The sequence below is a fragment of the Cajanus cajan genome, chromosome 8 (genome assembly GCF_000230855.2).
Source record: "Cajanus cajan strain Asha chromosome 8, NIPB_CcT2T_4, whole genome shotgun sequence".
NCBI lineage: Eukaryota > Viridiplantae > Streptophyta > Magnoliopsida > Fabales > Fabaceae > Cajanus > Cajanus cajan.
This window is the reverse complement of record NC_138524.1, coordinates 10,373,309-10,437,692: the sequence shown is the minus strand read 5'-3', so window position 1 is coordinate 10,437,692 and position 64,384 is coordinate 10,373,309. Positions and strand designations below refer to the sequence as shown.

Genomic DNA, 64,384 nt, shown 5'->3' with positions numbered 1-64,384 from the left:
GAGGTATGGTGTCTCAAGACTTACAAATACTAAGGGTAGATATATGAACTCAAGTACGCAAATTGGTCTGTTTAGTCTAGGCTCATGCGAATACGGATCCAATTTTTTAAAATCTATATAAGTATAGCAAAGTTTCTGGCTTGGCCTACAAAGTTCGTGGATTTCACGAACTTAATTCGCGAACCCTAAAGGTAGCCCGTGTAAGAACAACAATTTTTTGTTATTACATTTAGTACATTATATACTATACTAATTTAAAAAACAATTAGAAGAAGTTAAACTTAATTATAAAAAAAAAGGCCTAGTAGACTTTATGGAAGAAAAAAAAAAGACAAACTTAAAACGTTGGGCTCATTAGCCCAATTCTCTAAACCCTAATCCTTTCTTAAATTTATCCCTAGATGACTTCATGTGGAAGTGCAGCTTTGATATTCCATTGCTTCAATGGATGCAAAGAGGTGGCAAATGGCAAAAAAGAAATAAGGTCATGTGGCAAATGAGTGTTTCTCAATCGAGTCCATGTATCGGCCCATTTATTCGTGGATTTCGCAGGTCAGATACAAACCCCAAATAATAGTCTGTTTATTTCATGGGTCAAGCTTATCTGACTTGTTAAAAATGCAGACTTCATGGATTGGGCCTTGAACGGGTCAGATTGGTCTGGATACCTACCCATATTAAGTACCTTAAGAGGGATCCAATTATATATATATATATATATATATATATATATATATATATATATATATGTGTGTGTGTGTGTGTGTGTGTGTGTGTGTATGTGTGTGTGTATGCGCGCACGCGCTCGAGTGAAAGATAATTTTTAAAAACAAATAAAAATCATTATTTCTCATATCTAAAATACATTATATACTTATTTTGAGATATTAATTATTATTTCCTTTTATTTTTATTTATTATTTATGTAATGAGATACTATCCATTTCTCATGTAGTATTAATTACTCTATAAATCATATAAGTGATACTCAAATCATAAAAAATCATTCTTTAGATTAGGTGTAAAGTTATTAAATGTTCATATAGACTAAAAATAATAATAAATGTATCACTTTTCGATATAGTTTTACTAAAATAATTTCACCCACTTAATAATGCATTACTTTTAATAATGATGGTTAAATAATTAATAAATGTTGAGATTTTCCGTTGAAATACTTTTGTTATAATTGTAAATCAGTTTAATTCTATCAACGGTCTCAAACACGACAAGTATATCGGCCGTTCAAGTAGTAAAATTATCGTATCCACAAGGATTAGAAGGTAACATAAGCATTTATTGACTATTCGTGACTAAAGAATAATTCCAATTTTGTAGTTTGTCATGTAAATGTGAATTGAAAAGCATGACTACTGGAATGTTAAAACTATAAAATATTGGTTTTTGTGTGGAAAAGGGTAGAAATGATATTATGATTTTTGTGAGATTGTGGGGTCAGATTTCACCAAACGTCAGACTAATGATTCCTTAATCTCTTGTTACATACATTGCTTAGTCAACACATAAGTTTACTCAAACCTAATCCCTTAGAGCAAGAGCCTAGGTGCAGATATTGAATATCAATTCCTTTAGTACCCAATATCTACACCCGCATTACGGGCTAGGGTTTAAGACTACTAATGGGCTAAGCTCCATTCCTAGATACATTTCCCCCTAGGCATTTGTTTCAGAGCTAGTTTCAATGGTTATTTTCCAACACCCAATGGAACCTATATCATGCAAAGGAGAATCAATCCAAAGCAAGCATTAAGAATAGATACAACACAATAATGAATGAACAATATATATATATATATATATATATATATATATATATATATATATATATATATATCATTGAAAACGTAAGGATTACATTAGAATTCGTTGGTTACATCTAACCCCACAAAAAATGGGTAGAACCACTCAAAACAATGAGGGTAAATACAAAATAGAGATGAAGGGAGAAATGAAGAACCGAAGGAAAGACCCACACACGAACGACTTCAAGCTCCGGGAATCCCTTCCACAACTCCTAAAACGCGCCCAATGTGTGAATGAGGAGAGAAACCCCTGAAAATGCCTTCAAATACGAGCTTGGGGAGTCAGATTAGGGTTTCGCGCCCGGCGCATAAGTCTTCGCGCCCGGCGCAGGCCTTCCAGGGAAGTTAAGCACTTCCTGCCTCAGTACATGCCCGACGCAATTCCTTTTACGCCCGACGCAATGTCTTCTAGAGAGTTTTATGTACTCTTTGTCTCGATCACGCCCGGCACGGGTAATGTGGCGCTCGGCGCAGTCACTCTTCTCTGCTCCTTAGCTTCTTAGATTTTCAATCCAAAGGATCTTCTATCCTCAATTCTCTAGCTCAATACCTACACAAAAATGAGGTGTATTAAGATATTGTTAGCTACATTCTGGGTTAGCTATATCTGCACAAAAAATAAATAAAAAAGAGAACAATTATCTTGCAATGGTGCAAAGGATGAGTGGAATTGTTGAATAAGTCTTGTCCAAAAAGAAGCATAATTGAGACTTAACAATAAAGCAACAAATTAGAAAAGGATAGTTAATATTACAATGAACAGTGCTAGCATCAATTACCCACGTCAGCGCAAGTTGTGTCGTGTCAAGCATGGGTGAGGTAGAAAGTTTCATGTCTCGATGACATTGGGCGCAAAGTGTGTTGCACTAGGCACTATTTATAAAATGATAATATGTTGATTTATTTGATGAGTTATTGAATACTTGATGATTTAGTTGTTTGATGACTAAGTAGGGATGGTGTTAAATATGATGATGATGTTGTGAGTTGTTAGTTGAAAGTTGACATGTGTGTTGTGAGTTGTAGAGTTGTATGCTAAATGTGTAGTTGTGTTGAATATGTGTGAAGTTGTTGTGTTATTGAGTTGTGATAACCAACCTAGGACTATAGGTGAGGTTTAAAAGTTGCATACCACATTGTGCAAATGTCTTGTCATGGTGCTCTAAGAACCCAATTTATTGAAAATCCTTATTGGGAAGTTGATCCTTAAAATGGATAGTTGTGTTAAATCTATTATAAGGATTAGTTGGTACCATGTGTGGGTCAAGCTGAGACACACACATATAAAGCAACCACAATATAGGTGTCAAGTTGATATATATTGATTACAAGTGATCAACCAAGTAATGTATAAAGTCAAAAACTTAATTCTTAACCGAGTATTAGAAAGACATAGTATTTGAAGGGTAGTCGGCGAGTTAATCCCATAGGAAGCTTACATCCAATTTGTTGTTGATTTAACAAACCCAAAAAGATCATCTTGTGTTGTTGGTTTAGTAGGGTCAAATCACTTAAATTGCTCACCCTGTGTTATAGGAGATGTCTTAGTTAAAATATGTACAATGCATATAATTGTTGTATTGTAAATGTTGTGTTATCGTGGTGAACAATTTGAGTTGCTAATATTATGATGTTCAAGTTGATACTTGTTATAGCAAATTGTGTTGTTTATGCTAATACATGTTGAATGTATGGTGATGATGTTCGTTGATAGTGTTGGAGGTGAAATAAAGACGAGTTGATATATTAAAGTTATTAATGATTTTATGTTGCTGGTTGTATATATGTTATTTCTTTAAAACTCTAGTTTCCCTTTCCGTGTTTCATTGTGATTTGGACTACGTTTAGCATACATGATATGAGAGTAGGGTAGGGATAGATATGAAATTACGCTATGGAGGCCATTCAGTGGTTTAGAGCTAGATGTTCTTTTTAGTGACCACCTTTTTGGGGGTGATTCTTGTATAAATTGTAGAAGTTGCTTATTGACAATTTATATTGCATAATTTACTTTTATTGAACCATTGTATTTACATATATTATGTTTATTCAGTTATTTCATTTTCACAAGAATAGTATGCAGTACATATCCAAATACTAGTTGACTTATAATTCTAAGACATTAGTTATTTGTTCGTTGCTTGTAATTATGTTGTTTAGTGTAAAAATCATAAAGAGTCATTACAATACTGCTACAGAATAATGATTATAAGATTTTAAAATATATTTTTAATTTTATTATTCACAAAATTTATACTTTTAATTTAATTATTCACAAAAAAATCTTTAATTAAAATATTTTATTTTTTTAATTCATTATCATTCATCCACTTAATTAAGAAATATTAAATATATAATTAATTTTTTAAAAAACATTTTATTAAAATAATAAATGAAATAGAAACTACAAAATAAATTCTATATGTATAATTTTATATATACTTTTATAAAAGTATTAAAATTTATAATAATTAATTTTATTTAATAATGCTTCTTAATATAAATATATTTATTAAAAATTATATATTTAATATACAAATTTTTGGTATTATATTAATTAAATATAATAAATAATACCTTACCATAAAACACTAATTTATTTATATATTATTAAAAAAATTATTAATAACATCAATTAAATAATATCTTAATACTTATATATTACTTTTAATATATATATATATATATATTATTACCTTTAATATGTATAATAAATACCATATAATAAAAATATTGTTTTATTTTAATTTTTTTTATTGAAATATTACACTAACTACATTATTTTGTTATATAACTTTAAAAATATTTTTGTAAAATTAACAATAAAAATATTTTTTTAGATATGTAATTAATTTTAACCAAATTTTTAATATTTTTTAAAATAATAATTAAATGTATAAATTAAAGGATAAATTGTTAAAGATTAACATATTTGTTTTTGTTAAGGAAGTAAAATATTTATTTTAATACAAGAAGATAGAGTGGTGTAATATTTATATCCCAAAAAGAATTTTAGTGCCCTTAAAAAATATTAGTATAAAGTGTATTTTGATAATAATTTTTTTAAAAATAGAAATTAATAGAACTTTAAAGAAGAATTTTAAAAAATGTGTGAAATATTGGATATTAAAATCTTTAAAAGGATAGGATTGTGGTTTTAAAGATAAAAAAAGGAAGATATTGTAATATTGACATCTCTCATAAAAGTGAATGTTATTAGTATTTTAATTTATGTAATATATGTTTATTATATAATTAAATTATACAATAAATTATATATAAATATGAATATATAAATTATATATTTAAAAAAGTTATTTTTATCTATTAAAAATTTATTTTAAAATATTAGTATTTAATTTTATATATAATTATGATAAATAATTACTAATTCTATTATTAATTTTTTTTAAAAATATTTTATATGAGATAAAATTTCATAATTATGTTTTTAATCTGGTAAGTAATAAGTAAATGATGGTGTTTTTGGGTTGAAAGAGGAAATAATATATATTTATTTGGGAATTATTGTAAGTGCTTCCCTCCACATCTATATCCGAACCAAATTCCCTCCTTCTGCTTCTCTCTCTCTTTCTCTTTCTCTTTCTCTTTCCCTCGTTTTCTGCTCTCTTTCTCTCTCCCGCTTCTTTATTTTTCCGACTTGTCAGATCTCCCTTTCCATTCCCCCTAACCCCTCCGATCCTCCATCGCCGGCCGGCGGATGTCCGCCTCGCGCGCTCCCCCCGCCGCCGCCGCCACCAACCCCTCCGACCAGATCATGCACTCTATGAAGCGCCAACTCCCCTTCTCCTCCATGAAACCGCCTTTCCTCGCCGCCGGCGACTACCACCGCTTCGCCCCCGACCACCGCCGGGCCCTCGACCAAGAACCGGAGGCCATCGTCGTCAAGACTCCCGTCAGTGCTCCCTAATTTCGCCTCGTCACAATTTTCGCTGCTTTTTTGTTTTTGTTTTTGTTTTTGTTTTTGTTTTTTGTCTTTTTAATCTTTCGGCGGTTATTTGAGTATCAGAGTGGGGTTTTCAGTTTAGGTGAGAGTTTGCGGAGGAGTTGAGATCTGCTCAATTGAAGGTTTTAATTAGTTGCTCAGTTGTTAATTTGTTGGAATTAGTCGGTGAATTGGTTTCGGAGTTAGCGTTGGAGCTAAATTGTAACTTGGGGGTTTAATCACTGGTAGTTGAGGTTTAATTTTGATTTTCTCAGGTTAAGGCGCGTTAGAGATTATAAATATAGTATGTGTGAAATTAATTGAAGGAAAAAGGCTTTTGTGTTCATTTGTTTTAGTCTCTTCTGTAATATGAACTTTGGGTCTGTTACTATAGCAATGAGGAACCTGAGAGGATGTGCTTGTTGATTATCCAGAAGTTGAGTTTGTATCGTAAATTGGGCAATTTTAGTAGGAAAGGAGCCAGTGGCAAGGAAACAAATTGGTTGTATTTGATGGTTTGAAGTGCTCCTAAAAAGTCCCATTGAGTTTATAAGCTCATTTGGATATAAGTTTAAAAGAGTTTTTGAGAGTTTCTCTATTAATAATAAAGAGTTTTCTTTTTTTCATTAGAAAAGTTCTCAAAAACATTGCTAACTTGGATCCAAACAAAATTTATATGTGCATTTTTTCTTTTGACCTTGTTATTTTTTAGTTCAATCATTTTACTCAACCTTGAAGTAGGAGTTGTGGCCTTACCAAATGCATAGGTTACTGGGGATTTGATTTGACCAGAAATGAAATGAGTGACTGCATCCATATCGTGATGCATTTCTTTTGGGGTGCCTTTCATACTATTAGATTAAAGCAGTTGTACATTTATGTACATGTGTCATGCCTAGTCCTTTTGTTTGGGGCTTTGAGAGAGAGATTTTCAACTGAGGGGTTCACATTAAGTGATCACAAGCTAACAAGATAGGAAAATGATTCATGTGAAAAAATGAATTATGCATAATCTTGTAATGGATTGACCTACCAATTGCTATAAATGCAGTGGAGTATTTCCTTTTAATTCTTTCTCTTTTCAGAGAATCTATTGACATATTTACAACTATTGAGATAGTCCTTTGTTGTCCTTTGGTGATATTGTAAGTAAATATTGCTTTGTAGTTATATTTTTGCAATGCTTTGGACCTAAGTTTAGATTGGCCATTATGGTCAGATCATTGTGATATGTGAATTATTTGTAAAAACATAATTCTTACCATTCTAATTTCTCTTGTTTATAATTACTTCTATTGATTGCTTTTCATGTACAGCAACTGAAGCGAAAGAGTGAAGTGGCTGATTTTGAAGCTGATTCTGGCGATAGGATGACTCCCGGATCTGCTGAAGCAGCTAATAGTCCTTTTCAGACACCTGTTTCAGGAAAGATGGGAAAGGGAGGCAAATCCTCTAGGCTGACAAAATGTAACAGGCCTGGAGCTCAAACCTCAGGCTCAAATATTGGTGAATATCTTCTTTCAAACTTTGTATAATAGGTTATATGTTTTTATTTTTAAAAAATATCTGAAGAAAATTCAGGTAAAACAATATTTTCTTTGCCTGTCAGCTAACATAGCATCATTCCTGCCTGTCAGTTTTGGTGTGCAAAAAATTTAGATATTTTTTTTTTTGTGTAAACTTGACAGGTTCTCCAGCGGGCAATAATCTCACTCCTGCTGGTCCATGTCGTTATGACAGCTCTTTAGGTATAATAGCTTTTTTCAGTTCATTGTTGATCATGAGTGTTTTATTGTTGTTCAATTCTTTATGGCGTAAATTATACTTCAATCCCTTGAAGTTTCACCCTTTTGCAATTAATGGCCCCCTCAACTTATTTTGTGCCTTAACCCCTCTCAACTTGTAGTTCAAACACACACACATATACTTTGGTTTAAGTATAAATCAGTAATTTTAAACTACATTTACATCAGTTGTTTACACATTATCTCATTGTGGTATAATATTTTAGCAATCTACCCCTCTAAAGCTGTTGCTTATTTTATGCATTACCTTCTGGAAAAGACAAAACTTTTAGAGTTACATAAAGGTCAGCAAACTATCAAAGAACCAATGAAAACCAAGTTGAATTGCAAACTTCACTGAACTACACCAAGAAGATTCATTTCTGCCAACCCACTCCCCTATATTCTTTTTGCTGCCAACAGTGGATGCACAGGTCTGAACAGTCACCACTATCCAATTTTTGTGTAGTTTTGAGTAGAAAGGGATCACAATTGGTACTCTATACATCCGTCAACATGCTTGTTGGGCAGCATCAAAATAAAAACTGTAAAAGGATCTTACCCACAGTTCTGTTGATGAACTGGTTAACCAAATGAAAAAAATGGTTTTTTAATTACAGTTCAAAGAACTGGTTTTTAAATGTTGTGTGGTTTAGAAACTGATTCTGTAATTTAGTTTGATTACAGTTTGGTTCAGTTTTTGAATCAAACTAACCATGTCCTATATGGATAGGTTGAGTAAATGTTAAATTGCCATTGAAGTTAACTGAAGTTAACGTTTTCAAGTTAAACCAAAGTTGAGGGGGATTTAGTTACAAAAAAAGTCAGTTGGGTTTATCTGAAAATGGTGAAACTACTGGCGGATAAAGTGTAATTTTCCTTTTGTTTTATATGTTTACTGACAAAATGAAGTCTCTACAAGCATTTTAATTATTTTATATATCATTTTAATAAAAAAATAGGTCTGTTGACAAAGAAGTTCATCAATTTGATCAAACAAGCTGAGGATGGTATCCTTGATCTGAATAAAGCTGCCGATACATTAGAGGTTAATATATTTTCATCTGCTCTAATGATTGCATGCTGTAAATTTTGATTATTTGATTTTTTTTTTTTTGTATCTACAGGTGCAAAAGAGGAGAATATATGATATAACCAATGTTCTTGAAGGGATTGGCCTGATAGAAAAGAAACTCAAGAACCGAATTCAATGGAAGTAGGAATTTCTATACATCTGTCCTTGTCATATTTGTTTTCTGATGTATTGAAAGTTTGAAACTCTCTTACCAACTCCTTTGATGATTGGTCAGGGGACTGGATGTTTCAAGACCGGGGGAGGCTGATGATAGTTTTGCTAGTTTACAGGTTAGGACTTAGGAATGATTCAATTTTCTGCTTGGAATTCACATGGAGATGGTTTCTTTGGAAGATATAAAGCCTGTTTATAGATTTGACTTATGATTTCCTGTCAAGAAACTTTGCCTTTTTCATGCTGAATTTAGCTTGTTAAATGATTTTATGTGGTACAGCTTGTGAAACATATTTTTATTGAAATAAATGTACAGACCTTCTGACTTGAATTTCAGTAATTTTCTTAGCAATGGGTGTTGTGATTGAATTTATGTTGATATAATTTATTTTATTTGTTAGGCTTCAATGATAAATTGATAATATTAATTCCTGAAAATTTGTGTTGATTTCTTTTTGTTTCTCATCTGCAGGCAGAAGTTGAAAATTTAACAATGGAGGAGCACCGGTTAGATGAGCAAATAAGGTGAGTGCAATGCCTTGGTTTATTCTTCTCTATTTAATTATTGCATTGATTTTGTTATCTATATTAACTACGTTTAAATTTTCTAATTATTGCAGGGAGATGCAAGAAAGACTGCGGGATCTTAGTGAAGATGAAAACAACGAAAAGTAATATTTATTTTGCTTTGATTCATTTTTGGGCTATTTGGTCACAATTTTAAGTTTATAACTATATATGACATGTTTTTTTTTTTTAAATCTACTTCCACCTTCATAGGTTGCTTTTTGTGACTGAGGAAGATATAAAGAATTTGCCCTGCTTCCAGGTTAGTTTCCTGATCTACGTTCTTTGCATCTTGCAATGTAATGTTTTTTTGGATGTTAACTGAATCATTTGTCTTTACTGCTAGAATGAAACCTTGATAGCAATTAAAGCTCCGCATGGCACCACTTTGGAGGTCCCTGATCCTGATGAGGTAATTTGAGAGGGTATGAGGAGTTCAGCAGAAGTTATTCATATCATATGCATCTTTCTGATTGTAATCCCCCCTTTTCCATTAGGCTGTTGATTATCCGCAGAGGAGATACAGGATAGTCCTCAGAAGCACAATGGGCCCAATAGATGTTTACCTTGTTAGGTATGCTTACTTTTTTTTTCCTTCATTTTTTTATAGTTCTGAAATCATTTACCACAAGGGTTAATTGCAATGGTATGATCAGATGAGGCAATGATGTTTGACAATTACAACATGTTATAAAGTCAATATTCCTGACCTCCCCTTTCTCTCTTGCCATTTTAGTCAATTTGAAGAAAAGTTTGAAGAGATTAATGGTGTTGATATTTCACCCAAACTTCCATCCAGTCCAGATGTTAACAAGCATCAATCAACGATGGTCCCAGAGGATAGAGGGAAGGACATAGAAGTGCAGGGACAAGAAGTTCAAGGGCCCAGTTCAGATTTTGCTGCCTCTCAGGATTTCGTGAGTGGGATCATGAAGATTGTTCCTTCAGATGTTGCTGTAAGTATCACCTGTCTGTGAGACATTTGTTGTATTTATAACAATTCTAATGCGAGAATATAGTCTTATGGACTATGGCAAGTGGTAACAGTCTCAACAGCTGTAAGGAATATTTAAACAAATCAATTATCGCATATTCCGTTTTGTTTTTTGAAGGGGGAAGGGGGTTATCAATTTTTGCATTTTCATATTGCAACTTGTAAGCATAAAGTGATATCGTTACTGATTTAAGAAATGAAAGTACAAGTGTTGGAGCTTATTTGAAACTTCTTTTCTCTTTGCAGAGTGAATCTGATTACTGGCTTTTATCAGAAGCTGAGGTTTGCATAACTGACATGTGGAGAACAGAACGTATATCCTCTCTAAATTCCTTAGCTTCCATTTTATTCTTTAGATATATCATGCACTCCCACAGATCAGGAGGGGAGGGGTTTGAGAGTTTCATTTTCTTTTTTAAATTCAATTAAATATGAATCTAGGCTTGATGTTTTGAAACTTTACATTTACAGCTGAAGTTGAATGGAATGAACTGGATCCTCTTCAAGGAGATTGTTGTATTACTCGCGAGAACACTACGACCCCAAGTCAACCTTCAAATGTAGCTGAAGTGTCTTCCGCGCCTAAACCTACTGTTGGAGGTTGAAGCTTCCGAAGGATACATTGTGAATATAAAAGGGAACGTGGTACTCCTTTCCTGCTGAGAACCTATGACATCCAGCCATCTCCCTTTTGTATCCTCTCTGCATAGTCCTGGAGGTTGGATTGAAGGTTCCATGAAGATGCTTTCTCATGTTTCTCCAAGTAAATATTACATAACCTAAGCGACCTTAGTTCAAGAAAAAAATTCTTTCTGCTTTGCTGAACCCTTTGTATATTATTGTAAGTCTTGGTTTCTAGTTTACTTAGCTCGATGTCTTATGTTTGGCAAGCAATAAAAACACTTAGGAATGCAAATTGAAAGAGTTACGCTCCCGGTCAATGTTATAATAACGTATCACTATTCGTCAATTTCAATTGTTGCAATGCTTGCAATTCAGCACTGTTGTTGAAATGACAAAATTTCATCTGGGAGTCTACCTTCTCGCTTCTCTGTTCCTCCCTCGATATCCCAATGTGAGGTATATATAACCAGCAACTTACTAGTAGCCATATACCGATTCTATTAAAATGGAGGATGCAACCATGCAAGTGAATTATAGCAATGTCAGTGACGTACACTTGGCGAATAGGTTTTTTTTTTATTTTTTAATTAAACCATTTTCATTTTCGTTATGTAATAAGGATGTACATGCCCAAGTATGGAAAACATGTCCAAATGGCAATGGAAATGAAGATACAATGTAGAAGCACATTACAGGGGAACACTGTTTGGCATCTGAAGGTATGACTACAAGCTAATTATCTTTCTCCACCTTCTTTCCAATCCAACCAGCCACAATTGGGGTAAGAGCTACTGTGGGTGGAAACCTAATAGGAGATGCAGCTTTATGTGCAGCATATGCCAAAGCAAAGGTACCAACTTTTTCGCCAGTCGCGTCAGTTGAGATTCCAACCTGAGGATAAACACGCAATTCATTAATCCGAAGCAAATATAGTCTTAAACTAGTTTGCAATCTACAATAGGTTTTGTTTTAATGTTACACCTTCTGCAGTAAACTTTGGACATCAATTCCAGCGCTGATCAATGCATAACAAAGTGCGAAAGAGATCAATGACAGAGTAATGGAGGTTGCCAAGTATGCTCCTCCATATTTTGCAAGCAATTCCTTGGCTTGATCACCCTTCGATTTCTGTTGGTCAGAATTGCCCTCAACATTTCCTTCCTCTTTGGAGCTGAAAATCTGCGACAGACCATAATTTTCATTTTAGAGATACAAAAAGGTACCGAATACTGATTCAATACTTAACATTCCTCAAAGATCAAAATCCACCCACCACCCATCAGTTCCTCACCGAAACTGGAGAAAAAACACGAGGCGAAATGAAGGAATAGAAACAAACCCTACAATTCAGGGATAAACATACAAGCAAAAGCTCAAAAGGCTATGACTTAAAAAATAAAACTTCAATCAAGTGGCACATAATAGCTGCATCAAGGAAGCTACCCGAATTCGATTTGACAAGCAAAGCTAGTCATTTGCCTCACTGTTTAAAGACTACTCTTTCAAGGTTTCTGTTTCTGTTATCGGAAAATTCAGCAACAAAAACATCCTTGGAGTATACTTATGAATTTCTCTCAATCCAAATTGTGCTCCTTCCTGAAGCACACTTAATAGAGTAGGAAACAATACACTTCGCATAAAAGCCAAGAAAAAAGATGTAGCTTATCAACAAAAACACGAAACACCCAAAAACAAGAAACCTTTGATTTGTAAAATTGGAATCTTTTAGTCAAAAAAAAAAAAAAAAACCGAGAGAAAGAAATGGGCACCTTCCAAAGACCAGCTTCAAGGCCATACTTCTTTGTAACTTCCTCAGGCGAAGGGCTTTCAATTTCCTCTGTTTTCTCTCTAAGGGCTCTCACTCTGAAGCCCTTAACATGGGATTTAAGTGTGTGAAATGAAGCAGGAGTGCAAAGTCTATTAGTCCCTTTGCTCAGTAACGAAGCACAAGAAGGCGATGGGAGTAGCAGAGATGTCGTCATTGTTGGCCCCTCACAAATCTTGTAGATAATAATCTAAGAATTTGTTGTGTGATGATCAAATTGAAAAATCAGAGACACGAAAAGTGTTATGTGTGTTCACTTGAACCAACAAAGAGAGAAGATAGTAAACGATAATGATTGGACAAAATATGAGTTTTTAATTAGATGTTGTTAAGTCCACACGACACGGTTAATGCACGAACTCAGTGTGGCAAACTCTTCTTTGTCCGTTGCAATGGGCCTCTCAAATAAGCCCAATAAGAGAATGGACCCACGGCACGTGCCACCCTTCAAATTTATGGTCACCCAGAGGGATGGACACGTAGCAAGCAATACTACCACAAATTTTAATGAATCTGTTTTATTTTTAAAAAAAAATTATGCTAATATATTTTATAGCATACTTTTTTAATACAGTTTTTATTACTATCAAGAAGTAGTTATTATCATTTAGCAATAATGTGATATGCATTTAGATATATGATATCAATAATTATTTAAAATAAACATAAATGTCTATACGAATGTTATAATCCTTTTTTTTTTTTTTTGAAAACCAAATGTATCATTTATGGATCGATTATGCTTGGGTTAAGTAGAATCATAATAGATCAATTTACGTGTTTATTAAATGCTTCAATTCAAAATTACTAGTTATCGCTTTGCGTTAGTTGATTCAAGTATTCTCTGAGACCAAATAATAATAGTTTGATTGATTCTAATACCAACATATATTGTTTAGTTATTTTAATATTTGAATGACAAGTTTCCGAATGAGAAGATAACGATGAACTGCTCGGTCTAGACGTTTGTCTTACACAAGACTTGATTTTAAATTATGGTATGAAATGGGAGAAATTCTCGTGGATTTGAAGAATAAGACATGTAAGGATTTATGTTTTATTTATTTATTTTATCTACATATACTAGTAATAAAGAAATATATAATTTTATTTTAATAATTTCTATATTATATTTCATTTTATCTTTTATAACTACTAAAAATCACTCAAATCCTTCAATTAACCATTAACTATTATAAAATTTTAATTATTTTTATTTTATTTACTTTAAAGTACATAGAATTATAAAATACTTTTTTTGCGCTAGTCAGATATAATATTGATGTGAATTTTATCTATTTTAATAAAGTATTTTTCATACTATGCATCAAGTCAGTATAGTATAAAGTTATAGTTAACCATAATCAAGTTGGACCTATCATTTTGGGAAAGGGTCTTTGTTAGGGGACCCTCTTTTCTCCATATCTATTTGTGCTTGGGATGGAAGGTTTACCTGAATTATCAAACATGCAGAGAACATAGGTGATGTGCATGACATACAAGTGTGTAAGGATACCTTAAGAGTTATTCATCTTATGTTTGCAAATGACTGCTTTCTTTTCTTTTGTGCATCAGAAAAGGAAGTTGAAAATGTAAAGAACATACTTCAAGAATACAAGCTACTCTTGAGACAAGCAATAAACTCGACAAAATCAAAAGTAGTGTTCAACAAGAATGCTTCTAAAGACCTCAAAATAACTATATCTAGGTTGATTGGTGTTCATGAAGAACAAGACCTAGTAGATATTTGGGTTTTCCATTTATGATTGGTCAAAATAAGAAGGAAATATTCAAATTTATCAAAGATCGTATTTCGTGTAAAATTCAATCATAGTCTATTTTCTCTCTCTCCATGGCTAGAAGGAGATTATGATAAAATTTGTTGTTTAGGTCATTCCATCATATGATATAAGTGTATTTATGCTTCCCTTATCCCTAGGTGATAAGATAAAGTGCATGATGAATTCATAATAGTGGGTTTCTAGTTCTAGACAAGGAAAAAAAATTAACAATTAACCGGTTAAGATGCAATAAAATGATTGTAGAAAAGGAGCATGGGAGCAGTGGCGGAACTTGAATATAATATTATGGGAGCAGTGGCGGAACTTGAATATAATATTTGGGGATGCCAAATTAATCTTTTTATATATAAATTAAATATTTTATTAATTAAAAAAATAATATAATTTTTTTTTCTACTCAAAATAAACATACGTAATAATAAAATCTTAAAAAATATTATCATTCATTAATCATTTTATAAAATAATCATATAAATATAATATAATATATATATAAATTATTTTTTTTAGAAAAATCTGGGGGTGTCGTGGCTCCCCCGGTCCCTAAGAAGGTCCGCCGCTGCATGGGAGAACGGGGTTCAAAAATATTCATACATTCAACCTTGCTCTACTAGGTAAGCATGCTCGGAGAATAATTACAAAACATGAATCCTTGAGTAGCAAATTTTTTAAATCCAAATACTATCTAAATGGCAACTTTGTAGGAGCTCAACATGAACATAACCCAAGCTAGACCTGGTGCAACATTTGGAGCACCCAACAACTCATCAAGGAAGGTTATATATGGAGGGAAGGTAATGGGAAAAATGGGGAAAACATTCAAGTATGGGAAAATCTGTGGCTAAAAAACATTAATGGAAGTTATCTATTACAAATGCATGGGATTGATGGTCTTTGGGATATCAGAGTGTGTAATCTTATTGAAATGGAGAACAAGGATCAGAACATTGATTGCATTGCCGAATCACTATAAAAATTACTAGATTAGAAATAACTTAGGTCATTCTTCTTGAAGACATAGGTCAATAAAATCTAAATTTATCATGCTACTATTAGAATGAGAATTTATGAGCAACCAAACAATAATTACAATAGAATTAATTAAAACACAAAATAGAATATAGAAAGTTGAGAGAATTCTTATTAGAAAAGCATTAATTCAAGACTTTAATCCTTGTGAAAAAAAATTCATGGTTCAAAATGTAATCCAAATTCAGTCATCCTTAAATCAATCCTTAAATCAACAAGAACATTTCTAAAAATGTAGATCTAGATCTAGATCTATAAAATTTCATAAAAATGCAAGATGTAATCCCGATCTTACAATTTTCATGAAATTCAAGAACAACGAACGGTTGGTTTAGGGGATTTTGGATCTAGATCCAAAAATGCACTTCAATTCAAATTTAGATCCAATACAAACTTAGTTCATAATCATGAAAAATAAAAATTAGATCTAGAAAGGAGAAGAAGATGAGGTAAAGAAATTGTACGATGAAATTAAATCAAAACTCAAATTTTATCACAATTCATGAAATCTCGAATTGATTAAGCGGATTAGTCATGCATCTCCATCAAGATGTTGTAGTTAATTCGTGGAAAGAATGTAGACAGAGATCTCTATGTGATTGAGGGAGATCTAATGTGTGTGTGTGTGAGAGAGAGAAAATTTAAAGAAACTTGTAAGAGAAGAAACTTTAAATTTGAAAATTAAGCAAAATTGTACAAAACAAGTCTCTTAGCACCTATTAATAGACAAAAGTAGTGAGCCTAATCAAATTAATTATAAGTTTGACCCACTAATCACCTAATAACAAGTTTAAGATACTTCTAAAATAATTTCCTAAAAAAAATTCAATACAAAGTGTAGAGGTGAAAACTTGTGACACATTTTTGAATCCCGAGACATCCAAATTGGCTGAAACTCCCAATAGAGAAGTTGTATAAATTTGTCTTAGCTTTCCAAGGATACCAAAAATGTCCAATTCTTAGTTGGGGAGCTTAAAATATGGTCTGCATAAGACAATATGTCAAAGTGGATAAAAATTACAAAAATTAACTAAAATTTATAATTAAAACTAATATAGCCCACTACAACAAATCTCAAGCAATACATCAATTTAAGACACTTATAAATGTCAAATAAACCCAATGTAATCTAATAAAAGATGTATCAAACATAAGCCTTGTGCAAGCATGTTTGAAGTTGGAGATCTTGATGCTATAGGAAATATTCCATTTTTGGTCACTGATGGGGAGGATCAATGTATGTGGAAATGGAGCAGGGATGGATGATACACAATTTAGTCTACTTATCATGGATATATAAACCATGTACTGAATATGGAGTAGTTGAAAGAACTATGTGACTAGAGTCTTAATACCTCGACTAAGGTGAAGTCATTTATATGGCGCATCTACCGGGACATCTTACCTACAAGATTGAGGTTGCAAAATAGGGTTTAACAATGTTGGATTGAAAGTGAATTGTTCCTTAGCCCCTTATTAGAAGAAGTTGAAAGTATGAAAGAATTGGTTTTCAAAGTCCTAAATAGTTGGGAGAACAAGAGGACTACAAAGTTTTCAATGTTATTGTAGAATTTTTGGGATAACATAAATGCATTGGTTTGCTAATTTCATAAGTGTTAGAACCCACAAACTTGCATTCATACTTGAGTCAAACGAATGCGAGGCGATGACGCTTCTAGAGGCGATGCAATGAGTGTGTGCATAAGAACTTTATAATGTAATATTTGAGACAAATTGTTAGAGGGTGGTTAGTAGTTTCAATAGTGTAGAAATAGATTTAATTAAGTATGGTACTACAATGTGAAAATATAAGATATTGTCTCGTGAGTTACCCAACTATAGGGTTAAATTTGTACCTAGATAAGAAAATTTAGTTACTCACAAATTAGCAAGAACATATGAATTGTATGCTAGTTTTCATGATTTTAAATATATCCCTTCATGTATTGTTGATTAGTTTACGAATGAAATGAGTTAATTGGTTTGTTTCAACACACACACACACGCACACACACACACACGTATATATATACCACTTACTCTAAGAGTAAGTCTATATTATACTTATTTTATTTAATAATTCATATTCTATATCAAGTTTTAGTAATTCAATCGTTGAATTAAAAGTTCTTAATATAGATTAAGTTTGCAAATTTTTAAAAATTTGAAAATTATTTGATATTTCGTTTCATTAATTTAAATTGATGAAAAATTATATATATATATATATATATATATATATCAAATAATTAAATTCCTATTAATATTTTTAAGATTAACTATCAAATTTTATTGGATAAAAATTTAGGTTTTACTAAAATATTATAAAGTTAATCCGACTATAATTATTTGATTTGTGCCATAAGAGTGCCATTTGTGGCACATCTAATAAGCACATGGGTCAGGTGAGCAGATTGCTTATTTTCATCTAGACGTGCCATTTGGACTATCACACTTAATTCTCAAACCATATATTCAATGAAATATATATGATTATAATTCATATATTTTAAGTTTTAATTACGTATGATTTAAATTTAGATAAATAATTTGGTTAAAATTTTAATTCAAATAGGGACAAAAAAAAAATCCGTCTCATACTCACTTAGATTAATACTTCCTAATATGAAATTTATATTAAAAAATTGTCTAAAATCGAAGTTTATACGTCTAGTCAATAATAATTAATAAATATTTCGATGGAGTCAACAGGCTAACTCAAATCAATCTCTTTCCTATATCATAACAATTTTTCTTTCATGAGATAATTAATTAAACTCTCCTACTAAACAATTGTTTTAAATTCCTAAATGTGTATATTCTAAAATTTGAATCGCTAATGATGCCATATATAGGGTGTGTTTGGTATACGCTAGTCCTAACGGATTAAATGTAAAGGTGAACATGCAAGAGAAAGTAGGTGCCTTAATTGCTTTGTAAAGTTCATTGTACTACTTCTACAGCTTCAGATGGCTTAGAATTGATCTTCCAACAAGCACAATGTGCTCCTTGCATCAAATTAATTAACTTATTATCCTTCAATTCAACTTAGAAATTCAGTTTTTTTGAACTTGGTAAATCTTCCATATGCACCACTTCATATAAATGTGTGATGGGATAATTTAACCCTAATGGCATAATCTAAGAACAGATATGCACCTAATAAAGAAACTGGTTAGTGGCACTTTAATGTCTAAAACTCAAAGCGAGTTATCGACAAGACGGCAAAACCTATTTTCCTCCACTAAAAAAATGAACAAATGATGGAAGAGGACCACATGTAAACTTAAGGATTAATTATATTTTCCATTCTTACCATATGCTATTACTATTGAAAAAATGTTTTTCATATTATAGTTGTTGACAAACATGTAATGGTCTCCTAAATTTAAGTAGTGTTCAACTTAATCTGTTTAAAGTAATGTTTTAGATTTTAATTCTGATAAAATGAAAAAACATAATTATAAAAAAAGCGTATGTTTTTAATTTTTGTAAAATTTTTGATTTTAATCTTGTATTTTTATATTTTTTTACTTTTCATCTTCTAAAATTTGAAACTATTTTTTAATTCTATAACTATATAATTCTTTTTAACTATTTATTTATTTATTAGAACATCAAGTGATTACTATAAGTGAGATCCACTGCATATAATACTTTGTTAGTATATAATCTTTCTAAATTTTTCTTATAAAATTCTAAAATAAATATTATTTATATATATTAAAATGATAATCCGGAGTAAAAAATAATGACTTTAAATTTTAAAGAAATAACTTTTTTTTAAAGAGACTAAAATCAATTCTTACTCATTTTATGATATAAAAATAATATAAATTTTAAAAGAATAAATTATGAGAACCAAATAAAAGTTACTTATTTTAAAAAACAAAAACATATTCAAACCTATTAAAAAAATATCTTAATTATAACCGGCACAATAATATAGTCTAAGAAGGATGGCAACATTTATAGCAGCAAGTGGCAAATAGTTGAATAAATGGGCATTTTTTTTCCCTTATCTTGTGCTACACAACCTATTGTACCATAGAATGTGTCATTACACAAAAAAGGTTTAGTCATCCTAGCAATGCGGCTAATAGTAATATATTATTAACTAATACCAAAATAATTTATTTGAATGAAACTTCTGGTGGTATGGGAAGTCCGTTATGGCTATTTTGAATAAAGCTTATTGTGAATAAAGAAGCATATTTTTGTCTAAATTAATACATAAAACTATCTTTTACATATATCAATCTGGTTGAAGCTACTTAAACTATTTATTAGAAAACTTCCATGGTCCTCAATATTAGACACTGTATAAAGACAAAACTTGAGCGGCAAAAAACGAAAGAATAATATTGGCAGAGAAGTCTATACTCTATACGCAAATATATAAAATATTAGTGGCAGTTTATTTTCTTGAAGCCAAATTTACTAACAAATAAGTCTTCATTTTCAGCTTAAGGTAACAAATAAGTCTTCCTTTTCAGTTTAAGGCAAATTTACTAAGAAAAATGATAAATATTTTACAACAACATGGTAATTAACAAAATGAAGAACTATGTTTTTACATTATTGACTATTTTTTTTTTGAATTCTAATGATTTGAAAACTAGTCCTTAACTATTGAAAACAAAGTGAAATGAAGAATCTGATGGTGATGAAATTTTGTCCCGGAAGCTTGATCAAATGATTAATGACTTAAACTCCTACGTCAAGTCAAAATAGTTTGATAAAACCCCTCCAAACTCCAACCCATTTTTCCACCAAACATTTCGGAAAGAGACTCCAATCCCTAATCCCACCTTCCTCTCCAATTTAATTGACCCCTTTATCCGCTTTCTATCTCTCTCTCTTTCAGCACAAAGTTATTTTGATAAGGAATCCTACCAACACCCCCATTTCCACTTTTGTCCTTTCTCAATTCCTCATCCCACAAAAACAGAGTCCTCTGTTTCCCCTTTCCCACTCTATATATATTACCCCTCCCTTTCTTTCTGCACCCTAACTAACTTCCTAGGTTCATGTCTTCCAATAAGAAAACTCTTCTTAGAACCGTTTTCACAGCAAACGGAACCTGTGGTTGCACCAAAACTAAGGCCTCCGAAGTGCACGAACCAACCCCAAAACCAAAACCAAAAACAAAACCAACACCAAAACCTCACCACATTCTCCCAAAGCCAAACCTTAGTAGCATGGCCTCTTCCACCACTTCCCTCGACCACGTGGATGAAGAAGAGTTCACCTCCACCACAATATCCGAACCTGACACTTTTCATGATTACAGCAACAACAATAATAGTAACAAAGACAACAACGTTGTACTCAAACGAAGCCCCCTCGTGGATAGCGTGGCCATCGAGAAGGACTCTTCCAACCCATATCATGATTTCCGACACTCCATGCTCCAAATGATCTTCGAGAAGGAGATCGAGTCCGAGGACGATCTTCAAGATCTTCTACAATGCTTTCTTCATCTAAACGCGCCATGCCACCACCACATCATTGTTAAAGCCTTCAACGAGATCTGCGACGAAGCTTTTCCTCCCAAGGTTAGTACCACATCGACCGCCTATGAACCATCTCCCTCTCGCAAGAACTCCCTCGTCGTTCCAAAGAGCCGGTGAACGTGGCAATACCATTAACATTGGCCACGTAGTAAATTTAGACTACACAATCATACATGAATAGTTAAGATTAAAAGTTATCTAATGATGATCAAACCAATATTTAAAAAGGTTACAAGGATGGATGTATCTTTACGAATCTTTAGTTATTCGATTGAATTGTTATGTCATGATTTACTCTTTTCACTTAAAAATGTCTATGTAGTAAGATCCATGATGGAATTATGTTGATATTATGTCTTGTTCACATTGTGTTTATAGAGATTGTTTGTGCAAACACAAGTATTGCTTCATGGCAATGGATGATTTGTTAGCTAGCCAAGATAGCTCACACACGTGTCTAGGCCATGTGCAGGCATTGAATTCACACGTGGGAAGAAGATGCATGTAAACATCATGGTTTTAAGTTGGCTTCTTATTCATTCTTTTATGAGTAGTGCATGAAATAACTATGTGGGGTTGGAAGGAGTGAGTTTTGGTTGAAAAGTATGAAAATGGGAGCTTGAGAATCGTAAGTGGCTGTGTAAGTTTGAAAGAGATATTGGTTATAATTTCTTCTTTTGCTTATGTGATATTATGATACTTTAATGTAAATGATTAACTAATCAATAGAAGCTCATGCTTTTTTCCAACAACAATTTATTAGGAGTAATTGAGCATTTAATATATAGAAATGAATTTTTGAGTTACTAGTTAATACACGATTGATCACTTTTGTTAATTATGAGTGATTTTTTTTTCCGGTAAAATATAAATTCTTAAATTTATTATTTCAATTTAGAGTTATGCTTCTTTTTTTTTTTCAACCATAAGTGTTTTCTAATTCACTAGAATAAAGATTAATTATATTCGTAATATTATAACTATTGTTAATTTAACGAATTTTTATACGCAATAAAAATTGAACACGGATTCTTAATTGCATAAATCATTATGTAAACATATATTATCTATTATACCATCTCACGAGGTAAGTAAAAATTATATTTAACATAGGATTAATTATTTTAATTTGATGTACATAAAATGCATTAATTAGCTTATTTCTTCTAAGCTTAGCAGATAAGAGAGCATAGGTAGACCTATTATTCAAGCTGATATTGATTGATAGATTGTATACATACAACAATTCATACACTCTATGTGGTTATAAATAACAGTCTTCATCTTATATAAAGTCTATTTCAATTTCAATATCTCATCTTTCAAGCTAAGTTTTTTTTACCTTATGTCAACAAATGACATTACTACAGAAACATTTTGCATTAATTGTTGCATTTAATTTTTAAAAGTAATTAATAGTTAGATAAAGTATCTAATAGTAGTAGCGTAAGAGGACAGATATGGGTCTTAGATTTGAAAGCTTAAAGTGGAAAGTACTAATCTAAGTTGTAGTTTGTTAGCTACAAGTACCAAAACTTAAACAAACACTGTACCTTAATTATACTTTATCTTTTCAGTGAAGAAAGCATTATTAGCAGATTAATTAGATTAGTGGAGTACAACATTTTGCATCCAACAAGAACGCTCGTCAATTTAAGGGAGCGAAGTTTCTCGTCTTCCACCATAACACTTTTCTGAAGCTTTTGCATTCTGAAATATGAGATTAAATAATTTAGTATCTCTATTAGATTGGTCTTCAAAGTTAGGAAATTTTTAAATAATTCTATGAAAATATTATTTCTCAATCACATTATTCTGAAACTTATATTGAATTATGGTATTAGTCTTAAATTAAAAATACAACAGATTATGAACCTACCACTTAATTACGAATTTATATTATTAATACAATATTTTTATAATATCTTCGACAAAAGTTATTTATCTTTCTTTACATCATTTTTTTATATTTATTTTATACTTTTGTTATATCTCTTTATTATTAAATAGGTTATATAAATTCATTGCGAAATTAATCAATTATAACTTATCTTTAATTAATTATGTGTGTTTCACATGCGATACGTGATGCTTAATTTCTTCATGGGCCCAAATTAAACTTCCACTCCAATCCAAGATATGCTGAAACAAAGAAAGAGAGGTCTCTTCTTTGCTTGTGAAATTGTTCTCAACAGGTACCAATCCAAATCAAGAGTCATATAACATCTATTGCATACGACATGTAATGTAACAAGTTCAATCAACTTGCTTGAAAACCAATTCTTACGAGAAATCAAGACATATATGTTGTGAGAAACGTTAATACATATTTTTCACAACAACATATACTTTAGTTTATTCCCTTCTAATTTAAAGTTGTATGGACAGCACTTCAACTTCAATATCGAGATCAATTTCTTCTATGATTCACATTGAATTTGATCAAGTTCTCTTATAAAAATTGTAGATCTACCTTAGTCTTTCATATAGACCAATATTACTTCAATAGCACAACTAGAGTCTGTGTTGTGACCTAGACAAATTAAGTGTAAAATTGTTTTTCACTATTATTCATATTTCATGCACTAAAAACATAAGAAAATTAGTGAATTCAAATATTTGTTTCATTTAAACCATTCAAAACATGAAGCACAATAAAATATATTCTTTAAGTTTTTTCTTCTCATAAGTCATAATATTCACCAAGTTAATGCATTAAAACATGCAAAAAAAATTTATTATCAAAATTTATTATCAATATATAATAATAACGGAACAACCAAATTATAAACTCCTTGAATTACAAAAAATTAATATATAATTAAACATATAATTTTAAATTAGAATATACTGTATAAGTTATTTATATCAATTGTATAATAGTAAAGTATGTAATTAGTTTAGTAGTCACTAAAATATTAAATAATTACATTAATCTATGTCTAAGTCCTATCTTTAAATAAAACATAATTTAGTGTGCGTGTGTGTATGTATATACATGTGTGTGTTACATATGATAATAAGAAATCATATGCTTCAATAGTAAGGCATTTACACATACATGGGAATCCTTTAAAACTTTCAAAGATATTTTACTTAGACTGTACCATCACACCACCTAAAGGTTAATTGTTCTAATCAAAAACTCACCAATTCACAGGTTTGATCAAAATATTGATCGGGCCAAACTGATTCTTAACAGATTAATGAAATATTTGATCTAATGTGAGGCTAGAATTGGTTGGCTCACCAGTTCAATTGATTTGAGTCAATTTTTAAAATCATAGCCACCACATCCCCCTTCTTTTTTCCTTTTTTTTTTTTTATTGCCTTTTGCTATCATTGTTATTATAGCTCCTTTGTTGTTGTCAAACTTGCTATAGTAAAACGTGAGAAATGTGAAACATGGGGGAAAGGAAGATATGGCTCGGAAAGTGCAAAAGAGATGGGGATGGAGCTAGTGGTAAAAACGGGATTCATGTATTGATTTGTAATCATCACAATTGCAACACTGTCATGGTGGTCACTAATAAGTCGTCTTTATTCTGCATTTTGTTGTAAATATTCTTAATATTTAGAAGTTAAAAGGGTGCTAACAAGTAACAACACTCTCTTTCTAACACATACTATATAATTAGTTAAAATAGATCAAAGGCATTTTGGTCATATTAAGGTAGTTTTCAAACCATTCCTAAAGTGTGGTTGTTTAGAAACAATTTTTTTATTTTGGAATGCTTAACCATAATTGTTGTTAGAGCATGTTCAATGAGGATTGCTTATAAGCAATTCTGTGCCACATCACTGCCACATCAGTTCTGGTTTACTTTATGAGTTGCTTAAATTTTAGCAGAATTGCTTCTAAAATTTAAGCAACCTATAAAATATACCAGAACTAATGTGGCACGGAATTGCTTATAATTGCATATGCTCTTAGTCAATCCAGCAACACTTCTATCATGTCATTTAATATATTTTTTTAAATAATCACCTAAAACAACTCTAGGTGGAACACGTGGCACTGACTCAAATATCGCTGCAACTGGTGGTAATATTTGCTTTGTCAAAACTGGTTGTAGTGATATAATAAATTTTTTTTTTCTGTATTATCATGGTGACCCATTGTGAGAAGACATTTTTCTTTTTTGTGTCGGAGTGGCCTTGACGACACTATTTTTTTTTTTTTCAACATGGTTCACAAGGGGTGTTGCCGAACATATTTATTTTAGTGCTGCTATTCCCACCTGCAAACACCTATTTTATTTATTAAATTTTTACTTTTTATTTTTTCTGATTTTACTTATTTATCTAATTAATTTTGATTTTTTTGCGTATTTTACTTATTCCATTTTTGTTCTTCCTTTTTTCTTTAGGGATATTCAAGTTGTCCACTTTTTTGTGTCTAATATTGTGATATCGTCCTTGGTTAAGTACTAATTTAGTTGTCATTGTTTCTTGGATTGTGATCCTGTGATTTTTTGTATTGTAGAGTAAAAAGTTGTTCCCAATGTGGAGTACCAGTACTGAACATAAATAACATGTTTCGCAGTATTCCTTTAAGAACCTTGTTGAAAAATAAATAAATAATAGTGTTACTTAGGTTCATTGTGACAAAAAAAAAATTCTTTCGGAATGCATCATTGCGAAAATAGTAAAAAATAAAATAAAAGTTTAGATGACTGCAACCATTTGCGATAGAAAAGGTATCGTTACCGGTTACAATGACATTTACATCGATGTCATGTATTACAATTGGAGTCATTTTTAGGTGAATTTCTTTCTTTTCTTAAAAAATGACATGACAAGAGCGTCGCTAAGTTGATTAGTAACTTCCTCGGTTGATCATTCCAAAATAGAAAATTATTTCAAAATAATCTTATTTTAGTAATATTTTTTGAAGATTATCCTTATATAGTCAAATAGTCTAAATTAAAATTAACATAATTATGAGTGAAGATTGTTAAATAAAAAGGTGAGACCATCAAAATTTGATTATTAATAGGATTTGATTTCAAAACAATATGGTAGTAAGAGTGTTGCTAATATTTTCTTTAGAAGTTATCTTAAAATTTAACTCAATGAATATTTTGAATTGTTTTATTGGGCAAATAATTGTTTTTTTTTGCCAATATTATTTTTCTATTTACATTTTTTTTAAGCAAATATTTACAAATTTTGAAACAGATTTTATTTTTAAAAAAATCACCAAATCATAAGCCAACATTTTAACATTAACCACAGTACTATCATGAATAACGTTATTTCTATAACAAAAACTTACAATTTATTTTTTATCAAATGAAAGAGACAGTAAGAGAAAAAACACGCGACATAAAATGGATGATGTAATAAAAATAGATAAAGACAAAATTGAATTATAAAATAGAACAATATATATAAATTTATTATAAATGTAATACTTTACTACACTCATCGATAAATTGATTATTGAAAAGTAGTGGAAATGTATGAATTGTAATCCATTTTAACATTTAAGTGCATAGTTACATTTCGACATGGATCAACAAAAAGTAATCCAAGCTTGCTTTTTCATCAATTCTCTCTTTTAGATTTGGTTTTAAAGAATTTTTTTTTACAATAATATTTATATATATATATATATATATATATATATATATATATATATATATTTACCTAATAGAACCTTGCATACTTTATTTACTGAAATAACACAATTTATTGTTCATGTTCAGAATTCGGTTCTCGAATTCTCCAGGAACCGAATTCTGAGCTTCTCCGATTGTTATGGCTGTCGGAATTCGATTTCTGAAAATTCAAATTCTGAGCAGTCTTTTACTTTTACTTGTTTTTATTAAATTATAATTTATTAAAAAATATAATTATTAGTTTGTAAATAAATAAAAAAATATATAATATTTTATATTTAAAAGAAGTAAGTTAGTTTTTAAATTAAATAACTTAAAAATCTTATAAGTTATAATGTTAATATAAATAATAATATAAATGGTATTAAAATTTTAATATTATATATATTTAAAATAAATATTATAAAAAGTGTAAAAATGAATTATAAATATATATGTGTATAAAATATTAATAATTTTGATAATTAATAAATTAAAATATTATTAATGTTAATATTAAAATTTTAATATATATGTGTTAATCATTATAAAGTATACTTCAAAAGTTTATACTCTACCCCTACTCCATTTGCAGACCAAAAGGCAATGTTGGTGGTACTCTAGAAATTGGCACAATATATGGCATGCGATGCCACGCCCAAGACTGTAACAATGATGCACAACCACCCATTGTTCTGTTCATAGCTAAACAAGTAGACCCTAACTATATCGTCTTGTTCTTCTAAGATTTATTAATAAAGATAAATACATAAGATACACCTTATTACCTGTTTTGTCAAGCATAAAAACACCTCCTATTAAACCTAATATATATGCATATTTTCTCCCATATATACCTTACAACAAGTTGCAAAGGTATATGAAAGACAGTTTGGAGAGCTCCGACATGAAGATTATTGGTCTACTTACACTGGTCCAATTTTGTGGCCAAATTCGAAACTCAAGAGAATATCCAAGAGTCGGCCTAAGTCGAGAAGGATTAGAACAAAGATGAACATTAGAGAACAACATAATCGTGTAAAAAATTGTTCTTATTGTTACACCCCTGGTCACACTAGGAAGACATGTTCAAATATTGATCATGCGTTTAGTTCTCCCCACCAATGATCTTTATTGTTGTAATCAGTTTTAAGTGTAATAAATGTAATTCTTTTGAAAATATAATTACTATTTTTAATACATACTAATTTATTAAATTTAGTAATTATAAAAATATTTTAATTGTACATATTATTAATATTTTTAAACACACACACATATATAAATATAACCTTTTATAATTATTATTTATTAAATTTCTAATTTATTTATAAAAAAATCTTATTATAAATATTATTTATTAAATTTGAAATTTATTATAAATATAACTTATTAAATTTATTATTTATTAACATTATAACTTATTAATTTTTTATTTATTAAATTATAATATTAACTTAATTTTTAAAAATATTAATAAACTAATTTTATTTAATTATTAGATTTTTTTAAATTGTTTAAAAATTTAAAATTCTTTTTAAAAAAAAATACAATTTAATAAAAAAAAGGGGGGGGGGGGGGTTACCTGAAATTCAGTTCCCAAAAACCGAATTCCGGCAGCCACCAAACTCGCCGGAACCAACAACACAGCTCAGAAATAAAGTAAAAAATATTTTAAAAAAATATTATTGCAGAAAAAAATTCGGTTTTAAAAGCCAATGTGATCATCGACGCAAAATCAAACATGCACCAAGTACGTTGAGCCTTTGAAAGGCCAAGAGTGGTACGAGGAATTTGATCTTGGTTGGTTTGTTTGAATGTAAAAAATAGCCATAAGAAACCAAAAAAAAAAATGGCCCCAAGGAGCACGTGAAAGTTGCATATCTCGAATAATATATCCAGCACAAAGCCACCGATGACAACTTTCTGTTCTTTTAATTGAATCAAAGATAATTTCTTTTCACATTTTACACATGCTGATTTGGTCAACTTATTTTAATTGAATCAACTTTCGGAACTCTTTGACTTTGTATGTAATTGTCCAATAATTTTTTTTACATGAAAAAAATGCAAGTTATGGAAAGGTTTTCAAGGGTGTGTTGTTCTCGAGGGTTATGAAAAGGTTATTGTTTTTAACAATTTATTTTCTTTCCTGAATGAAATTCATCGTTTGTGTTCTAATTCAAGTATCTCTTATATTTAACTAGTAGCAAAAAATTTCTTTTTGCTTATAAAAAAATGAGAGCAGTGAATAGTGTATGTTTAGAAGAAGAAAAAAAACCACTTCTTTTTTTAAAAAAATAAAAATGATTATTTTCCTTAAAAAAGAATTTCCGGTATGCACTTGGTACATTATCATAAATTAATTTGCTTAAAAAGCTCAACTTTAAATTAAAATTCATACTACATCTATTTATCTTGTGTTAAAATTTAATGTTTATTTACACCAATAAGAGTGACTAGTATGTCAAATTATCAGTTTTTGTATAATAAATCTAAGTTTTCGTTCTTTTAGCGTGAAGATACATCTGACTAGAATGACCAAACAAGACCAAACTATACCCGACAGAACCATACCACACTGGACCGAACCGAATCAGACTTAATCGGACCAGTTAGACCTAATCATACCAAACTAGACTAGATCAAACAAGACTCATACCAGACCAGATTGGACCAAATTGAACCGAACCAGACCAGATTAAACCAAGCCAGAACGAACTGCACCAGACCAAACCGGATTTGACTATACTGAACTAGACCAAACCAAACTGAACTGGTTCAGACCAGACCAAAATCAGACTGAACCAAATCAGATAAGACCAGACCGAACCGGTCCAGACAAAACCAAAACGTACTGAGCCATCGAGAATACTATCAAAAGTGTCCTGAATGGGAAACTATGATTCAATTCCCCTGTCAATGAACAGCAAGTAAAAGCATCAAAAGCTAATCACCAGGAATAAATAGTAATACCTCTTCACACCATTCCTTAAGTATAGCTTTTGTTCCTTTAATCCAACTAAATTGTTAAAGAGAATAACACTGGAAATCAATGACTAATTTTTCAAACATCTAAATTAAGAATCTGCAGCCAAATCATTATAGAGAAGATCAATGAATCCATTATATGAATATCAGGAGAAAAAAAAAAAAGCAACTACATTACTCTCTTGTTCAAGCCATTGAGCAGTCATCATTGCAACATCATCAAGAAAATACTGACAGTACTAATTTAGAAAAATGGGAGAGAGAAATGGAATCCAATTAAAACAAATCAAAGTTACAAGTTGCAAGATTCAAGGAAGTACGTGGTTCTAAAAGAGCATGACACAAAATAACATACATAAGCCAATTAGTCCATGAAACTAGGCAATCTTTAAAAGGACCCTTGAAGGTAAACTTACTTGAGAGCCTGTGTGACAATATCAGTAGATTCTTTGTCTCATAAGCATAAACATCTTCGATATCATAAAAGAATCATATGAATGTATACTTGCTTTGTAAGTTTTAGTGCCACAAATATTTTGACATATAAGGAGATAATCAGATAAACGAATAGAAAGCTGCGTGTATTAAATAATACAAATCCCATACGTCTATACATATCACATGCCTGGAAAGTAGTTATAGATATCCTTAATATATAACTTAACCAATTGCTAAATATCACACCAATTTAAAAATCGAAATACTACTAAATTAAAAGGCATATTATATTATAAGTCAAACATTTTTCTTTTTACATTTATGTCAAACAAACAGATTACCTAGCAAGTTTTGCTTCCTTAAAAATGGCCTGGGAGAAAAATAATTTGCAAGAACTGCACCCAAGTGTAAAAACTGAAAAACAATCCATCAGTATATGTAAAATGAATGCAGTTTAACACCACATTTTACACAGAATATTTATTTATGTCTATCAAGTCATGAGATGAACTCCATTAAAAAAGTAAGAACGAAGGAATAATTGAACAGATAAAAAAATTAAAGTAAAATGTACTTACGGCCACAAGAACCCTTACATTCCGTGAACTCTATTCAGGCAACACCAATCCGCTATTAAAGCTCTGGCTATAATAGGCTGAAAACAATCAAAGAAATAAACATAATAAATCCACGAGCAGCAGAGTTTTTTTTTTTTTTTTTCTTCTAATTATGTTCATAAACATCATCAGAAATTAGGAAGAGAGAACTTTGATTCTTTCACGGCCCACGTGCTAGTTCCTTAATCTATTATCGACAAGAGAAAACATGGTAAAGATACAAATAAAAGGTGAAATTGGGTACAAACTCACCTTCAATCACAATGCTTTTGTGCACCTGCCTTAAGTGCGTGATCGTTACGCAAGCATCTGCTTTGACTGATCCACGAGAATCAACCTACCAAAGAATAATATTCACCAATTTGAGTTTTCCTTGCATAGATTGATTACGAGTCATATCTGGCAATTCCAATACCTTGCTTAACACCGTAATTTACTTAATTGTCAAGTTTTAATTTAAGCTTAAGCCAGAATTTAGAGGTCCAACAACAATAAGGCATCCATGATCAAAGTTGATGAGCGCAATATCCTACCAAATTTTGTGATGAGAAATTGAGAATAGAACAAAACAAGATTAACCAACGAATGAAATGAATTATCATTATTTTAAAGCTTTATAATGATTTTATAATTAACAGAAAACCTCTAATCCATACAACACACCAGCATGTTTCTGGTGCTCATCCTTAACAAAATAAGTGTCAACAATCTTCTGAAAGGCGTGCCACGTCAGCAAGCTGTCTGACCCGGCCTGGTGGCACTTCCCCACGGCGCGGTCCACGTTAAGCGTCCGTGCAACGCGGTCCAAGCCGCCATAGAGCGTGTCGCAGAACCTCATCATGTGCTTCACATCGTAAACGTTCTCCCCAAAGAATATCCTCACGGCTTCCAGAAACTCCTCCAACCGGGTCGGCAAATCGCGCCGGGTCAAGATCTTAACCAAGTACCCGAAATCGTAGGCGCTGTGGAACGTCACCCAGCTCACGCCGTCGTTGCACACCAGCCCCGACGACATCACAAGCTCCGCGAACCGCGACGAGTCCACGCCCTCGGCGGCGTTGCGCTCGAAGTCGATCCCCTGCCGCCGGAGCAGCGCCACGGAGTCCGGCGCGTAGCGGTCACGCGCGGCGTCGAAGTCGCGGAAGTTGAACTCCCAGATGCAGCGGGTCCCGGCGACGTCGGGGAGGTTTCCGGCGGCGTCGGAGAGCGTGAGGCCGACCTGGATGAGGTTGAGCGCGTCCACGTTGGACTTGAGGAGGCGGTAGTGGTCGGAGGGGCGCTTGCTGCGGTGGCTGTAGGGTTTGGTGGGGTCCACGTGCGGGCGGAAAATCACGCCGGGGAATTCCGTGTCCATGGAGATGAAAGGGAAGCGATCGATGAGTTCCCCGATGAGTTGGAACTCCGATTCTAGATTGGAGCCCCAAACCTCGCGGATGGCGACCGGGTTCGGTTCTTCGGTGGACACGCCCATTGATTCGCTGTCGTTTTGCTTTCACGTTTTGGTTTGTTGTTTTCCCTGTGGCCTGTGGGAAATGAGCGAGGGTGGAGTGAGGCTTTATACGAGTGGGGGAAGATGTTGCGTCGAAAGTCGAAACTGGTTCTCGTGGATTAAAATTTAAAATAAATAAATAAAAGAGTGTGTAAGTTGAGTCATCGTCATGAGTGTAGCGTAAAAGTGTCAAAGTTGGACGCGTCAGAAAGCTTGACTGAACCAATGCTGACTCAATGCCAGACTTGGTCAGATTAGCCACCTTTTTTTTTTTTTTTCTTTTCTAACACATGCTTCAGAGTCCATGTCATTCTCATCATATCAATCATTAAAGTTACCGTGTCCAAAGTGCAGACTGCAGACACAGTTTTTTTTTTTTTTACTATTATATTGTTTTTCTATTTAGGCACGTTACTTTATACACGAAACGGATTCTTTATTTATAACTCCATATCTTCTTCGTTTCTTAGGTAATTATTATCGTTACCTTCGCTATGATCCAAAACCATGCATCTTTCTCGGCCTTTAAAATATCTAATTAAGACTCTCATGGAAGACAATTATTAGGATAAACTTTTTGAATTTTGAAATTCTTAATTAATGCGCACTTTATTAAAAAATTGAATGCATTTCATGTTTTGCGGATGTTGCTATCAGTTTGAGGCAAAGGGTGAGGGGTTACCACTTACCACCGGACAAACTCATGGGTTGGGCCCGTGGGCCGTGTATGGGATTCGATTGTAATCCAGCTAGCTAGCTACATTCATGTTTTGATAGATACATGCATCGCATTTCTAGGAGACCCATGGTGGTTTTACGAGTAGATATATCTATCTATGACTCCTCCACCTTCAATGTTGCACGCAACTTATTTTTCTATTTGATTTTATTAACTATTATTTCTCGAATCAAATGCGATTATCAACTTATGCTTCTGTCCCTATAAAATTTATAAGTTTCATTTTGTCTTTCATTTTTTTTTTTTACTTATTTTGATCCCACTAATTTAGAAATATATGATTTTTGGTTTTCAAAATAATTTAGATAACACTTCATAACTAATTTTAAGTGTTACTCAAAAGTGATACATTTTTAAATTAGACAATTTTAGAATGATTAAAAATATATTTTACTCTATTTTTTAATGAATAATGAGTTAAATAACTAAATTATACTTTTGATCATTTATCTTATTTGTTAAATTTATTTTATTCTTTATCTCTTAACTTCGGACAAATTTGATTCTTTTAAAATAATGATTGCTTTCAATTGTGAGACATGATTTTAGAACATTTTTTTACTGATTCAAAACTCGAAATGTCTCGTTAAATTCACTCATATGAAAAATGTTAAACACAACTAAGATTCAATTAAAAAAAGTATTACAAATATAGTAAAAATTGCATAAAGGTAAGTTTAAAAGACAATTAAAATTTTAAAAATTATAATTTGTTATTTTTCAATTGCTTATGAAACATATTTTTCATGCAATTTTCATGGTGTTTATAGTTTTTATAAATTCAAACATCAATTGAATTTTATAGTTTATATGTATATATTTTTTTAGGTAATATAAAAGGTTTAGATTACGATTAGATACGGCCTATGCAAGGTTAAAATCAACTACTAACATTTTTTTTATAATTTTCATAAAATTGAATCTATTGTTACAAGTTTCATCTTTTAAATTAGTCAAAAATTGATTCAAAATCATGTCACAAAATTAAAAATTATTATAATTTTAAAAAAATCAAATTGATCCAAATATAAAATATAAATGACTAAAATAAATATTTTAACAAATAAAAAATTAAAATGAATCCAAATATAACCATTTAAAATAATGCACATAAATATATATATATATATATATATATAAAATGCCTAGATTTTCTTAAATGTAAATTTCCCTGTTTAACGAAGCCAAGTATTTCATGAATCCACAAATAAATTTGTTTAAGACTTACCTAGTGACGCTAGCGGATCTCTATGGAGGAGTGTTGCCCACTAAAATAGGTAAAGTTATATAAGAGGATTCAAACTCACATTAATGAAGAAAGTGAAAGTTTAGTTTACATACTTAATGTTTGTGTCAAATTACGTCAATTTTAAAGAATTATTTATATAAATGGAGAATAAATCTAAAAATAATTTAAAACTCAATTTTATAATTTACTTGTTGAATTTGATTATTGAATCCAATGAGATAAATTTGAGTTAAAGATTGAACTCGATAAATAAATAAATTAAATTTGAGTTGTGTATAATCCAACTCATTTAAATCATAAATCAATTCAACACATAAACATACAATTTATATAATTAATTTTTTATTTAATTTTAATTTATTAAAATTTGAAAGAATTTTCAAAACTTAGTTATAAGTTAATAATAATAAAAGAAGTGAATATTTTAGAATTTCATGACTATGGATTGAGTTTTCCGTTATTTGCAAAGTGAAATAATTTTTATTTTCATTATAAGAACTGTTATATAGTTATATAAAGTGGCATACAAAAGTGTTACTATAGGTATAATATATGTATGTATATATTTATAATATATATCTACACTTTTTAATAATATACCAACATATATTATATTTATTGTATGGGTAAAAGTAATTTTTAGTAATACGTATTGTGTTACTGTACAATAATACTTTTTGTAGTATTTAATTGTGATTATGTTTTTTTAGAATCATACATTATAACCTTGCAAGGCTAATAGAACAATTTATATTTTATCTTAAAAAAAAGTCAAACAATCATTTTATTTAAAATTTATTATTAAATTATGATTTTGAATTGCATAAGATTCAAAAAAATTGTTAACTCTTGGTTCATGTAATTCGAACTAAAAAACTAAATTGAATTACTAATAAACTTAAACTAAGTCGATTTCAAACTAAAAAAAATATATATTTTAAATTTGAGTCATAATTGTGAGTTAGGTAAAATATTTTTGAATAACTCAACTTATTTTCAATCCTATGATATATGTTTGATAGAGTGAGAGATGAAAGCAATAAATTTCTGAAATACATAATTTAATTGAATGATTTAAATTATAATTACTTAAAATAATTTTGAACATATATGGTCAAGATATCTTCTAATTTCTTACGCTCTAGAGATATCTCACTTGATATGACAATATTGTTGTATAATATAATATAAATATAGTGCTTCAACATTATAACAGTATTTGTCTTGTATAAAAAACAAAAAAGTACTTCTGTAAAAAAAATTTATGACAGTATTGTTGTATAATAATAATAAAGTAAATAATTTTTTTAATAAACCATCGTTAAAATTTACTAATCAATCTATTACAATTCATGATTATTTTTATCTCCTTACGTTGCAACTATCTAGAAATATATATAGAAAGGTCGTCAAAGTGTATCTATTCCGTCAGACAGACTTTTCATTCGTATTACAAAGTCAAACATATGTTTTAAATTTATCTTAATAATTAATTTGACTCGTGATATGTTATCTACACAATAGTCATTTGTCTTAGCAACACTTCTACATTTATTTAAATTTTAAATTAATAAAATCCAATACAATTTAGGATATTCCATTTTTGCATGTTGCTTTGACGTCGCACTAATTACACTACTTATTTTTTACGCCATTAATTCAAAATTCAAAATTTAGATATGTTAGCATATATAAGCTCTCAATAAAACAGTACAGCTGGACCCAATACATTGTTTCTCATATCATTAATTATATAATACATTCATTTCGTAGACATCCGACCAACAACAATAAAATAGTTTAGCTCGAACGAAGTCAATTACTTCATTACAACAACAGCATATGAAATCTAACATTTTTACGCCTTAAAATAAGCCATTTTAGATTTTTAGGATAAATATTTAATGTTGTTCCGGGGCAAGGGGTGCGCTAGGGTTTCGTCCTAAGTCGAACCTCAAAGCCAGAGCATTCAAAAGTGTAATCTGCCTTCTCAACTCTAGGGTTTTGGGTTTTATAGTATGTCGTTCGTGGGCCTCTTGGGCCCCGAGAATGGCGAGATTTTGCTAACCGTTATTATCTCGATGGCGTGGGAATAAAGGGAACAGGTTTAGCCAGGTTCTGACCGACAGGGACCATGCCGAGGGCCCAGTCAGGTTTTGACTGACGGGGTCCATGCCGAGGGCCCAGTCAAGTTTTGACCGACGGGTCCATGTCGAGGGCCCAGACAGGTTCTGATTGGTTGGGCCCATGCCGAGGTGTCGAGAGAAATCCGATATGGGGTGCTCCCGTGTCAAGTCCGCTGAAAACCGAGCTCACCTTTGGGAAGCTGGTTGAGTCACTAGCGAAGCCACCGTACGCATGTCCACCCTCTCGGTATCCGACCGTAACCGTGAGGGCTTGAGGGAGTCGGTATCCGACCACGACGGTACACTTGCCTTCGAGCCCTGAGCCGTTAAGGCGAAAGGGCTTGAGGGAGTCGGTGTCCGACCGTAACCGTGAGGGCTTGAGGGAGTCGGAATCCGACCGTAACCGTGAGGCTTGAGGGAATCGGTATCCGACCGTGACGGTACACTGTTAAAAATGAATCTCAAATCATCTAGTCGCCCAAATACCGACTAGGGAAACATGCCACAATTTTTTCTAAGTTAACATGAATATCAAATCATCTAGTTGTCCAAATACCGACTAGGGAAACATGCCAAAATTTTTTCTAAGTTTAAAATGAATCTCAAATCATCTAGTCGTCCAAATACCGACTAGGGAAACATGCCACAATTTTTTCTAAGTTTAAAATGAATTATCAAATCATCTAGTCGTCCAAATACCGACTAGGAAAATGCCAAAATTTTTCTAAGTTAAAAATGAATCTCAAATCATCTAATCGCCCAAATACCGACTAGGGAAACATGCCAAAATTTTTTCTAAGTTTAAAATGAATATCAAATCATCTAGTCGTCCAAATACCGACTAGGGAAACATGCCAAAAATTTTTCTAAGTTTAAAATGAATATCAAATCATCTAGTCATCCAAATACCGACTAGGGAAACATGCCACAATTTTTTCTAAGTTAACATGAGTATCAAATCATCTAGTCGTCCAAACACCGACTAGGGAAACATGCCAAAAATTTTTCTAAGTTTAAAATGAATATCAAATCATCTAGTCGTCCAAATACCGACTAGGAAAATGTCAAAATTTTTCTAAGTTAAAAATGAATCTCAAATCATCTAGTCGCCCAAATACCGACTAGGGAAACATGCCAAAATTTTTTCTAAGTTTAAAATGAATATCAAGTCATCTAGTCGTCCAAATACCGACTAGGGAAACATGCCACAATTTTTTCTAAGTTAACATGAATATCAAATCATCTAGTCGTCCAAACACCGACTAGGGAAACATGCCAAAATTTTTTCTAAGTTTAAAATGAATATCAAATCATCTAGTCGTCCAAATACCGACTAGGAAAATGTCAAAATTTTTCTAAGTTAAAAATGAATCTCAAATCATCTAGTCGCCCAAATACCGACTAGGGAAACATGCCAAAATTTTTTCTAAGTTTAAAATGAATATCAAATCATCTAGTCGTCCAAATACCGACTAGGGAAACATGCAAAAAAAATTTCTAAGTTAAAATTAATTATCAAATCATCTAGTCGTCCAAATACCGACTAGGAAAATGCCAAAATTTTTCAAGTTAAAAATGAATCTCAAATCATCTAGTCGTCCAAATACCGACTAGGGATTTATCTAAAAGTTGAAGCTCGCCTAGTCGGACTTTTGCCGACAATCACGAGTTTGTCTTCGAGTTATTTATACTCGCCCAGTCGGACTTTTGCCGACAATCACGAGTTTGGTCTTCGAGTTATTTATACTCGCCCAGCCGGACTTTTGCCGACAATCACGAGTTTGGTCTTCGAGTTATTTATACTCGACCAGCCGGACTTTTGGCGACAATCACGAGTTTGGTCTTCGAGTTATTTATACTCGCCCAGCCGGACTTTTGCCGACAATCACGAGTTTGGTCTTCGAGTTATTTATACTCGCCCAGCCGGACTTTTGCCGACAATCACGAGTTTGGTCTTCGAGTTATTTATACTCGCCCAGTCGGACTTTTGCCAACAATCACGAGTTTGGTCTTCGAGTTATTTATACTCGCCCAGCCAGACTTTTGCCGACAATCACGAGTTTGGTCTTCGAGTTATTTATACTCGCCCAGCCGGACTTTTGCCGACAATCACGAGTTTTCCTGCGAGTCAATCAATTTGAAAATAACGATTTTTATTATTTGATGTTACCTCGTTAAAAACCTTTGTAGCATAAAACCCTCGCAGCAGACTCCCATGCTTCCTCCACGAATTAGCATCTGAGCACGAAAGTCCATTAGATGTTGACTAGGATCCTGTTTTCCGTCAAACAGTTCCACCTGCTGATACGAAGCTGTTATTTGACAAACCAGACTTCATATTGACGATCCGAACGGTCAGAATGAAGAACCTCACTTCCTGAACCTATAGTCCAAAAATCAGCCCGATCCAACGGTTAACGACTTCACACCGATTAAAACACAGTACCAGCTCTGTTTTGTGCTGGAACACTTTCACCTACTGATATGAAGCTTGTTTCTCCCAAACCAGGCTTCCAGTTAATAATCCGAACGGTCAGAATGAAGAACCACATTTCTGGAACCTACAGTCCAAAAATCAGCTCGATCCAACGGTGTAAGACCTTACACCGACGAAAACACAGAGCCCACTCTGTTTTTGTGCGGGAAACTTCCTCTCCTTCTCTCTCTCTGGGTCGCGCTCCTCTTTCAAGCCATTGATCAACGCCATCATCTCCTCCATGGTAGGGTGTTGTTGTCGTGGTTGGATGTGCCGCCTCTCGCCATAGTAGAGTGTAGGTTTTTTATATTTCTTTGGGCGTAGGAAAAGTTTTACCGTAGCCCCACGGTGGGCGCCAAAATGTTCCGGGCAAGGGGTGCGCTAGGGTTTCGTCCTAAGTCGAACCTCAAAGCCAGAGCATTCAAAAGTGTAATCTGCCTTCTCAACTCTAGGGTTTTGGGTTTTATAGTATGTCGTTCGTGGGCCTCTTGGGCCCCGAGAATGGCGGGATTTTGCTAACCGTTATTATCTCGATGGCGTGGGAATAAAGGGAACAGGTTTAGCCAGGTTCTGACCGACAGGGACCATGCCGAGGGCCCAGTCAGGTTTTGACTGACGGGGTCCATGCCGAGGGCCCAGTCAGGTTTTGACCGACGGGGTCCATGTCGAGGGCCCAGACAGGTTCTGATTGGTTGGGCCCATGCCGAGGTGTCGAGAGAAATCCGATATGGGGTGCTCCCGTGTCAAGTCCGCTGAAAACCGAGCTCACCTTTGGGAAGCTGGTTAAGTCACTAGCGAAGCCACCGTACGCATGTCCACCCTCTCGGTATCCGACCGTAACCGTGAGGGCTTGAGGGAGTCGGTATCCGACCATGACGGTACAAATGTAAATGGGTAATTCAATTTATTTTACAAATGTAATAATTTTGAAATTTTTTTGGACAATAATTATTTACTTAATAATTGAAAAATCTAGATACAATATATATTACTAGACTGAAAAAAAATATCTATACAAATATTTGTCAATGTAATGTGATGTAAGCAAAGTCTCACGTCATTCAAAAAAGAAGATGGATGAGTTTATATACACACAGTTGTCTTCATTGGTAGAGAGATTTTTTGGGTGATGTTCAAAAGCAAAGCGGACTTGGTATCTTGGTACAAGCACTTAGAGCGTGAGTGAGCTCTATCGGATAATACTCATTGTTTCTGTTGTGGGGAATGAATATTGGTTTATATACACACAGTTGTCTTCATTGGTAGAGAGACTTTTTGGATAGTGGACAATATCTCATTAATATGAAGACATGTGTATGTGTGTGGTAACCCTTAGTGCACAACACAATGAAACCCGCAACGCACAATAATAAACTGATATTTAAATGAGTATTCACAACTAATTTAAATGAATACATATGTATTATCCATTTATAAACGAGGATGGAAAGCAAATATAATACATGTATTCATGTTACATTAGTTTTATTGGAATTAAAATGTCAATGTTTCTTAACATGTAATATAGAAACAATTTTTTTTTTCACTTATTGTGATCATGATATTTCAATAATTCGAGCACAACGTATTAATAGGCTTAAATTAAATATTAAAACAAGATTTTTTAAAATTAATAATATTTTTTAATAAAAAATAAAAATATTAAAGCTGAACCTTAAAAAAATAATTATATGTGTGTATCTTTTAAAGATGGATCTTTTCAAGTGAATTTTTAAAAATCTGAAAAATGACTTTTAAATTATAAATTTTTTAAAAATTATACAAATATTAATATTTTTTATGAAGCCCAAATTAAGTAAGAATTTTGTTGACATAGTGTTTAGGCTAACCCTATTAGTAAAATCTCACACATGTCTTATATTCCAAAAAAAAAAAAATTGACTGTTCAAATGATAATTTAGAGGGACTAGGATTCAAGTTAGATGGTTGATTTGTGTTAGATAGGTAGTTTGAGTGATTGCAATTTAATGTTAGTAATGATTGACACAAATTAACATCAGTGGTAAAATTTCAAATTTTCTAATTTATTAATATCTTTGTGTCTTGTGAGGGTAACATAACTAGTTAAATTCATTTGTTTCTATTAGTTAGGATTCAAAATTGAATCTAACTTTCCTTATGTTTTATAGACTTCCATACAAACTTATGTTGAAGATAAGGTAATCTGTAATCCTACTAAAACTTCTAAAATAAATTGGTGGTTGACTTTGTCATTGCATGGACTCACCTCCTACCCTATTACAAACTTTTAGTTGCAAAAAAAATATATTAACATCTTTGAATTGTGAAAATAAATGAGCTTTTATAATTAAAATGTTGTTGGAAAATATTTTAAGAAACTTTTAGGCTTTTGTCATCATAAGTCCATAAACACTTTTTTAGAAAACCTTCTAAGTCTAAATTTGGTTCATTTCCATTCTTATGTGTGAAACCTTATAATTATAGTTGTGATCTAAAAAGTGGAACATGGAGAGGGACTATTTCCTCTTAACTCAAATTGTTGTTGTAGAATTGTTTTTTTTTTATTTATTTTTTTTAAGAGAGAATGAATAGTATCGCTCATAGTTTAATAAGAATATTATGCATTTTGTGTTGACCTTGAATCCCCATAGAATTTGTGTTTTATAGTTTTCTCGATTTATTTGTTATTGATCATGATTATAACATTATGAATACTAAGAAACTAATTTTTGTTGTTTATATATGATGTTAATGATTATTGTATTTAACACTATTTTTTAGGTATTATTGATAAATTAGGGTTCATAAGTATATAAGCATGATTAATTGTTAACTTTTTATTTATTTATCTATGTGGTTTTTTTTTTGGCAAAATTGAGTAGAAACATACTATGTTAATTAACTTTAGATTCTTAATTGTTATTCATTAATGTTTGGATGAGTTAAGAGTTTGGAGGACCCCAAAATATATAGATGAAAAACATGAAACTATGAATTGATTATATATTTTGCATATTTATTCTAAGTGAGAGAGATTTAGAAAGTAACACTTACTCTTTGGCTTTATGCAACACTAAGGGATGTGAATGCTAAGATGAAATAATATGGAATTATAATTCAATAACTGGATCAAAAAAATTTACATCTATTATAAAGTTATTGAGTATTCCCTCCATTTTTTTTGTTTGACGTTTACGGTTTATGTACAAAAATTAAGAAAATGATTGATACTTTAATTTTTCAAAGTATTTATTACTTATTTTCCTGTTATACTTTTTAAGTAGTTAGAAAAAAATTAGGTACATTGAAAATGAATAAACACATTGTGATAGACTATGGCCAAGGCCAATGAGTCCAAAAGGTGATACATTGAAAGAACCAAGAGGAATGGGATGATAGACCATGGGCCAAGGGCCCAATCACTAGAGATATGGCCACCTTGAAGACCAGTGGACAGCTTGAAGACTAGTGGGTTTTCCAAGCCCAAGGTACTATTCAATTTGGACCACTCTATCATGAAGAGAAGGCATAGTTCTAGTTGTAAATATCTTGTACATAGTTCTCTTGTATAAGCTTATTTTTGCCTTTGTATTTGTGAGGCACTTTAGTTTTTTTTATATTAGTCATTACATATTGATTCTAGGATGGGTTACTTGGAGAGTTTGACTCCATTTAACCTCCTTTGTGATACACTCATTTTCTATTTTTTCAGTAGTAAAAGAGGGGAGACATTTAGCAATGCTTGAGGATGTGACTAGTAATTAGGCCAGAATTGAGCCTAGGCAAAATTTTACATATTGGACTCATTTTGCTCCTAATTTTTCATAGATTTGATTTAGCTAGGTTTCATCATCATTGGATGAACCTAACTAAACCAAATCAAACATTTTTGAAATTAATTCAAGGAGCCAAAAGAGACCAAATCTGCCCACCTTGCCTAGTCTCCTTTCTTTGACCGAATTGCTTCTCTAACCTTCAAGGAGATGAAAAGCTTGTGCTACAAGCTTCTCCTTAGCTTACTTCCCAAGCAAGCTAAGTGAGAAGCTTGCTCCACAAGTTTTTAAACTCACTTAGAAGGTCAACTAACCTTACCATGGTTCCTAGTGAACCATGGTTAAGGTTAGCTTGCTCCTTAAGCTACCTACCTCTATATATTTGTAATTTCTACTCTTGTAATACTTTTGACATTTTTGAGACTTAAAATTCAGAAATTCTCTCTCATTTCAAGAGTCGAATTTCGTGGAGAATCTCCTTCTCCTAGAAGCTTCACAAAGGAACTTTTCCTTTGTGCTTGGTTCCTCAAGTTTCTCTCCTTCAAGAGAAATCGAACCACCTTGGGAAGCATCTTCAAGCTTTTGAAGCTTGAACTCATCCAAATCTTCCATTGATGTGAAGAACCTCAAGAGAAGAAGGGACTTAGCATCGTTCAACTTGAAGAACATCAATCTTCTCCAAGTAGTTCCATTAGTTTTGGTATCTAGAGCCTTAGTGCTCTTGAGGTTATGTGTTCCTAATCTTTGTTTGAATCCATGTTGTCTCTTCCATATTTTACATGTCACTTCCTGTGTTTGTTGTATGGATCTAGGTTTAATACATATTTTCATGGATCCTATATGTCACATGAGAATTGATTGATTCACATTTTGCTTGTTCCATTAATCTTGAATCAATCCGGTTTTGGTGCTTTAGGTTTCTATGAACTTGTACGTTTTTTATTTTGTTGAGTCTTCTCTTATTCCTTATGACCTGAATCTGTGATTGGATTATGATAATGAATAGCATGTGTTTTTGGTTTATAATCTTGTGTTTTGTCTAGAGTGATGTTTAGTCCTTTACATGTCATTAATTCCTAGACTAGCTTGTTTAACCTTTGTTTTTGTGTTGTTTTTGATCAATTCGTTTTGTGCAATTTATATACTCTTTGTACCTGACCTATATGTGCTTTTGTTTTACATATTTGAGTTCCTAATTTGCTATTAATTCTAGCAAATTTCTTAGAGTTAGGTTTCTATTATGTTTCCTTAAAAAGTTTGTCAAGAAAATTTCAAAAACACTTTCCTAGTAGGTGTTCCTTGAATCTCTTGTGTGGCTGAAACTTGTGCTTATTTTTGAATCTTTCAAAACAGAGAAAATAGAGGTTTAAGTGTTCTAAAAGTGTGATAAAAATTAAAGGAAAGTGTTCCTAAAAAATTACTCAAAAATTGTGCAAAAGTGTGAGCACTTCTAACACACACACACTTGAATACCTCTTGTTGATTGTTGAAATATTTGGCAACAATTTTCTTTATTAAATCTGACTCTCTTGCAATGTTTAAAAGGCATTAACTCCTGGTTGTTTGAAATAAAAAGAAAAAGAAAATTATACAAAAGAAAATTGCAAAAGAAAGAACCAAAGAAAGAAAAAGCCAAAAGGAGTGAAAATTTTGTGTTGTTTTGCTCTCGGTTTTTGCTTATTGTTGCATGTTTCTAAAACTGTCCAGCCCTATACACTTGAGATTAGTGTCTTGTTTTCATTTCTTAATCTTAGATTTTAATTTTGTAATCCATTCTAGGGCCATTGTTAGGTTTTCCTTTGTATGCTAGCCTTTCATTTGTGCCTTAATTTTTGCTTGTCAATTTTTGGAACTCTTTCTAGTCTTGTCTCTTTAATTCTACCATTTGGTGTAGCCTTTCTAAATTGTGGTTTTTCAGTTTTTCCTATATAACTTTAGCAACTTAAGGTGTGTCGAGTTCCTCTTTGAAGGTGTGGAAAGCCAAGTACAAGGGTAGCATCTTGAAGTGTTTGTGGAAGCCTAGGAGATTGATATTCTCTTTGGTGGAAAGCTCTTGGTGGGAGTCAAACACCTAGGAATAACCAACATCAAGGTTATTCCTAAGAGAGGAGAGATACACTTGGAGAGGTTGCTGCAACAAGGAGAAGCTTGGAAGAACATAATAAAATTTTTGTGAAAATTTTGTGAAAAATTTAGTAACCAATTTAGTGACGAAATTTCATTTCAAAAAAAAATTTCAACACCAAATCCGTCTCTAAATTCGTCACTAACTTAGTGGCTGAATTTTGTTTTTTTTTTAAATTAGGTGCAGCCACTGCATTCATTTAGTGTGAATTTGCATTTCATTTGGTGTGAATTTACCTTTCATTTGGTGGAAATTTGCATTTCATTTGGTGTAAATTTACATTCCATTTCTTGAAATTTTTCATTTCTTTCTTAACTTGTACAAGGCCTTTATTAGGAGTGTCTTGGAGTGCCTTTGGTGTATCTCCATCTCTCCTTAGAGTTTTCAAGTAGGTAATTTCGTTTAGTACATGTGAGAGTGGTCCTTGGAACTCTTTGGTACATTCCAAGCTCTCACCTAGGTTAACTTGCTTTAAACGCCTAGTTTATGTTTTCTTGTCTTTAATTTTTCTTGCAATTTAGGTTTTCATGCAATTTATGTTTTAAGCAATTTATGTTTTCATGCCATTTATGTTTTCAAGCACTTTATGTTTTCAAGCATTGATTAATTGTACACTTTAGGCACTTGTGTGTTATTTTCTTTTTGAAAATATCTTTGTGAAAATTGCTTTGTGCAAGGCAAACGTACAAAAGGGTTTAGAGATTTTTACTTGAAGAGGCTTGGTTATTAAGTGGCTTTTTAGTAGCTCACCTCCCTCCAAAGTTTAATTTGTACTCTTAGACCTCCAAGTGCCAAGTCTAGCACTTCCAAAAATATTATTTTCTTAAAATCTTTTTTTGTGCGAAGAGAAAAATCTTGTTGTTTAAAATGTCTCAACAATCCAACTATAGTGGAAGTGATAGCTCTCCTAAAAGCATTTCTTACTTAACAAAAGAGCTAAAATCACTTAAACTATGGAAGAAGCAAGAGGCCTTTCAATAAGAGAAGGAGAAAATTGAAAGAGAGGCCAAACTTGCTATCCTAGAAGAGAAGTTGAGAATTCTTAAACAAGAAGAAGAAAAATTGAAAGAAGACATGAGAAAACACAAAAGAAGAAGACAAATGAAAATCAAAAGAAAAGAAGAAATAGAAAAAAAGAAAGAACTTTGTGTAGGGAAGAGTCAAGAGGAAGAAATATCCTCTAAAGGATTTGTGACTAAAGAGAATTGTTTTAGTACTAAAAATTCTATGAAAAAAAATCTCTTTATTCATAAAGATCTTAACTTTTGCCCTCACACTGCCACTAGTCTTAAAGAAGAGATTCACAAATCCATTATTTTTAAAGAAAAAGATTCTCAACTTCAAGATTTGGTGAAGCAGAAGTGGACTTCACTTAATTCCACTTCTCATGCTACTTCCTTGGCGGTGCCCATGGTAGATAGCCTTCCTTTGTGTAGGACTTTTCCTACCTTAGTTCTTTCAATAATGCACCCAATTTATGGAATATATTATTTGTTGGATATAATATATGAACCTTCAAGGTTCCTTATGACAAATTCTTTTCATAACTATCCAACAAATAATATAATCCAAAATTGCTTAGGAAATTTTCTAGTTGTGTTTTCTTTATTTTCTAGGAAATGCCTAGGTTACCACATAGGGTACTTTAGGCAAGATGTTCTAGTTTTTAGGATTGAGTCTTTAGTGTGCTATAGTTTTAGTTTTAGCACAATTTTAGGATTTAGTGATATATCTAGTCTATGTTCAAGAGAGGATCCTATTCATTATATTAGAAGGTCTAGTATCATTAACTTCTTTAGGTTCCATGAAAGGATTTCTTCTAGGATATACCTTTCACATTTATTTGTTGAGAATATCACCTCTAATGAATTGTATTATATATTTGTAGGTGTGGCTGATCATCAAGAAGACCTTCGAGATTTGAGGTCAAATCCTTTTCAAGAGGGAGGGGATGATAGACTATGGCCAAGGCTAAGGAATCCAAGAGGTGATACATTGAAAGAACCAAGAGGAATGGGATGATGGACCATGGGCCAAGGGCCCAATCACTAGAGTTATGGCCACCTTGAAAACCAGTGGACACCTTGAAGACTAGTGGGCTTTCCAAGCCCAAGGTACTATTCAATTTGGACCACTCTATCATGAAGAGAAGGCATAGTTCTAGTTGTAAATATCTTGTACATAGTTCTCTTGTATAGACTTATTTTTGCCTTTGTATTTGTGAGACACTTTAGTTTCTTTTATTAGTCATTGTATATTGATTCTAGGGTGAGTTACTTGGAGAGTTTGACTCCATTTAACCTCCTTTGTTGATACACTCATTTTCTATTTTTTCAGTAGTAAAAGAGAGGTGTCATTTAGCAATACTTGAGGGTGTGACTAGTAATTGGGCCAGAATTGAGCCTAGGAAAAATTTTACATATTGGACTCATTTTGCTCCTAATTTTTCATAGATTTGATTTAGTTAGGTTTCATCATCATTGGATGAACCTAACTAAACCAAATCAAACATTTTTGAAATTAATTCAAGGAGCCAAAAGAGACCAAATCCGCCCACCTTGCCTAGTCTCCTTTCTTTGACCGAATTGCTTCTCTAACCTTCAAGGAGATGAGAATCTTGTGCTACAAGCTTCTCCTTAGCTTGCTTCCCAAGCAAGCTAAGTGAGAAACTTGCTCCACAAGTTTCTAAACTCACCTAGAAGGTCAACTAACCTTACCATGGTTCCTAGTGAACCATGGTTAAGGTTAGCTTGCTCCTTAAGCTACCTACCTCTATATATTTGTAATTTCTATTCTTGTAATCACTTTTGACATTTATGAAACTTAGAATTCATATTCTCTCTCATTTCAAGAGTCGAATTTCGTGGAGAATCTCCTTCTCCTAGAAGCTTCACAAAGGAACTTCTCCTTTGTGCTTGGTTCCTCAAGTTTCTGTCCTTCAAGAGAAACCAAACCACCTTGGGAAGCATCTTCAAGCTTTTGAAGCTTGAACTCATCCAAATCTTCCATTGACGTGAAGAACCTCAAGAGAAGAAGGGACGTATCATGGTTCAACTTGAAGAACATCAATCTTCTCCAAGTAGTTCCATGACATTGTTTAGTTAACATACATTAATTATCAAGAGTAAAAATGAAAAAGAAAATTAATAAGTTATTAATTTTAAAAAAAGTGACAATAAAAAAAATAAAAAAAATAATTTCAAAACGACTATAAATAAAAAACGGAAGGAATAGTGTACTAAATGATAAAAAATTATATCAATATCATTTATCATCTCAATAGTTGTCTCTTCTCAAAAAGTTACCTTTAATTATATCGTTACAAGAAAAATAACAGTACTTTTTATAAGAAACAAGAGTTATAGTGTATTTTATACTACAATTTGTTTTTAATAAATAGGATCAAAAATAGTGATATTTGGTATGAAAAATAATTTAAATATACTTTTTAAAAAAATAATATAGACATTTTTTCAACTCTAAAATTAGTGAAAAACAATTAAATTTCATCATTAAATTTTATGGCCATTTTTTTTATAAATTTTTTAAGTGATATGAAAAATGCTTTATGTATATCTAACATTTCAAATAATTATGTTGATGTTAAGTTATAGTGTGTTTAAATTGGGTGCCAGTAAGGTTAGTTTAATGATCGGAGTAAATGCGAGAGAACTAAATTTGATCTTTATCGTGTTTGCGTAAATTTTTTTTTATAGATAAAAAAAATTAATGATGAATTAAATTCACCATAATTTTTAGAAGAAAAAAAAAACTGGTCATTTTGTGATAAATTCATTATAATTGTATACCTCATTATTTTCCACGTATCATCTCACCAAACAAATTACCGGTCTGAACATCCTAATTTATCCGTTACATTTGAAGGATTATCCAAAGCAAAACATTTTGCATTTTGTATGGTTCTGACTTTCTTTCCTCAATAGTTATATAAAGCATTATCCAAGCCAACAGAACTTGAAGGTCAGATAATTAAGAAGGATAAGATTGAAGAAAAATCCTCCATGCATAAAAACTTAAACTGAAACTGTCTCCCCTTAATTTGTCTTGTACACACACGTGGCGTAAGCAACACAGCCAAATTTCACGAGAAAACTGAAGAGGAAAATGCCAATTCTAGCTACTCTAATTAACTAGCGAAGGAAAATCCAACAATAATAAACAACCTTTTAGGGAACTAGCAAGTTGGAATGGCTACTCTTGGTGGTCACGGAACGGAGAAATTACGGACTAAAAAGTATCCACAGTTCTGACTAATCTCTATATGATATATAAGTAGAGATTAGTTATGAACATGTAGTTTAGAACTACCTAATAATTTCTCTAGAGAGTATGCACATCTCACTCGCTGCTACTCTTCTTGGTGTTTTCCTCATTGCTGAGGAAGTCAAGCAAGACAGTACTCTTGCACTTGGGACACTTGGGGTCAACCTCGGATAACATAACATACATGAGGCACCGAGGACAACCCACAAGAAGCATGGCCCTTGTCTCCTCAGCCTCAGAAGACACACACGAGCTCTCCAACGACTGAACAGAAACCGACGACGATGACTCCTCTTCTGACATATCGAAAGAAGACACCGAGGTTCCTGCCCTTGGTGGGGACAAGTTCAGCCTCAGCTCCAACCTTGGACTCCTTGCTCTTTTGCTCATCTCTCTTCACAACCTAAAACAAAGTGAGGTGATGTTATTCGCTTTGGGAGGGTGTGCGAGGGTAGTTATATATATTGAGCGAACTTAAGGAGATAGGAAGGAATTGAAGAGGGAAAAGAAATACAGAGGGTGGTGATTAATTGAAATTAGATGTCAAATTTAATGGTGTGTAGAAGTGGAGGAGAACATGCAAGAGGAGTCATGAGACAGAGTTAAAGCAGGAGATGTCTAGAGGAACAACGACTGCAGTATGTGTGGTTGATGGTACGTACTATGATGTTATATAACCGCTAGCTAAAATCCCTTGCTTATCCAAATAGAAACCATTTTTCTTCTTCTTTCTGATGAAGAAAAAATAATTGTCAAAAATCATACATATATTGTGTGGGCGTAGTTAAGTCAAGTACGTTTTGTAATGATTTCTTTAGCACAAAGCTCAAACTCGAAAATTGTTAGACATTTTCTTTATATAAAAAATTTATTAAAATATATAAAGCTTATTCTAATTGACACATACATTATAGTTTTTATTGAAGTTTAGTTTGCATATCTAAATTTGTTTTACGCTTTTGAGTTTAAGTAATAAACAACTTGATTTTTCTTAATCAGAGTATAATAATGTTTTTAAATTTAGGTTTTATTAATGAAACAAATAAATAAAATATTTAATTTAAATATATTGACAATATAAAAAAGTTTAATTGTCATTCAGTTACATATGTCAACTTTTATAATAATAATTTTATGTCATATTTAACATGATTTATAGTTCATTGACAATATAACAATATTTATGATAAATAAATTTTAAAAAATATTTATCATGTCACTTGGTAAATTTATTCGACTCAACTAAACTATTAAAGGTTCAAATTGAGTTTCATTTTTGAGTGAATAAAATAAGAAAGAGACATAAAAACAAGTTTCTTGTATAGGTTAAAATTAGCTTTTGGAAAAATTCATATGATTTTTTTTTATAAAATAATTTATACATAGTCTAATTTTAGTTTATGAAAGAGAACTAATTTCAAAAAAAAAAATTCAAATTTTTTTTCCTCTCGTAGGTGTTCAAAGAGAAATTTATTCGAATGTAATTGGGAAAATATACGTAGACACCAAAAAAAAAATGTCTATATCTGAAAAGAGATAAAAAGTTTAGAGAAATATGATGAATAATGTGATGTGATAAGAAGAAAAATAAAATATTTTAATGATTTGCTCATATTTATGGGGTGCCAAAATATCAAGACTCAATGTAATTCACCATGTCTAAACCAAGGGAGATATTGATGAAGAAGTGGGGGAACAGTGATAATGGAACCCTAAGAAGTGTGAAATTAACTCATTGGTAATAAAGAAAGTATACCTAACAATATTGACATCAACTCACCAGGAGATAGAATCGTCCATTAAAACTAATGAGGAGAAACAAGAGATGGATATACCTAACTGTATATCTCTACCTCTAAGGAACAACGTAATTTAGGTACAGTAGTAAACAGTTACCAAACTTTACCCAACCAATATGACAGTATTCGTGAAGAATCCGCCATCATGTTTTTATTTACCTGACAATTTTCAAAGTTAGTTGGTCTTCGTCATATTTATTGAACGATGGATAACATTGATTTGCATAACAAATTCGCCCAAGAACATAAATAGCTACTTAATTTACCGTTGCACAGCTAGACTAATTCATTTTAGACTATAAGTTTTACATGAATTCAAATTAAAACATCTCTAATGTTTTATTTTATTACTTACTTTAGAGATTTGCTTTACTTGCCTATCAAAAAATGAAATCTTTTTTTTTTTTACTGTTTTATGCAGAGCGATAATTCATCATAAATCATATAAATGGGGAAAAATGTAATATGCAAGTTTATTTAATGTAAATAGAATAAAAAAAAATATAAGACTTATAAAATGATGCATTTAGATTTTTTTAGTTCTTTTTGAAAACATTTTTCAAAATTACATAACTTTTCATATTTTCAAAATAAAAAAAATCAGAAAATCTCTGAATTGTTTTTATTTTATTTTATTATAGACATTTTTCTCAGCCGTGTTATATCTACTTCTCCCATTCTTATACTCTAAAAATTAGTTTTTTTTTATAAAAAATATGAAGTATATTATTTGAAAAATAAAAATTAAAAACACAATCAAAATACCCTTATTAAGTTTCCATGTAAAATGCTACGTTAGTATATTTAATTTAGCTACGCCAATATTTAACGTCAAATATTAAAGGTAATTAAGACAACTCTTTAACCCCTCACAAGTTTCTATAAAAAAGAAAAAAGAAAAAAGAAAACCTTACAAATTTCAACAACTTCATAAAATATTATACCGTACATGTTTAAACAACTTCATAAAATATTATAATGTACAAGTTTAAACAACTTCATATAATTTACATGTTTCAAACTTTTTTATTATAAATTTTCATTATTATGTAATTTATATTTCAAAAGTATTTATTTATATAAACTTTAAGCATATAAAATAAATTCTTATCATGTTCACTGCACATCCTAAAATACAAAATAGGCTTAAAACCTTATCTCATGTGAAAATAAGAGAAAACAAATTGTCAAAACATGAAAGATTAGAATTGAACTTTTCACTCATACCTCAAATAACGACACTTAACCACTAAATAAGAAAATTACTTAATAAAAAATTGAAAGTGATATTATAATAGGACATTGTAAAATAGTTTTACACTCATCTAATCACAAACTATCATTTATGACAAGCTCATTAACTTCTACAAATTTATCTTAAAAGTCATATTAATAGTAATTTTTAGTTAATAGATAGTGTAAAAACTTTTACACTAAAAATACATGGCCAATAAACTTATATTATATTGTAAGCTTCAATATGTTCTTAGTCCTTTAAATTTAAGAAAAATTTGTTTTTGATCTCTCAAATTTAAAACTATTATTTTTCATCTTTGTAATTTTTTAAAATTCTGTTTTAATCCCTTAAATCACTAATAACATATTTGAAATTGACAAATTAAAATAGTTATGTAATATCAATTGGTTTAATATGATATTTTCATTAATATAGATACTAATAGGTAAATTTTATGTATCAATATTTTACAAATTTCATAACAAAATTTGAGCATAAGGATTAAAATATTTTTTTTAAAATTATAAAGACTAAAAATAACAGTTTTAAATTTGAGAGACTAAAATCAAAGTTATCTTAAATTTGAGAGACTACAAATATATATAAGCTTATATTAATTTATTATTATTATTATTAATTATAATAATATTGATGAATTAATCTTAATAATATTTTTAGAATATTTATGGGTAAACTAATAACTTAATAAATAATTTGTAAATATCAATATACTTAAAAAAATATAAGTATGTAATATATATATATATATATATATATATATATATTAAGAATCTAATTTACATATTTTAGTCACTAAATTTGTATTTACACTATATATTTTACATTTTATCGGATGTCCTTAAGGGACTATATCATAATTCGAATTAATCTTCTTTTAATTTAGTTATATCATATATATAATATATTTATATCTCCTTAAACTTATATTAATATGTACTATTTTATTTTATTTAATTATTATCTTACCTATAAATATTGAATAATATTATTAACATTAATTTATTATTATTATTATTACTAATAATATATAAATTTTATTTATTTAATAATTATAAATATATGTGCTTTGATACATGAATGAATTTTATAATTTATGTAACTTAAATAAGTCAATAATTATATAATTTTAAAATATATAAAAATTAAAAAAAATATTATATATTAATACACTACAAGAAATTTGTCATATAGTGACTCATTCTATAGTAACACAATACATGTCATTAAAAATTATTTTTATCCATATAATAAATGTAATATATGTTGGTATATTGTTAAAAAAAATGTAGGTATAAATTATAATGATAGAAAAAATATATTATTAAATATCATTCAAAATTAATACAAAAATTATGTATAACTATATATCAAATAAGTATATTCCTACATATATTGTACCTATAATAATCTTTTTTATATATAACTGTATGTAACATCTTTTGTAGTGGTAATATTATTAATACTAACAATATATAATTTCATTTTTTATTTAATAATAATAAATGTATGTATAATTTTAGTTTTCATTTGAGAATATTATAAAATGTATTTATATATTAAAGAAATTTATTAGTTTAGTGATTAAATATTCTTATTAGAGATAAGACTAATATATATATATATATAAAGACATTTTTGGCTAACGACAACAATCACATTTGATATATTTCTACAAATAATGGACTAAAAGGAAACGACTTTATTTTGAGAGATTAAAAATAAAAATCTCTATATTTAAAAGTACTTGAAACAAATTGAACTTACAAAAGTATAATTAAGTTTTTGCAGGGTTGTGTACCACACAAACAACAAAATTGTTTAATGAAGAATAACCTACCAACCTGACTTAACAACAGTTTTTGTCACCTTACATCCGAGGATCGCAATGCAGCCACATATAGAAATGGACAAACAGCTACGTACAGTGACCCCTATATTAATCGAATAATGTGAAAGTAATCAGCATAGTTATATGCATATTAATTGATGATAAATATAGTAGCCACTTACAGTTTCAGACCCTCTCAATTTGTTTATCTACCACATATTAAAGCATTAACATAGGGAGAGGCGATTCTTCTACCGAGGCACGCCATTATCAAGAATTCATCAACCACAACTGCTGCTTTAGACATTGAAGAGAGTAGATCCAACGGCTGTTGTAGATGATAGAAATGCACATAATTATACACATGTTGTGTCGTTGGTCTAAAATCTTCATGATAATAATAAAATTTAGCTACATAATAATAGCACAACATGCACTAGTAGGAAACCGATACTATACGCATATATCTACTATAACTGCGAGTTTAAGATTTCGGACATGTAATTAATTAATTTCATTTATTGTATGAATCTAGGATTCATGAGGAAGATCATGACATTTTCTTTGACTTTCCCGTGACACATATATATGTATATATATTTAGTTATTGATATCTAATTGTCATTGTCTTTGTACGATATTCAACTTTTGACAGTTTCTTCTAACATGTCTGTCACAGACTCACAGTACATATACAATTATCAGCATGTTCAAATGGGATTTGGATGCTCTCGGCCATCTCTCCATCACACATGTGGATTATTAGATTTATCATATCAGATGGCTGATTTTAAAGATCACAAATTCATGAATTTAAAGTTAAATTTATTTATTAAAGCAAATTTTCGATAGTTTTATGTCATGCCAATGACAACTCTATTAACATCTCCGACAATTAATTAAATACATAATTTAAATTAATATTATATAATTTGACAATGATTATTAATATTGTTGTAATAATAACCTTAGCTCAAATTTTAACATGAAATTAAGAACATATTACTATTAACATGAATTGACCTTTGTATAATAATAATAATACATAATAAAAATAAATAAATAAAATGCGATAAACTAATAATACATGAATAAGTATAAATAAGTAATTAATTAAATAAATGTATAAAAATCACATTAATTTTGTAATAATATTTTGATTGTGTAATAATAAAAAAATTTAAGAGATATATATAATTGAGAATAAATTTTTTTATTCTGCTTTATTTTTTTTTTTTTGGATAACTTTTATGAAACGGAATTTTCTTTATATTTGACAGTAATAGAAAAATTAAAACCTAAGCCCTTCACTTACAAATTACAAATGCAACATTACGTGATTCTTTAAATCTTGGTTTTCACTGTGGTAAAAAAACAGTTTTCACTAGTAACTCACTTTGAAAAAAATACAAGAGGTTATAATTTCGATTGTTTGCCAACGTGATTTATTGGGTGATTTATGAGATTGCATCGGAGGAGTCAGAATTTGAGATGAAGTTAATGAAGAACAATTAAGTGGTAATCTAACGGTTCACATTTGTTTTAAAATGATTTTATAAAATTAAATTTAAACCATTAGATATATTCAATATTATTATTGTTACCGGAGAAAAGATCTAAATTTGTTTAAATATGATAAAAAAAAATATAATGTCACAAAATATAAACAAATAATTGAAAATAAAGAAAACAAATAATGTTTCATAGACAATATTCAGAAAATGTTATTATGAGTAATATTGTTTGTTTACAAACTTTTTTTTATTTATGGAAAAATAGTATTTTATCTTATAAAAATTAGTAAGTTTTTTAATCTCAAAATTAACCTAAGCTTATATACTAGACAAAAATATTTGTTGAGAAAAATTTATAGTTTAAATGTATCTCGGTACTCTAAGACTTGGGTTCAAATATATAAAAAAAAAAAAAGTTAATCACCTATACACTATCAGTGTAAAAAAAATTTTACACTGACAACCAATTATATCTTTTAATTGTGTCATGTCACTATAAACACATTTACTTTTAACAGTGACATGGTATAATTAAAAGATATAATTAGTTGTCAGTGTAAAAAGATTCTACACTGACAGTGTATAAGTGATTAACTCTAAAAAAAAATTGTTCACAAATAATGTTTTTCCTGGATGGAAAATTTAATTTCAACGTGATGTCTGTTTTCAATTTTATTTTATACAGGAATTAATAAAAAAAACAAACAAAAAAAATATTTTCAATGTTTCCATACAATTTTTTTTAAATAGGAATCAAAATGAAAACAAAGTGATAGTGTTAATTAAAAAGTGAAAAATAAAAATAAAAACTCAAATAAATGGATCTTATTTTCTTTGTTAAGAAATTGATTCGTATACCTCCATAATGACTCAATGAGGTAGTCGTGCATATATATAGTAGGTTGAATAATTATTACGGCAGGCGTTTCTTTCTAATTGAGGGAAAAATTACCAAAATATGTCTGAACTTCGACAGATTGTACACATAACTATATATGGCATTCATTTTTGTTTTTTTTTTTTGTTTTTTTTTGTTTTTTTTTTGGATCCTGGTTGCACTTTTGAATAATAATAAAAGGCAAATATATATGTATACAAGTATATGTATATACAATTTCAAGTTTTATATATATTTTGGATATAAAAAGCAAATATCTAGCATTAAAAAAAGATAGTAAGAGTTAAACCCATTTCATAGCCGTTCACTTCATTAAGTGTATTATTGTCCTGAACTAACTGACAATCATAGTCACACAGTTTCAGTTATAGATTCACAACCACCTTGCAATTCTAATCTTTTTCTATTTCTCTTCAATTTTCATTATATATACTTTTGCAATGTTTTGCCACTTAGAATTCAAAATGTCACCTACCTCACAAGGACTCAAGGAGATTAATACTAAGCTTAAAATCTGAGACAAAAAACAACATCCTCAGTCAAAATTAAAACAGCTAGGTTGTTTTTTTTTATAAATCAGCTACAAGAATATTGAAGAAAGACCATAGTACGTACCAGATTAATTGATCGAATACAATGAGTCAGTGTGTTTCAGATTTAGCCAATAAAGCCACACCAACCCACCTAACGTCATGTATTACTGATTTACACCAGTAAAGTACTCTTTCTAACCCACTAATTATTAGATATATGTTCGTAAATGCATGCCAGAGGCATGTTTCTAATAAATTTAGAGTAATACAAGTGACTATATTTGAATAAGTATTGCCGGCATTTCTCAAACATGCCTCCACATTTCAATTATTATAACAAAAACCATTACTCAAACCAATCTAAATATTTTATGAATATATGTGAATTTAAAATTAATAAAATTAAGTATTAAATAATTTTTAATTTTTTTTAAAAATTTTGTAAATTTAATCTATATATTAAAAAAATTTAATGTAATGTTTAAATTACTATAAAATTTAATATAAAATATGAATTAATGAATGAAGTAAATCTATCAAAATAAATATACAAGATAAGTATGTAGGAAAAACAAACAATAATCATTCATTATTTAGTTTTAGAACACTAAAATATTTAACTATTTGTTGAAGACATAATTAGATGTATATCTGAAAATTTACTATCTAATTGCATAAACTTTGAAATGGAGAATCAGTCAAGTCTTCCTTTATTTAATACTGTGTCTCAATATTTCAAGATTTTAATGAAAAAATCAACTTAGAAAGTAATTATATGTCATAATGATTAAAAAAGACTTGGTCATATTATTTATTTAATTATAGACACTTTTTATCATAGGTTTAGAGGTTAGGTTTACACTGACTTTTACACAAATTAGAATTAAATATTTAAAATCTATTAGCATTTGATCGCATTAAATATAGATTTATATATTATCAAATGGATCATAATATTATTCCATTAATAAAATTTACAATTGATTTTTAATTAATAAAATTTTAACAAAGTGTCACTTTTCAACATTATTTCATACTTAAACTGAAGATGTAAATTCTTTACAACTTAAGACACAACAATTTGAAATCATATATATATATATATAAAATTACGTGTTATATATTCCACTCACTACAACAATTTGCACCATTTTAAGTACTCCTAACAATAGAGGTGGTTGCTGATCGGACCCAATATGATATAATGAATCTAATCTAATTCAATCGAAATCAATAACACCCCTAACTAGTGCTAATAGGCAAGTGGCATCTTGTTTAACACCAGGATCTCGAAATCTTAGACGTCCCACTTGGGAAAAGATTCCGACTTACAAGTAAAAGATACAATTGGAAAAGACCAAAATGCAGGACCCATTCTCATCTTACAGCAAAGAAATAGGCCATATGCTAAATACGTACATTTTAGCATTAATAACTACAACAGAACCTGTCTTCTATTCGAGTGTGTCATCCCATACATTACGAAACTGGCGGGGCCATCCTCACATGTTCATCAGGCACACGATAAGATTATTACACTTTCACATGTTGAATATTCTTTTTGGTGGTAATTAGAATGCTTATAAAATATTTTATATTAATTATTGTATACTATGTGGATAAAGTATTTATTGATAATTATTTTAAATGTTAATAAAAATTATTATAATAATCAGGAAAAATTTTGAGTTTTTGTGGTATTTTTTAGTATTACTAATATTAGTTTTTAAATGTTTAACCTATTAACTAATTTTTTACTATTGTAATTAAAAAATTTAAGAAATGATTCCTAGTTTTTATATCCTAAACTTATATATTATTTAATTGTCTTAGCTATAATTAATATAAAAATTATAATTTTTTTAATAGACCTTTCACTTTCACGTCCAGCACTAGAACAATTGAATTTTTTTTTTCAATACATTTTCCTTTATCTAGTATTATTGGACTTGATGCATGTATCAATGATGAATGATTATTTTTAGAGTGAATCTAGGAAGACTTTGATATCATTTTAAATTAATGAGTTATGAATCTAACTCAATCTTATAAAATTGGCTTGTAAGATAAAAGTTATTCTTTATTTATATATTTTTTAATTATTTTATCTTTATTGATGTGAGACTTAAATTTTTTTAAATAAAATAAATTATAAATTACACTTACTTTCTTACTAACTATTTTCAATAACTACTCTTATAAATACATTTTTAATGACTATTATTTATTAATCATTAATATTTTATTAAATAATAAAATAAAAACAGTAAACTTATTGTGGTTGAATAATAGTCACCTATAGTAAATTTTTTGTGTGAAGTTTCTATGTCTATTTTTGCTTCATAAATTTAAAATAATTTTAAATTTTTAATGTACTTTTTATTCTAATTTATCAATCTACAAGAAATGTTACATATAGTGACATATAAAAAATATCACTATAGATACAATATATGTAGGTATATGTCTGTAATGTCTAATAGTATAAATATTAATCCCAATATTATACATATATATATATAATATTTATAGATTGAAAACATATGTATATTATTAATAATGTTATACATAATAACAAACTAAAAATATTTATCACTACGTGTATAGTTACTTACTTTTTACATATATATTACATTATTTATAGATTAGACTGGTACTTAATTATAACTTCTTATATCTCACATACGATTTTAATTTTTACATTACATATTATTCTAAAAATATTTACAATACGTACATATTTACATATCATAGTTTCTTTTCTACTATAAAATTTACATAGGTGGTTGAAATAAATTTACAATAGGATTCACATGATTTGCAAGAGGTAAATAAAAAGTAACAACTATAGGTCCATCTATCACATTTGGAATTTCTTGGTTTGGAGAAAAGGTGAATGAAGACACAACTACTCTATTGAAGGTAACTGAGTTGGCTAAAGCGTCAACACTTCACGTTGTACCAGAGAAAACTGCAGAGATTACTGAAGGAAAAGGAGCTGGAATTGCTGGAACGTCCATCTATATTTATTTATTTATTTTTATAAATTAATTACATATATTACACAAGAAACATAAGGAGTGAGAACAATTATTTAATAAATATAAATAATGATATAATATTCAAAGAAATATTTTATACTAATAATTATATATTAATTTTTCTTGATATAAAAAAATAAAAATTTGAATTATACTTGTAGTAACTAGTCAAGATAAATGAGTATTATAATAACAAATAACTAAAAGTTATTTCACCTTAAATCTTTACTCATTTAAATCCCTAAGATAAACCTCCAACTACAAATTAATTCAAACTTTCATTCTTATGGCCATAGAATAATATTTATCTTTATGAATACATAAAGAAATAAAAACAAGACAAGTCAAAGATATTTTAACAAAACTATATTATAATTAATTATAAAAACAATTAAATAATATAAACTAGGAACATTTTATTAATTATTATGAGTAAAAATTATATAGATTAAGCAAATAAATGAGGTTAGGGACACCTCACTAAATAAACATATATAATATAATATAAATAAATAAATAAAATAATATATAAAATTTTAAAAATATAAAATCCTCCTAAAAAAAACTGAGTAAAGATTTATCTTTCTTTGATTTTTCTCCTTTCTTCTTCTTTTCTCTCACGTTTTCACTTTCACTTTTTTTTTTCTCCCCACACGATCTCATTCCTATTTATAGGCAAAATAAGTAATCATTACGTAGTTGGTTTTGAACCAAAATTTCTTTTTCTTTTCATTTGGTTTCAACAAGCGATTAGCAAGAGATAAGTTCTAGTTTTCTAAATTTATTATCGCAGTAGAGTGAATGACAACGTGACCATAGATTACGTATAAAGGATAATAATCAGGATAAGATAGAAATAGGGAAGGATGATCTCTTCGTACCTTTATTGAATGCATTTTACTATTATTATTATTAACGGTTTTGATTATATATATATATATATATATATATATATATATATATATATATATATATATATATATATATATATATATATATATATCATAACGCTTACCAATTTTTTTTTCATAGCTGTAGTATACTATTTTTTTCTTCTCTTTTCTATTCCTTAAAAAAATTAGCATAGTTATGATTAGGTAGTATTTAGATATATTTAATCTAATAAATATAATAAATTGAAAATATTAAAATTTATCTCATAATGTAATTAAAATATTATTATAAAAGAATTTTAAAATTTTGTAATATAATTAAATATTATATTATATATATATATATATTCGTTTATTGAGAAAATGGTAATAACAATTTTAAAATATTATAATTATGTAAAAGTATTATACTTAATCTCTATTAAAAAAATTAGATTATTATTTATAAAAAAAAACTAAGAATGTTAGAATTATATAACATACAATTGAACATTGTATTAAAAATTTGGAATGTTACAATATCTATTTGACATATAGTTACACACAATTTTAGTATTAATTTTAAATGAGATTTAACAACATATTTTGTGTGTTACTATAATCTATACCTACTTTTTAATAATATATCAACATATATTATAGTTATTGTGTGAGTAAAAATAATTTTTAATGACATGTATAATATCACTATAAGGTATGTGTCACTATATGGTAATTTTATTATATAGATATATTGTTGAGATACAAACAAGTCTCATATCGATAAAATATGATAAAAAATAACAACTTATATAACATAAACATACTTCAATGATCGATGTCTTTTGGGTGATGACAAAAAATAAAACCGTGAGGGCTAAGCTCCAAAGCGAATAATATTTCATCATTGTAAAATATGTTTATGTAATATCCTTATAAAAATAATTTTCATAAAATATTCGCTCAGACAAGTTAAATTTGGTGATAACCAACAACTCATAAAAAAATGTTTAATGTACTTTTTATTCCAATTTATCAAGTAGTTTCACCAATTTATACACCATGAGTAATGACCTCAGGATAATAACCATGTATCGCCATTGACATCAAAATAATGGCCACGAAATTTAGATATTTTATATGAGGCTATGATTGTAGAATTCAAGATATATGAATCGGTGTATATATTGAAACAGGGAGTAATAAGCCTGAACAACGGATGGCATTATCTTTGTTTTTACTGTCTTAAAAATTAATGGTTATTTATTTAAATATGAATCCGATCTGATCGAGAGTCGAAATATACACGAAGAAATAACTCAATTCGATATTTTAACTTAATATATCAATATTAATATATATAGTTAAATTATAAAATAAAAGAAATATAAAACTTAAATTAAAGTATATTTTTCAATAAACAATATTATTATCAATATGATATAATGTTATATAAAGTTGTTTGTGATGAAGTTTGTTTATGGATTCTTTTTATTGAAATTAGTAAAGTTTTCAATTTAGGTATGTGTTGAGCACCGAGGGATTATCACACACATACATATGTCTTCATGTTAGTGAAAAATTGTCCCGTTTTGGGCCCAAACCCTCACGGTTTTGTTTCTAGACATCACCCAAAAGGTCTTTCAATCAATGGAGACAACTGTATGTGTATATAAACCCATGTCCATTCTCTTGTTTGAACGATGTGAGACTTTGCTTGTATCCCAATAGTATGTATATCAAGCAGTTTCTTACGTCTTATATTTCTGTTCGTTATTAACATGCAGTAAGTTTTTCAAAATGGACTTTATACATATCAACTATAAATAATGAACAAGTTAAACTAGTCGAGGTTCAATATTATGTGATTTAGCATTCAAAGATTTCTATATACTCTTTGATGATTATCATGAAACGAGATTCATGCATAAAAATTTTTAAATGAATCGAATGAACAACATATATATTGATAATATAAATCATAATTTGTTTGCCTCTAATAATTGTTGAATTAAAATGCATAAAGATTCTGAGAAGCAACATAATTACAATACTACACTATACTAACTAGGCTACAACTATCCTAAGAAAAGAAAAGAGTAATCAAGAAATCATACTCAACCATCTCGTGCACGGGAGCCATGGATGCAGGCAATGGATGCAAGTGATCGTGTAAGTATTAAATTTTTGGTCTGTTAAATGAGTTTGCTTCTTTTATTTATAGAAGGTAGGGAAAGACAATTATTTTGTGTTAGTTCGATGTGGATATGCAACCACTCTACTTTACATGACGTGGGTAATCTCCTAAAACCGTTTTTTTAAATTTTTGTAACCTCCTTACAACCTATCGAATAATTTTCTTTGTGTCCTTTAAAGATTATTTCGAGAGGTAGTTACTATGCAGGCTCTGCGTGATATCTAACTTTCGTTTTTCGTGGGTGACACTATGTGGATCCTTTTATAACTCTGTAATCGATAGTCGAAATTTGTTTTTGAGGATGTTAGTATTTGCATGGCAATTGATTTTTATAAGGCCCTCCTTTTAATGATCGCTTCATTTTGTCACGTGTATATCTTGCTCGAGCCATCTATAATTGTTTTCCCGATTATTGAATTATTTTTTGAAACTATCTTCGAACATATGCATAAATTTCTTGCTAACAAAAGTATTATTTATTAAAAATTATTATTAACGTACATAATTATTTTAAAAAATATATTTTAAAATAACAAAGGATGAGTTGAGACGGTTCAAAGTATAAACCCTAAACCCTCTAAAAAAAATTATATTAAGTATAATCTTAAACTTGAATCCATTCAAATTAATAACAGGCCAAGTTAAGATTGTTGATGAATTAGATTTTGCTCAACTGCCTAAAAAATACACATCTCTAAGTTGGTTTCTTATGTCGATGAGAGATTAATTCAAATTTAATTTTCAAAATCATTATAATATTTAAACTTAAAGATATTATAGATTCATTTTCTTTTAAATTAGAGATTCTTTTAATGTTATAATGTAAATAAAAGTTTTTGAGATATCAAGAATCATCCAAATTATACATTATACATACTATTAGGAGAACAGACACATTTGTACCTCTTAATTTTTTTAAAATTAAAAAAAATAATAAAATGAGTAGTTATTTATAAAGTGTGACAAATTTTTATTCTTTAGAATTTTTTTAAAATAAAAATAAAATAAGAAAATAATAAGTTGATAGTTATTAAAAGAGTGTGAAAAGGTTACTTATTGTGTGAGAAAAAAATTAAAAATTCCTTGACTTTCTAACTTTTCTTAAGCAATTGAAAGATATAACAATCCAACTAAAAGTAAATGTCAAAATCGGTTATAAAGAGAGGTGTCTTCTTTATATATTGGTATAAATAATCTAGTGAATGGTCTATTAATTATTCCAAAAATATTTTTATCTTCTTTATATTTTTATCTTTATGTGACAGTTAGTGTACAATTGATTCTACTCACGTCACCCTTGTTGATGTACAACTAATTCAAGTTATGAGTCTTCACATTTTTATCTTCACATGATAGTTGGTGTATGATTGATTTTACTTATGTCGCGCTTGTA

The 64,384-nt window shown here is 30.1% G+C and overlaps 4 protein-coding genes across 12 annotated transcripts; 2 read left to right on the top strand and 2 right to left on the bottom strand.

Moving 5' to 3' along the window:
- The first annotated feature begins 5,361 nt into the window (after positions 1-5,361).
- On the top strand, positions 5,362-11,401 carry LOC109798410 (transcription factor E2FB). Its single transcript, XM_083062096.1, has 14 exons — positions 5,362-5,739; positions 7,086-7,275; positions 7,458-7,517; positions 8,516-8,601; positions 8,681-8,769; positions 8,864-8,918; positions 9,275-9,327; positions 9,423-9,473; positions 9,583-9,631; positions 9,716-9,781; positions 9,867-9,943; positions 10,106-10,325; positions 10,610-10,676; positions 10,835-11,401. Exons 1-14 carry the CDS (start codon positions 5,545-5,547, stop codon positions 10,966-10,968), a joined length of 1,392 nt encoding a protein of 463 aa, XP_082918222.1. The 5' UTR covers positions 5,362-5,544; the 3' UTR covers positions 10,969-11,401.
- A 221-nt stretch (positions 11,402-11,622) lies between these two features.
- Positions 11,623-13,127, bottom strand: LOC109798411 (FAM210B-like protein). The gene is made up of 3 exons (XM_020358671.3): positions 12,757-13,127; positions 11,969-12,166; positions 11,623-11,878 (listed from the first exon to the last, which is right to left on the bottom strand). The coding sequence occupies exons 1-3, from the start codon at positions 12,967-12,969 to the stop codon at positions 11,720-11,722; spliced, it is 570 nt and encodes a 189-aa protein (XP_020214260.1). The 5' UTR covers positions 12,970-13,127; the 3' UTR covers positions 11,623-11,719.
- Positions 13,128-20,471: 7,344 nt separating this feature from the next.
- On the top strand, positions 20,472-21,914 carry LOC109799084 (uncharacterized). The gene is made up of 2 exons (XM_083062105.1): positions 20,472-21,201; positions 21,538-21,914. The coding sequence occupies exons 1-2, from the start codon at positions 20,674-20,676 to the stop codon at positions 21,580-21,582; spliced, it is 573 nt and encodes a 190-aa protein (XP_082918231.1). The 5' UTR covers positions 20,472-20,673; the 3' UTR covers positions 21,583-21,914.
- A 7,311-nt stretch (positions 21,915-29,225) lies between these two features.
- On the bottom strand, positions 29,226-32,354 carry LOC109798938 (putative CCR4-associated factor 1 homolog 9). Of its 9 annotated transcripts, none has more exons than XM_083062101.1 (6): positions 31,472-32,354; positions 31,224-31,337; positions 31,061-31,145; positions 30,770-30,846; positions 30,533-30,605; positions 29,226-29,678 (listed from the first exon to the last, which is right to left on the bottom strand). In XM_083062101.1, exons 1-2 carry the CDS (start codon positions 32,277-32,279, stop codon positions 31,315-31,317), a joined length of 831 nt encoding a protein of 276 aa, XP_082918227.1. In that variant the 5' UTR covers positions 32,280-32,354; the 3' UTR covers positions 29,226-29,678; positions 30,533-30,605; positions 30,770-30,846; positions 31,061-31,145; positions 31,224-31,314. The 9 variants fall into 9 exon arrangements, with proteins under 9 accessions (XP_082918227.1, XP_082918229.1, XP_082918224.1 ...); XM_083062103.1 differs by having other exon boundaries at positions 30,788-30,846; XM_083062098.1 differs by having other exon boundaries at positions 30,533-30,846.
- Between the last annotated feature and the right edge of the window lie 32,030 nt (positions 32,355-64,384).

Excerpts from the sequence above, each read along its gene's own strand:
- LOC109798410 (XM_083062096.1), top strand. The coding sequence starts at position 5,545 with ATGTCCGCCTCGCGCGCTCCCCCCGCCGCCGCCGCCACCAACCCCTCC. Across the intron at positions 5,740-7,085 it reads CCATCGTCGTCAAGACTCCC|CAACTGAAGCGAAAGAGTGA; the intron begins GTCAGTGCTCCC and ends TTTCATGTACAG. Across the intron at positions 9,944-10,105 it reads ATAGATGTTTACCTTGTTAG|TCAATTTGAAGAAAAGTTTG; the intron begins GTATGCTTACTT and ends TTGCCATTTTAG.
- LOC109798411 (XM_020358671.3), bottom strand. The coding sequence starts at position 12,969 with ATGACGACATCTCTGCTACTCCCATCGCCTTCTTGTGCTTCGTTACTG. Across the intron at positions 12,167-12,756 it reads TTGAAGCTGGTCTTTGGAAG|ATTTTCAGCTCCAAAGAGGA; the intron begins GTGCCCATTTCT and ends GGTCTGTCGCAG. Across the intron at positions 11,879-11,968 it reads TCCAAAGTTTACTGCAGAAG|GTTGGAATCTCAACTGACGC; the intron begins GTGTAACATTAA and ends GTTTATCCTCAG.
- LOC109799084 (XM_083062105.1), top strand. The coding sequence starts at position 20,674 with ATGTCTTCCAATAAGAAAACTCTTCTTAGAACCGTTTTCACAGCAAAC. Across the intron at positions 21,202-21,537 it reads ACGAAGCTTTTCCTCCCAAG|AGATTGTTTGTGCAAACACA; the intron begins GTTAGTACCACA and ends TTGTGTTTATAG.
- LOC109798938 (XM_083062097.1), bottom strand. The coding sequence starts at position 32,279 with ATGGGCGTGTCCACCGAAGAACCGAACCCGGTCGCCATCCGCGAGGTT. Across the intron at positions 31,338-31,471 it reads TGAGCACCAGAAACATGCTG|GATATTGCGCTCATCAACTT; the intron begins GTGTGTTGTATG and ends AAAATTTGGTAG.